Raw genomic sequence first — 72,089 nt, forward strand, 5'->3', positions numbered from 1 at the left:
AGATGCTCCAGTGGAAGAGGGAATGAAAAATTAATTGTGCTTGGTGCTTAATGTGTTTTTTCTTTTTACTCTCAAAAACTAATTAATTTACTTGTCAACGTCGGATCCTTGGAGTGCTGGACCCCTGGAGGACCACAGGATCGGAGAGCACGGGAAAGCCCCTGGACCGAAAAAGGAGGTGAAGGTAAAGTCACCGAAGACCGTGAAGATGATGACCAGAGATGAGGATTGGCTGTTTTCCAGCATTGCAGAATTAAAGGAGAAAATGTTCTGCTAATAGTCATAATGTTAATTGTGAGCGTCTCAGGTTCAATGGTTGCAAAGGCACACGTTTTGATAGAGCCAGGACTGGCATCTGGAATTACAGTAGAAGAAACACCAGGTTTTTATCTTAGGGAACAGAAGGTTGCTATATCAGAACATGTTCATTAGCCTAAATCCTGATTTCATCATTGAAACATTCTTTAATGAGACAGAAATCAAGTCAGAAGAGGTGATGTAATGGGTGCAATTCTGTAAAGAAGAAGCTCAGAGAACAACCAGAGAAATTAAGCTGCAGTTAGAAAAAATATTTGTGAGTTCATCCAGTATAAAGAAAAGGAGAGGGAAGAAAATGGTTGGGTTACTAGTGGCATCTATTGTAATAACTATAATTGGTCCTGTGCTGGGTACGACAATATCCACAGCCAATGCCATGTCTGTGGGTGCTTTAAGTGCTAAGGCACAACAGTTAACATATGATTTGAAAGAACTGCATCAAACCTTAGGTGGAATCAGAGGTGGACAAAATGAAACAATTTGCTATGTGAATGAAACCATTTGGGTGTTCAATGAACAAGCCAAAATTGTGGAGCAGAGCACCAATGTCAGTGTTAAACATGATAAACTGCTACATGACATTTGAAATGTAGTAACCACAATTGAGAGGATGATGGAGAAATATTTTCGGGTAATTCAAAGTGATGTCTCTCAATTAATTCAAGGCCATATACCTCTGTATTTTGTGTCATCTGATATCATCCGTCAAATGATGGCACAGATCACACAACTGGAGGTGGACATGATACAAGAGAAAATTGCATTTGAAATGGGGGGTGCAATGCCATTATATATAAATATGGAGAGGATGGAAATAGGTTTCCTGTTATGCATCCCATTCATTGCTCCAGCGTTGATTAATCAAACCAAGTTAGTAAATAATGTAGGTTTTTGGCAAGTATGTAAAGATTAGGACTCTGGTAATGATAGCATTGCAATCCTGGGAACCTGATGTCTATCTAATTCCAAAATGGGTACTTGTGTGAAATTCAAAGAATAAAATTATATATGTCCGGGCAAGCCATTTATTCCTGATGCAGCAGATGCTATTTGCAGGCTGAAGTCAGATCCTGAAGTGTCTGGGGGATGTGAGGTGGTCATTAGTAATACTTAGTTTGAGGAACCAGCCCACGATATGATATGATATATGACATTTATAACATGCCTATACACAAGTGTTGCAAGGCGCGACGAGGCAAGGGAGGGGGAACGGAGGGAAGACAGACAACTATCTTACAAGGCCAGCTGTCATTCAGATCGTGCAAGTGCAAGGGATGGGGGAGAAAAAAAGTGCAGGGGGACATGGGATAATAATAATTACATAAAATAAATAAAGAACAGCCATCTGGTGGCAAGTGCAGGGTGAGTGCAGACATAAGTGCTGGTTGCTAAGTTAATTAAGGATAGGTGGTTAGTAAGTACCTCAATGAAAAATTATACAATTACTCACCTTATCCATGGAGCTTTTATTGTGAAACAGGTTCTGCACAATGTATTTTACATGTCTGGCCCAAAAGACACAGTGGTATCAGTGGGTGGACTGACCCTCTTCCATTCTGATGGCAATTTGCGGGAAGGGAAAAAATAAGTTTCCCAATGATACAGATGTGGAGTTCTTGTTGAAGGATAACAATGTACATACAATTAGAATGAATCTGAATAAGGATAATATTACTGTGAGCAGTCTATGCTTGATAGAGGCAGAGAGGTTCAATTGGGGGACATGGGTTGAAAGAGGTTTAGTGATGTTGGCAGTTACAATTATATTTATTTTGATATGGTTAATTGTGCTCACCATTAAGATGAAAATGTCAACCCTGGTTTTGATGGCAATGGGTAGAGGGAAAATTGAATTGGGAGCTAAACATACATTTTAAAGCAATTGATGTTTTTTCCTGCAGTGATGTCCAGTGGATCCAAGCAGTAAAATAAAGGAGGGAATATGTAGGAGTTAGGGGCTGTGTTACAGGGGTCTATTAGCTTAGCATGCATATGTAGTGTTAGTGGGCTAATGTAGAGACAGGGCAACAGAAACGCAGCAAGCAATGGCATTTGTAGCCTCACGCGCACCACATGGAACTGCACACATTCTTACAGGGAGGACATCTTAAAAATGTTTTATTTCAGGATAATATTTCATTTGACTGGCTTGTACTGATCTAAATACTAATATAAACTAACAGGCTAACCCCTTCCCAGTAGCCTGCAACATGTTCTTAACAAATTAGTACAAATTGAACCATAGGAAATAACTTAAAAACTATTTTGGAAAGTGCTCCCATGTAAGAGGGTTAAGTGTACAGTTTTGTGGTTTCATTCAATGAGAGTTTTAAACATGCTGCGTAGCTGACACTGTGAATATGAAATATGTGCAGCTAAAAAGGCTAATTGTGTTTGCACAGGAAGAAGATGTTACATTTGTATTGTAGTAGGACAGTTACTTGCAATGGGAAAAATACTGAGCAGGATGGATGAAGTGACACAATCTGGTCAAGGGGAAGGATTTCTGTTGACTGACAGGGGTAGATCATAAAAGAGACTGTTAGTGGCTGTGCTGGGCAGACATCCACTGGCATCCAAAAAGTGACAGTCTGGAGGGATCCTCGAGTGCTGGGCTGAGACTGGCAGTCTGAGACACTTTGCTGAGGCAGTGCTGGCTGGTTTCCTGGGGTCCTGATAATCCTCATCAGTAGGCGAACCAAGGGAGAGGGATTCCCACATTAAGAGGTGCAAGGAATTTCACCAATTTCTTGGTAAATATCAGTCGAAGTGAGGGTGTGTTGGATTTGCCTGTCCGATAATCAGTCAGGAATATGGCATTTCATGTGTAATGGTTTAAAGATATAAGTGCATGCTGTTCCGAATTTACAAGATTGCTTTACAGTTTGATTTTCATAAAGCTCAATTCTTGCCAAGTTCTGCGCTTCCAAGGTTGGTTTGCTAGGGCTGGATACAGCTCATTCTATTTTTTTTTAAATGTGCCTTTTGCATTTTTTTAAACATTCGCCACAGCAAATCTGTTCTATTTATAGCTGTTGTCACGTGTAATTGCTAGGTTTATCTGTCACAAAAAAAGACACATCATGAAAATTACTTTGTGTTCTGATGCATTTTGTGGAAGTTGGTCATTCTATTTGATCTGCACACACAGACAAGTGCGCGATAATAAATGTTTTCATGTGAGTAAGCTGATGTGAACACTATAGTTAGAAAGTGAACAAGTGTGCAGTATTTAATTTTGCCTGTTAACAGCTGTGCAGATCAGCCACCAGGGAATATACCAGCATTGTAAATAAGGTGCTGAAGTGTAGAGGTACCACCCCAAGTTAAGTGTAATAAGTCCTGTATCTGGTATTGTGAATAACCTGGGATAAAGGACAGGTGTTAGACTATATTCTGAGGAGTTTTACCACTATAAAGGGAATCCACAAATACATCACTACGATAATAATATACCACAATAAGATACCGCTATTTACCATAATAATAGAATACCACACAACTAGGTGTCCAGAAAATATATCTAACACACACCTATAAAATGTTAATTACACGACCCACGGTAGTGGCCATGTAGTTATGGTTAAGTTGCTAATCCGATAGGAAGAGCACTTTTTGGGCGGCTTATAACTTCGCTCCCCTTTGACAAATTCTCACCAAACTTTGCAAAAAAGGTATATGGCCCACTCCGAATTTGTTTGCAAAGTTTAGTGAGGTTTGGTGCAGGGGGGGCAAAGTTATAAGGGGGTCCCAAAATGTATGTTTTTCCCATAGAGTGAATGTGGAAAAAACTTTGCTCATGCCTACAGCTCAAACCGCTGGACGGATTTGCTCCAAATCTGCGGCAGGAGCAGCGGCTTGGTCCCAAAAGCATGCTTTTGTAAATTTGGTGGAAATCCGTCCAGTAGTTTTTTTTAAAACGACCAAAAAGTAGGTGTAAAATAATTAGTGATATCTATGTCCGCTCCGCGGACACATTTCACTGTTCGCTCCGCGGACAGGACACTGATTGGCTAATTGGCTTGCATCATGCCCGGGGACATATGACAAGTACACTGATTTGCTGGGATGAAGTGTGAGGTGCGTTGTATTGTTTTGATGCGCCCGCCATCTTGGATCCACGGACAGCGCGGCGACGAAAAGGGGAAAAATACAACTTAGGGGAGTGTGTTGGTGTGAAAGAGTTCTTGGGGAGGATGGGGGAGTAAGTGATGTATCAAATGCTGTATTTGTTTAGGTGGCAGGCGCCCCTGATGTGCTTGTCATGTCCGCGGTCACCACGGCTGAACGTGGACATAAAAAATGCAGTAGCCCATATAGCACATTTAAAATGTTTGATTCTATGGGTGTGTTATGCTGTGGTGGTTGTGGCCAGGGCCTACAGTCTTGGGTGTATGTCCGAAGGCCATAGGCCGTAGGCCATGCACCCAAGACCGCACTCTAGTCCCTGGCCACAACCACCGCAGCATAACACACCCATAGAATCAAACATCTTTCACATATCCACAAATCTACAGTTTGTGTACTGTTTGATTTGTATAGTTTGCATGTGAAGTTTTGAATACGTCGTGTAATTAAGATTGTAGAGTTTGGTAACAAGCACTGCAGTATAACATATCCATGGAAGTAAACATGTTCGATTGTGGTGTATAGTTATATGTTTGCTTCAATTGTTGTGTCATGGAGCAGTATTTGCGAGTTGAATTATAATATACTTACTGTTTGATTTTTTGTGATTGGATATATATTTTTTCATGACTTGGGTAACTGGAGCAAATATTCTTTTTCAATTTCTGTGATAAAAGAAAAGATCATGTTCGTGTAGGTAGTATATAAAGAGGTACTGCATTGCATGATAGACATTTCTGCATTATTTCGACCATCATATTTAGTAGTTTACAAATAAGTGTACTGTGCAATTTGCTCAGTTTCCGTGTTTGATTCTTCAATCATTGGGTCTGTGGGAAAAAATCCATGTTGGATTAAAAAAAAACTTTTTTTGTTATGGTACAGTACATTTCTTTCTTTGTTTTCAGTGTTTATTTGTTGTTTCTGGCTAAAAATCTGTTGGCTTGTTGCAGATTGTTAGATACCTGTTGGCGAATTCTAACTGGTTATAGTTTTTTATTTATATTTTCAAGTTGCTCATCTATTTGTTGGGTTGTTGCAGATTTTTGGGGTAGTTAGATACCTGTTGGTGTATTCTAACTGTTTATTTCTTCCGATATTTTAGTGGTATTGAATTATCTGTTTGGTTGTTGCAAAATCTTGGGGCAGTTAGATACCTGTTGGCGTATTCTAACTGTTTATTTCTTATAATTTAGTGCAATTGATTTATCTGTTTGGTTGTTGCAGAATCTTGGGGCAGTTAGATACCTGTTGGCATATTCTAACTATTTATAGTTTTCTAATTGAAGTTTTATTAATGTTTATGCACAGATTAGTTATTAAATTTTGGTTTTAAGAATATTAAATAAGCTTTTATAAGATTTGCTAGTAATCTCTTCTTTAGAGTAATTGTACTATAATTACATTCTACCATCCACAATTCTTTTTTATATATGCAGTGTAGTGACCTGCATTGGTTGTGGCTCCTGTGTGGTAGATTATACCTATTGTTGTAAAGGTTTTCTTACCAAGTGAGCCATGACCATGTGTGAATCCAGTCAGCTTGCAGTTGTTTTTGGTACCATCTGCATTGTAACGTAGAAGCATTAATATTACATATTTACTATGTGTTTGTATTTGTAAGGTGGAGTGATTATCTGAATTGCAGGTAGTACATAATCTGCCATGGTTTGCATTTTGTACAAGTTGCTGAAATGGAATGGATTCATCGTTAGGTATGGATACATACACGAAGCGCTCATTAGGGATTTGTTCCTGTACCACATTGTTGCAGAGAGTGCATGTATGTTTCCACATGTATGAAATCTGGAGATTTCATTTATAGGTATGTTTTTGTTTTCCAGTACTTGTAGTAAGTACATTAGACATTCTAGTGGATTTTCTTGTGAGTTTATAGTGAATTTCACCATCCCAGCACAGAAGTCCAATTCTTGTTTTATTCCATGATCACTGTATGTGTTGTCAGGATTGTTGCTTGCATTTCTATGAAGGACTAAAAATAGCAAACACTATTGGTCTGTATTGTGTAGGTAAATGTCAACAATTGGTGGCAATTGGAATAGAATATGTATTGCTACATTTGCGTAGCAATTTGCACCAGTTATATTTGAAAATTTGAATGGACCAGATAGTTCTGTGTCCAAGTCATTTCTTCGGAGTGTGTGTTGCTTATTTGAAGAAGTACCTGAGTTACTTTGAGTAGTAGATTCTTCTTTGGTTGTAGTAATTGATGAAGTATTAGCTTCTTTTACTCTCTTTGGAGGATTTTCAGTGAGATCCTGTTGCATTTCTGTTTGAAGTGATTTTCTTTTACAACGTTTTGCTTTTTGTGGAACAGGATAGGTTTTTAGATGGGGGTGTACAGTGAACGTAGTCTATTGTATTCTAAAATGCAAGGAATATCAGCGTTTACTTTACTTGCATCAAAGTTGATTAGAAATAGACTGTCAAGTGTACGTAAGCGTGATAGTGCTACGTAGCTCTTGCCTTCTTTAAAGACTGTGTTCCCAATATCTATCAATGCTTTATCTACGGTAAGACCTTGTGATTTGTGAATGGTGACTGCGTATGCTGGAGTTAGAGAAAATTGCTCTTTGCGTACATACATTTCTTTGAAAAGAAGGAATCAAGCTGTTGAGCGTCCTATCCTTTTTACTTCTGATAGTTTGTCAAAGAGAATATTGACAAACTGAATTTTGTTGTCACGTGGGTATGTTTGAAAGCCAACAACTGTACCAAGTGCTCCATTAACTAGTCCTTGCTCCACGTCAAGGTTACGTTTAAGCATTACTCTACAGTTTAAAGATAATTTTAATATTTTCTCCAAACCAGCTGTGTTGGAGATAGAGTTTTCTAAGGTATTTAGTCTTGTGGCTTGTTGATACATGGGTAGTGTCATACCATGTACGTCCAGTTTGTCTGTGGAGCAAATTTCAATTATTGGTTGCATTTCTTTTTTCAACATTGTTTCATTGAATTTTGAACAACTTGCAAGAGTTGGCATCAAGGATGTACAATTGCCATTTTTGTTTGCTAATTTTTCTATGACATAAGTAGCACATGAGTTATAGCCATACAGTGCATGGATGTGCCAGGATTTTAATATTGATTGTGCTTCTTGAGGTACTACACCAACTCTAATACTTTTTAACATTTTGGCGTATGTGAAGTCTGCAGACTGGCACATGTTTTCTGTTAATTCTCTGTATTGGAAATGTTGCCAAAGGTTGACATTTCCTATGCTGCCAACAGTTTTATGGCAGAGTTTGTGTAAGGTTTTAAAAATAGGTTCACCTTTCACTGGTGTCAATTGAAGAAAATCTCCGAAAACAGTAATGTGTTTTCCTCCAAAGAGCTCTTCGTAGTTTGCTTTGAGTACTTCTTGTAATCTGAGGTGAATCAAAGCCAACATTAGGTTGGAGACCATGCTCACTTAATCTATTAGTTGCATTTTCATTTGTTTTAACACTCTGTGTAGTTCCATTGCAGCAGCTGTAGAAAGTTTGTAATATTCTAATTTGTTTTGGTGCTCTACTGGAAGGAGTAGCAATCGGTGTAAAGTCTCACCGCCTACGTTGTTAGCAGCTAAACCTGTGGGGGAAAGTTACAAAAGCTGACAGTTTGTTGTTTGTCAATTGTTGAAGGAACTTGCTTATGATTTTGATTAAGAATGTTTTGCCTGAACCAGCTTGACAACTGACATATAGTAGTATAGGTTTGTAATTTTGGCAGGTACATACTTTATTTTCATGTTGTACACCATGTGCAATTTCTTTTGTTACTTCTTGAAAAGCGCTACACTGCTCATTGTTCAGTTTTGATTGCAGTACAGTTAAGTCTTCTGTATCTTCTTCATAGTGACACATGGGGCTTCATTACGTCCCAGGTGGTAATGGGTTAACGGTGCCGTAAAATGTGTTGGCGCCATTAAACCCTTGCCGCCTAATTATGAGGTCCCTTTGCGGGTCCCGACCTTAACGGCTGGTTTTACCAGCCGTTAAGGAAGGAACCCGCAACGGGACTTTCGAGGTAATTACGGTACCGCAATTTGAGGTACCGTAATTACTGCCTTCCCCATTCCCATTGAGCCGCATGGGGCAAAAATGGGAATGGGAAAGGGCCAATGGTGAATGGGGAATTACCACCCCACCAACCTTGGAATGGGGCGGTTATTCCGCCATTCACCATGGCGGAGTTGGTAAAATACTGGCGGCAACCATGGCGCTAGTAGCGCCATGGTTACCGCCTGGGTCGTAATGAGGCCCATGGTGTTTTCGACTTTTGTCATAGCTAATTCTTCCTCGTTTGCTATTAGTGGCTGTCCCAGTTGTTCTTGGCTTCCTGTTACAGAAGGTTGACTACTGTCGGGTGTATCCTAATCTAGTTGGGCCTGGAGTTCTTCTTCGTGTTGCTCTTCTTTGTGCTACATTGTTTTGTACTGTGTAAAGTTTACATTGGTTATAGTGCTTTCATTTGATTTGAAAGCGTTTTCATAGGAGTCATAGATATCTAGTAACTCTTGTTTTCTCCATGGTTTAAAAAGTTGCAGCAGGGACATGTAATATAGTTCTTTATGTTGAGGAGTTTTAATGACAATTTCATATGATTAATTAAGCTTTGTTTGGTAAGTTTCACTAAGCTGCCTTCACAATTTGTCACTCTGTATCTACCTTTATTTTCATCTGGTTTTATATTATTTTTGTATGTGAAGTTTTGGGCTATGTGGTATAGACACATGTTTTCCAAAGTGGTACTCCTGTTTGGGTAGTATGTGTCCAGTAAATTGATTTTCAAAATGTCTTGGCTGCTGGGATCTTTTTTGGCTATTGTTTCTATGTCGTCGTATGATTTGAGACATCTTTTTCTAGATTTAGCAGAACCAAGACTTGGCCATACTATATTTTCAGATGTTCCATACATTGCAGTACTGGTTAAATGATCTGCAGCTTCATAGCAGCCACATTCTCTATGAGAGAGCATTTTTATGCCTAAAATGTACAATTTCTGAAACAGTGTTTTGTCCGATGATAGGTCATCCCAAAGTTCTCGAAGCTCTGTTTTTTCTGCTTTGGTTAAGTAGGCTGTAACATATCGTGCAACTGCAGTGGAATTGTCGGCAATGTACTACACATCTATGTTTGTATTCCATAAGAGGGCAATGATTGCATTGTAATCATTGATATATTTTGCTTCTTCTGTTCTTTTTATGTAACATGTGTTCTTAGGTGAATTACCTTTAACACTATGTCTAACTGAAGACATGAAGTTGTTTACTTGACCTGTTGTTGTAACTGGTCTATTGAAACCAAAGCGGCATTTGGTGTAGTATTTCCCTTTGTTTTTGTATTTGCAACAACAATATTTCCCAGATTTGTGTCTTTGAAATTGTACAATTTGTGCATGAAGATCACTATTTGTTGATTCTGAAGGAATTTCACATGTGCCATATTTTTCGATAAACTGTACAACTGTGGCATCACTGTCTTCACCAAATTTAGGAGCATCTTTAATCCATAAAAGCATGTGGATATGTGGTGCTCCTCTGGCTTGGTATTCTATTCTCCAAAAGAAGTGTTACACTTCTCCGAGGGGAGGAAAAGTTTTATTACAAATAAAGTGTAGCATAGTAATGAAGTGATGCTGTAAATATCTTGAAACATTAACAGGATCTAGAGAGCAAAGTTCTCCAGGTGTTACTATATCTACGTTTGTTTTGTTTTTGTTTGATATGCATAGGAAATTATGTAAATCTTCCCATGCATATTCTGCACAACTTAATGTAACAAACCAAGTGGGTGGGCCAAGGTTTCTTATCATAAAACGTAGATCTCTGTGACGTCGGAACCAGTACTCTTTAATACCCACTATGTTTGCTAACAGATTTGTAATGCTTGATTGCAAAACCTCATCTTTTTCTTGAACTTTTTGTATTAATTGCACAGCTGACATATTTTGAAAGTGGGTACCTGATTTCAATGTGTGAGCAACTCCGTAGCATAGAGTTGTTAGTTCACTTTCTAAGAGTAGGTGGAATATGTATTCCACATTTTGTCCAAATTTGGGATCTTCAGAATACATTCGTAACGAGCGGTATTCTGATGCTGTTATCTGAGTGGGTCTATCATCGTACATTCTTCTTTTCCCAATAGGAAAGAGTAGAGGAAAAGCATGTGCTTCTATACTTTTTTCCCATATGCTGATTGGTGATCCTTTGGTTTGTCACATTTGGTACATTTCTAGTGCATCATCTATGGCATCTTTAGAGAGTAATGGATGAATTGTATAATGGTCTAAAATATTGGATACTGTAGCAGGATCTAGAAGTTCAAATTGACCAGTTTCTGGTGACTCTTGAATTATTTTAGTCTTTTCCCTAAGGTTTTCTTCAATATTCATTTCTTTATAGTATTCATGATTGTCTTTTAGATATTGCAAGATTGGTCTAACTTTATGTAAATCTACGAGGTGTTGCCAATTTGTTTTGTCTTTTGTAGGTACACCATTTACTAAGACAATTAAAGATTGCTCTATTGGACGTTCACTCCTAGAGTGTGTACATTTTCTTTCAAATCTAATGGTAAATAAACTACTTTGCCACAAATGCCTTTCACAAATTCTGAGGGAGGTAATGTTGCTGTTTTTGGTTGAAGGCGTATTATTGCTTGAAATGGATGCACTGTTTGAATTATGATGATCTCATATAAATTGAGTTGTTGCAAGGGTTTTGGTAGTCGGAATAATTCCAAGTTATTTGTGATAGCACCTGAAGGAGTTTGGTTGTTGTCAAGTTTTGCAGTGCATTAACTGCAAAGTATTAAGGGGTAATTTATTTCGTATTTGTTTTCTGTTATAAGGTAGAGAGCTTATTCAAACCATTTGGAATGTTCATTGTCTTCTATTTGGTTATTTTGTTATTTATGCCTACAGTCTTTGTGCTACTTTTATAAAAAGTTCAGCAGCAACACACACACACACGGTTTGGTAGTTTTAAATTTTAGTATTTTTCTTTTTGTATGTGTGTATTAGAAGGTTGCCATTTGTAGAATTGTTCCTAGTCTGTTGTAAAGCTATTGCATTTTGTAAGAGGCTTTCACTTCCAAAATATTTTCTCTGGATATGCCCTATTTCTTTGAGTAGATCTTTGGCTGTACCATATAGGAGATTGCTATTTAAATTGTTGAATGCTAACGCTGGACTTTTAGCATAGTACAGTTTATGGACTAGATCTCTTATAGTTTAATGATGTGTTGAAATCATGGAAGGTGCTTTTGAAATTAGGTCCTGAAATGCAAGCTAATGAATGTCCTTGTAGTCCTATGTGTTTGCGCACTGGACCGGTATCCATATTTTGTAGAAGTTTCATTTTGAATTTGTCTTTGCCTTGTACATATTGATTGAGGAACTGGCGTAAAGATTTGAAAGATTTTTTGTCAATGTTACACATTGACGTGCACGGCCATTTGTTCACTGTACGTTTTGGTTCATTCTGATGGAGAGATTATACTGAGATTTCTGGGGATATTTTTGTAAGCAGCGTTTCTTGTTTCATTATGGTATTATTACGTTTTTCATACCCTCACCCACTGCTATGTATGGATATGCTATGTATGCTATGTATGGATGTGTTTGTTTGATTTTCTTTGTATGCTTCTTCATTAAAATATGGTTCTGTGCTCGTGGTGTGACTCTATTCACCTCCAATGATATTTAAGAAGTTATTTTTGTTGACATTCCGTTTATTGAGAAGTCTTTGTAATTTAGTAGTTAGTTTTGTTAGTGGGTTCATTCTGTTTAACAGTAAAATAAATAACTTCCTTTTGAGAATGATTGTACTGTCTATAAGATTAATTTTCTACGGTAGGTTTCAGGGGTTGTGCATGATTTCTCTCCTGTTTTTATAAGATTCTGAAGGACTCTGTGGCGGAACATTTTTTGTAAAATACTTTTTTTGGTATGGTTACTTGCCACTACATCTAGATTTATGGGAGAAGTGTTAGCAGTAGTGGCAGCTGAATTCTTGTTCATCACTTTCGTTTCATTTTACATTTTGAAAGAGGAGACAACGTTTTTGTACTGGAAGCTTGTTTTGGTTTTGCTTAATGACTCTATTAGATCTTATGTTTGAACTTTTTTTTTTATAAATTCTATTAGAGATGGATGCTTATTTTGGACACTTTTATTTTCATTTGCTCTACTTCTGCGTTGCTTTTTTACGGACTTGCTTTTTGCTAGGCATTCTTTGTGGTCTGTTAAAAAAAGAAGGTATGGGTTGGGCTGTTCTACAATGTATGTGTGCTGTGTGCATGAGTGACTGAGTATGATGGTAAGGATGTATGTGGTGGTGTGTGATTGTGCATTAGGCAGCTACAACTACTTGGGAAGGCTATTCTCGTATTTGTGTGTTACTATTCTGGGGTTCAGATGACAGTAGAAAGTAAGCTAGTGGTGAGGAGAAGCACTAATACTATATCTAATGGTATATAATTAAAACAGTTCTTTGTTCTGCAATACTAACATTCTAGGGGCTGATTTATGGAATTTGTGCACCAAAAAACAGGGATTTGTGGGCACAATGGTACACAAATCCCTGTTTTACGGTGCACAAATTCCATGAATCAACCCCACAGTGTGTTTGAGTAACAGGAATAATATTATGGTAGTATTGTACTTACATTTTTGTTTGAAATGAGCAGGTTTCTTCTGAGTTATTGTTTGTACTTCAGGTGCTGCTGCTTTTCAGGAGAGTGGTATTCACTGCAATTGTAAAAGAAAGAAGTTAGTAAGTTTGTGTGTTTATAGCACCGATCTTAATTTAGATGTTGATTTTTTTGTTTTTGTAGTTGTATTGTTGTTTGATAACTGAACATAGTGTGTGCATGCAGTTTCCTTTGACTATGTGCATCCTTTATATTTTACTTACCACATGTTAGTTCAACATGCTTTGCAAATTAGTAGAATACTAAGTGTATGAAACTCATTTTGTATCTTAAGGCTGTGTTATTGCATGTTAGGAGATAGAAGAAATAATGATATACTTATTTTGCAATTTTTATAAGGTAAATGGCAGAAACTGTATAGAAAAGCATAGAATGTATGCATTTGTGAAGGTGTGGGTAATAAAGCAGAAGGATGTGATGTACAGGCAGTGTTGTTATTTCAGCTCGGAGCTTTTCAATGATAGTGTCTATCCGTGTGAGTGTATAAAGATGCATGAACTTATCCTGGCTGTATGTAATTTTATAATACACTACTGACAGGGTAATTCAAAGAATTTTGCACAAAAGTGGCGCACGCGGCTGGCGCACAGTGTGCATGTGCAAATGTCTGCGCCAGCCGTGTGCGCTAAAATCGATTTCCGTGCACAGCGTATTCATAGATTTTAGCCTCCAAAACCAGTCGTGGCGCAGAGTGGCGCAGCGACCCTGCAGCAGCGCCAGTTATGCTCCCAAGAACGCCCTCGCACAAGGAAAAGCCATCAAAATTCCCAATTCAGTGCAAAGGGATGCGCTAACCCTGGACCAGTTTACAGGGCTGCCAAACAGCAAACGCCAAGCGGGGAACGTGTATTACTGGGGTGCGTGTGAAGTTTCACATGTGAAAGGGCCTGTGCGAGTGGAGTTTGTGTATTATTGGGGTTTGCAGGAAGTTTCACACGCAATTTCAGCAGGGTATGTGTATTTCAGGGGTGAGCGGGAAGTTTCACATGCGATTGGCCTGGGTATGTGTATTTCAGGGGTGCGCGGGAAGTTTCACACGCGATTGGCCTGGGCACGTGTATTTCAGGGGTGCGCGGGAAATTTCACACGTGATTGGCCTGGGTACGTGTATATTAGGGGTGCGTGGGAAGTTTCACACGCAATTGGGCTGGGTACGTGTATTTCAGGGGTGCGCGGGAAGTTTCACATGCGATTGGGCTGGCTACGTGTATTTCAGGGGTGCGCGGGAAGTTTCACATGCGATTGGGCTGAGTACGTGTATTTCAGGGGTGCACAGGGAGTTTCACACGTGATTGGCCTGGGTACGTGTATTTCAGGGATGCGTGGGAAGTTTCACACGCGATTGGCCTGGGTACGTGTATTTCGGGGGTGTGCGGGAAGTTTCACATGCGATTGGCCTGGGTACGTGTATTTCAGGGGTGCGCGGGAAAGTTCACACGCGATTTTGCTGTCAGAGCGGGGAACGTGTATTTCGGGGGTGCACGGGGAGTCCTACACGTGAATTGGCAGTGTGGGTCCTCCCAGGTGTCCCCTCTACCCCCTCCACGGCCCCTGCAAGCAGCCCACACCACAGGGGACTACCCTGCACCCCTGGTCATGTCCCGCAGGCAGCCCATCCACCATGGGCATGTCCCCCAGCCAAGCCACATGTCACGTTGCAATATGATCACCAACTAATGTCTCCCAGCACCCCCAGCAGTGCAGGGCACCTGCCAGCAGGCCCCCACACATGTCGCCCTGCACCCCCACCCCCCAGCAGTCAGGGGCACCTGCCAGCAGGCCCCCACACATGTCCCACACATGTCCCCTTGAACCCCCACTCCCCATCAGTCAGGAGCACCTGCCAGCTGGCCCCCACACATGTCCCCCTGCACCCCCAACCCCCAGCAGTCAGGGGCACCTGCCACCAGACCCCACACATGTCCCCCTGCACCTCTACCCCCCAGCAGTCAGGGGCACCTGCCAGCAGGCCCCCACACATGTCCCACACATGTCCCCCTGCACCCCACCCCCCAGCAGTGCAGGGCACCTGCCAGCAGGCCCCCACACATGTCCCCCAGCACCCCCACCCCCCAGCAGTCAGGGGTACCTGCCAGCAGGCCCCCACACATGTCCCACACATGTCCCCCTGCACCCCAACCCCCCCAGCAGTCAGGGGCACCTGCCAGCAAGCCTTGACACATGTCCCCCAGCCAACACGTCATCACAATACAGATCCCTGGCTCTTATGGCCACACAAATCCCACCCCACAGCACCCCAGTCCAAACACCCAACCAAGCTTTATATCCACTCCAAATTGAAATCCCCATTACATGATAGATCACAAATAAGCAGTATGCGCATGAATACAAGTCTGTCCGACCCACACAATGGCAACACATGACTGAGAAAACCCACATTGTGACATGCATGAAACCAATGAGGGAAGACCACACATTGAAGTAAGAAACAAAAATGGAATCAAGTCAAAATGAAGGGAATGAAATAAAAACACACATTAATGCCAATAATAATGAAAATGCAGCATGTCCCAAAAAATGATAAATAAAAAAAATAAGAATCCAAATTAATCAAAATGAAAATGTGTCCAAAGTCAGCGTCCAACAAAGCAAATCCAAAGGGAAATAAAAGCGTAATATTCAATGCTCCATGGTGAAGAAAAATAAAGATGAAGGAGAAAAATCCACTGTAAAACTATGTTCAAATAGCAAATCCAGGGTCCGTGAGCCCAACGACATAAATGAAACCTACAATGAAACCTACCTAATAACTAACTATATACAAAAATGTGGGGCATAGTCCATGCGCCCCAAATGAAAGAAAAAAGAAATTAAACTTAGCACTAATGAACTATATTCAATGGCAGCGGGCAAGTCCAACAGCTCACTTGTTGATGTCATGGGCCAGGGTATCATCAAACTCCTGTTCAATGTCTTGGAGGCGGACCTGTTCTTTGGCCCCGAGGTCTCGCAGGGATAATGCCATGTCCACCTCCAACTCCCTGCGAATTCCCTCGAGGCACTCAGCCCTCCTCAGCGCCCTGCGCATGGAGTTCTCCGCCCTGACCATCGTGAGCCGTGCCTCCTCTGCCCGCCGCTGCTCCGCACCCATCTGCTGGCCCAACCGCTGCCATACAGAAGACACTCCCATTGCAGGGTCCTCCTGCCCTCTGGACGATGCCTGCACCTCTTATGTAGATTGCCCCGAGCCATGATGCCTCTCACGTTGAGCCTGCCGCTGACTCCGATTCAACTGCCTCTGCCAGCACGACGGCATCCAGGCTGATGGAATCCACCGACGCCGTCGTGCACGTGCCCTGCTCGATGATGCCGGCACATCCTCCATCTGCTGGGGTCCAGTTGCTGTGGTGTCCACCCCTGCTGGACCTCCGACTCCCGACTGTGGCAGGGATGGGATCCCCACCGAGCTGGCTGTGTTGGTCAGGGCAGGTCCACAGGGGGCCCTGGTGGCATCTGGGGCAGAAGACGGCATGGAGAATGACTGACTCAGAGTCTCCACAGAGGAGGATAGGGCCGCCAGAATGGCCGACACATGTACAAAAACCCCGACCATGGACACTCCCAACTGGGCCATGTTGGCACGCTGCTCTTCATGATGACGTGCATGATCCCCCCGGGAAGCATGCACATCATCATGAATGTCACGTGTGTGCAACGCAACCCCAATCAGGACCTTCTCCATATGGCCAGGGGTCCCCTCGTCCGCAGGTAGAGGAGTGTCAGATGACATGGACATTGTTAGGCGGATACCTGTGCAGTTCCCTCTGGGACCACTGCAAAAGATTTAGGACTACATGTGTTTGGCAGTAAACCCACTTGGTAGCAGTCTGTACCACACAGATTCACTTGGTAGCTGTGGCTGAGCAGTCAGACTTCCCTCAAGAAGAGTTAGGCAGTATGTGGAGTATACAAAATAGGGCAATTTACACAGTAGAACAAGCAAACACGGAACAGGGCTTGGGTGTAAAGATATATAGGTATTTATTTATGACAACACATCTATGAAAAACACTCTGGCACTAATACGGCAAACAATTTCAATCACAATTACTATAAGTAAATCAATCCCCCTAACAATAGTTCGACAAGTCAAGGTTCAACGGCACCACTTATTTGCAGACAGAGGTGAATGCTTTAACCTAGATGGCTTTCTAGTATTCGTTAGGACGGGAGAGAAAAGGCAGGGTATGAAATCAACTCGGTACCAACATTTTTACGAACAAATGCAAGGCAATTAAGGCAGGTTCTACTGTAGATCGCAAAGTTCAGAGGCCAGGCCCACTCGGAGAAAGGCAAGGCGATATGTCCCAAAAAGTATCACAGTGGAAATGCACTTTGAGTCTTTGTCGCAAATTGTTATCGAAAGATTGGACCAGTCCAGAACAGAAAGTGTAGAAAGCTTGGAGGCAACCCAATGGAGAGGCGAGGATTAAGACACCTCACGCTAACTGTCACGAGGGAAGCCAGGCGGACACGATACCTTGTATGTGGAGCGACAGCTCCGGCGGGGGCAGTTGTTCCTGGTGGTGGATGCAAGTCGGGGCTTTGCCAAGAGAAGAGATGATCTCGTCGTCGAAGGAAAGTTGAAGATCGTTGCACCACCAGGGAAGAGATCAGCCATGGAGTGCTCCGTCACAAGGCACCACCTTTTGGTCGCAGTACGGGTTAGTGGCTATCCGGTTGCCGCGGTGCTCAGCACAGGCAATTCGACCACTACGCCCTGGAAGCGGAGAAAAAGCAAAGGGGACTGGTTGTTCCCACCAGTCAGGGGAAGAAGACTCTCCAGCCGGGAGAACGGTGAGTCCGTTCAGCAGGGCTCCACCGGAGGTGTCATCGTTGCAGGTCGGCTCAGCTTTACCCTCGTCGGATTCTTAGGTCCTGTGGCGACTTCTGAAGATCCAGTCCCCAAAGCCCTGCTTTTATGCAGAAAACCCCCATTCATTCAGCCTAGCTGTCAATCAAAACACGCTAAGTGGTGAGCGGGGTGGCTCACTACTTGGGCCAATCACACCAGAGTGCGACTTGAGTTTGCAAGGCAACTCAGTCCAGAGTGCCTAAACACCCTCCTACACCCCCTGTGGTACCCAGACAGAATGGCACCACTTTGGAGGGCCTCTGTGCAGAAGCCCGCCAAAAGTGGAACAAAGGGCTCAAACTTTGGTTTAGGAGTCACAGAGACGAACACAGACGCCATTTTAAAAACCGAGTTCTGGCAGAAAATACCAACCGATAGATTTATTTAAGATAAATAAACCGGTGGTATGTTAGAGATTAACGAGAAAAAGTATTAACCTCCAACAATGGGAAGAATCCCATAGAGTTATAATCGGGGTCGAATATAACAAGTAGTTTCCACTGCCACCAGCCAAGACTCGACGAAGGGGGACGGGACAGTGCCCCCTCGAATAACAGACCCAGGGGTAATCAAATTACCCCTACTAGTACGTCCACAAGAGGATGGTTTGTACTAGTTCTGTTAGTAAATTTAGGTCTAATAAAGCCAATGGTGACTTTACATGCCCTGGGAGACAGTAGTCAGTCCCAGGGTATAGAGTCTATGGTGGGGATCCTCTAGGACACCCCAGTGTTACGGCACGGAGGGTGCGGTGTAACACACATAGAAAAACATATGAGACCCTGTGGAGTTAAAGACCCCATTGCCCATAGAACACATTGACATTCAAAGGAATTAACCACATTTATGTCCAAGAGTGGGAGAAAAGAGTCTCACTCTTGGCAGGATGGAAAAAAACAAACTACAGGAATCCAGCAAAGCTGCTGGGGGACTCACTAGGTTAGGAAATTCAGCCTAAACAGAGAATTCTCCCTAACAGACATCCCCCCTACCTGCGGACGGGCCTGGGATGGGGCATCCCTGCTGGTGCATGGTGGTGCAGTCACAGGGTCAGGGACAGCGACATGCACAGGCCCCTGCGCGGTGACCTGTGCTGCCTCCTGCCCCTGGCCCTGAACTGTACCACTTGCACCAGTGGTACCACCCCCACCAGGCCCCATGTGTGGCTCAGTAGCGGCCTCCTCCTCCTCTGTGGAAACCACCAACCTGGATGGCTCCACACCGTCTTCCGCCGTTGCAAGCCCCTGTGGGGGCTCACCGACCCCTTCCGCTGCAACCAGACGCAGCACCAGTCCCCTCACTCCCGGACAATGGTAAATTCTGGGAGGGTGACTGGGCCTTGCGTCGCCGGCCGGTGGGGGCATCCCCGCCGCTTTGCTCCACAGTGCCATCTCTGCCCTCTTCATCACTTGCCGCTGTGTAGAGGGAACATAGAACACACGCATCAGGGTACTGTACAATGGTCCCCTAGACAGGAAGCAATAGCAGATCAGTGGCACTGTCAAACATCACTTCCATCATGTCCCTCCACAACACATGGGTCAGTGCATGCAAAACACATGCAGTAACAGGCATGGCGCATGCTATGAACATTAGCATACATGTCCAAGGGACTCTTGAAACATACAATGCTGGTTTGAAACTCACATGCATCATGGGTCATGCCTATCACATGCACACACTTCACCCTAGTTTCATCCATCTGGCCTCGTAAACCCCAGACACAGTGGATACAAGGATGAGTAGGCTGCATCAGTGAATCTGAACATTGTCACAGACATGTGTCATGCATCCATGGCATTTCCAAGTCACAGACACGCAAGTCAGACACACAGACATGGACACCATACATGTCCATGACAGCAGCACCCATCTCTCACACCCCATCCATATCCAATAACAGAGGCAGGCATGCATTAATGTGTGCATTCCCCATGCTGCTCCGCATGTTGCATTGTAACACATGCACCAACCACGTGGTTCACACATTACTGGTCTCACATGCATGACCATGATGTCCCTGCACACACACATACATACATGGCCTATGTCACACATACAGGCAAGTATCAAACAACCAGCACCCTGGAACATGCCCTGTCTCACACAGCAATGCTTGGCCACTTACTGCTCAACTCCGGACGGCGATTCCATTGGACCAAAGGCCCTTAGCGCGTAAACGCGTCTGTGACGTATCGCGCACGGGCGTTGCCCTGGCAGGGCTTGAAGATCCCATGTGGATTTCTATTGCTCTGTACGTGCTTTTCGTGGGGTGTGGTGCGTGTGTTTTCCAGGGGTTAGGGTTCACACGCTATTACTTCACAGCGGGTGGGTGTTGGCTACGCGTTCTTCTACACGCAAGCCAGACGGTGAGGGGTAGCCCGCTCGCCCAGGCCCAATCGCGTGTAAAACTTCCTGCACACCCCAGAAATACACATACCCCGCTTGCCCAAGGCCTATTGCGTGTGAACCGACAAGAAGTACAGATTTCACCCACTCGCTCTCCACGAAAAGCACGTACAAGAAAATGGCGTCCCACACATACCTTTTAAACCAGCCCACACGTACACTTCACTTACGCATGTACGCGCCCTTTCATCCAATTACACGCGATGCCACTCGGACGTACAGCTTTTCCACGTGTGCTCTGTCGTCACGTGCTATGAGGGAAACACCTGCGCGCGTAAGGTAACTTACGCGCTTACGCGCTAAGGGCCTTTGGTCCAATGGAACCGCGTGCGTGTGCTGACGCACTTACGCGCTAAGGCCCTTTCCTCAAATTACATGCTGACGTGGCCACGCGAAAACACACGGAAGACCACACTCCTGCCCTGAAGGCCATTTTCCTGCCCCCAAGAGCCCAGAGCACGCTCCCACCTGCCATCTTCTGCTGCCTGCCTGCCTGCTGCCCACGTGCCCTGCTATTTGCTGCCTGCACATCAGCCATCTGCAGGGGTGCAGTTGCTGTGACCACCTCTGCTGGAACTGAAGACTCCCGACTGGGATACCATCACTCCACAGCCCAGCCCCAGGACCCAGTTGCCCACCCACGCCTGCCTCTGGGGTTGCCATGTCAGGCACACCACCATCTGATACCACTGGCAACTCCCAGCCAGAGAGGCAGAGGGCCACCAGCTTCACTGCCACCGAAGTTGGTGTCCTGGTGGAGCAAGTCCTGGGGCAGTATGATGCCCTCTTCGGAAGTTTGCGCGCCGACAAGGAAGGACAGACCAGGATCTGGACAGCCATCATGACTGCCATCAACGCGGAGGGGGTGGCAGTCCAAAGATTCCAACATGTCAAGAAGCGCTGGGAGGACTTCAGGTCCAGGACCCTCAACAAGGCCCGGCACCTCGTGGAGGGGGGCCAGGGCAGCATGAGTACCATCCAGATGAGGGTCCTGGAACGCATATCCCCAGCGCTCCACGTCCAGGTCCTTGAGAGGTAGACCCGTCTGGAGTCGAGCGGTAAGTGTACATGCATACTGATTGTATGTTGTGCGTGTGGTGGAGTGCCAGTAGTGTGCAGGTTGCACATGTGGTTTTGTAGTGCCATGTATGGATGTGTATGTACAGGGCCGTGAGGCTAACACATACAAGTCCTCTCATGCGTGAGACACATGGATGGTGCATGTGTGTGTAAGCTTGCATGCCAAATGCAGATGTGTGAGCACACATGCTTGAATGACTGTGTATGTAAGTTGGCATGGTTGTAGTGTCACACATGGATGTCGGTTCCACCTGCATGTATCTGCACCGTGTACATGTGCATGTGTGTGGATTTCACAAGGGTGCAACAGTGATGCAACATGGATGCTTGGGACACTGATATGTAGAAGACTGATTGCCAGATGTGACATGGATGCCGATTTCATCACTGCGACAGTTGGTGGAGGTGTACACATGCATGTAAGTGTGCTGTTGTGTGTGCATGTCTAGTGCACTCCCTGTGTTTCATGTGATGTCTGGCTCACCTTTGGCTGCTCATGCTGTTGTATGTGTATGGATGGTGCTGGCTGTTGCCATATGGCTGTGGAATTGCTCAGGTGTGTGAGTTGACATGCCATGTGTGTTGGGGTTGTGATGCCATGTCTGAAGTTTGACACTGCCACTCATGTGCAACTGGCATGTGTGTATCAGTCCATTGTACAGTGTCCTGATGCCTGTCTCCTATCTCTCCCTGTCTGCAGCGTCAACTGATGAAGAGGGCGGAGAGGGTGCTGTGGAGCACAGCGGCGGGGGTCACACCAACAGCCAGAGACGCAAGGCCACAGCTGCCGAGGGTAGGTCCAAGAGGCGGAGGTCAGAGTTGGACTCCTCAGCAGCAGAAGGGACAGCTGAGACCCTACAGGGTCTGACGAAGGAAGATGGAACGGAGTCATCCAGGTTGGTGGGGGGTTTGGTGGAGGAGGAGGCCGCGCAAGGGACAGAGACAGGGTCTGGATGTGGGGATTCCACTGGTGCCAGTGGTGCAGTGCAGGGGCAGGGACAGGAGGCAGCACAGGCCGCCGCGGAGGTTTTTGTGTGTAATCCTGTCCCCGATCCTGTGACTGCATCATCCCGCACCAGCAGGGATGCCTACGTCCAGACCCGTTTTCAGGGAGGGGATCCGCTTACAACAACTGGCCTTCCTCTCCCTGCGGACGTGGCTATCCGGGACCGGGTTGAGCCTGTCCTGGGTGGGGTGGCGTTGTGACAACGGGACATGCGAGGTGACCTGCAGTCTTTTCATGGGGAGACTGCACATCATCTCGAATGGCTCGTTGACCACGTCAGCCTACTGGGACAGGTCACCCAAGCCGGATTCCTCTGTTTGCTGAACCTTGCTTCGACCTCCTCTTCACCTGAACCCCCTATGCGCAAGTCGTCCTCCATACCATCTTCCCACCCATGTATCACCTGGGTACCCTGTGGAGCTGACTCTGACCATGCGGCCAGGCTGGTGGAGGACACATCCCTGCCACAGTCGGGAGTCGGAGGTCCAGCAGGGGTGGCCGCCTCAACAACTGCACCCCAGCCGGAGGAGGATGTGCAGGCAGCAGGAGCCAGGGCACGGGCACAGGCACAGCAGCAGCAGCAACTAGGTGGGAGCCATGATGGCTCGGGGCCTTCGACATCGGAGGGGCAGGCATCGGCCGGAGGGCAGGAGGACCCAGGACAGGAAGTGTCTTCCGTGTGGCAGCGGTTAGGCCATGCTGTAGATGCAGAGCGGCAGCGGGCAGAAGAGGCACGGCTCACGATTTTCAGGGCGGAGAACTCCATGCAAAGGGCTCTGAGGCGGGCCGAGTGCCTCGAGGCAATTCACAGGGACCTGGAGGTCCGGATGTCATCGTCCCTGCGAACCCTTGGGGCCTTAGAAGAGGACCGCCTCCGGGACATCGAGCAGGAGTTTGATGATGCCCTGGTCCGGGAAATCAGGAAGTGAGCTTGGACAATGCCCCACCTTTTTGTATACAGTTGTTGCAATGCTGGGGGTTGGGGGCGCAGGGGGACATTTGTGGTGGCCTGCTGTCAGGTGCCCCTGACTGCTGGGGGGTGGGGGTGCAGGGGGACATGTGTGGGGGCCTGCTGGCAGGTGGCCTGCACTGTTGGGGGTGGCGGTGCAGGGGGACATGTGTGGGGGCTGCTGGCAGGTGGCCTGCACTGTTGGGGGGTGGGGGTGCAGCAGGACATGTGTGGGACATGTGTGTGGGCCTGCTGGCAGGTGCCCTGCACTGCTGGGGGTTGGGGGTGCAGGGGGACATGTGTGGAACATGAGTGGGGGCCTGCTGGCAGGTGCCCCTGACTGATGGGGGGTGGGGGTGCTGGGGGACATGAGTGGGACATGTATGGGGGCCTGCTGGCTGGTGACCCTGACTGCTGGGGGGTGAGGGTGCAGGGGGACATGCGTAGGACATGTGTGGGGGCCTGCTGGCAGGTGCCCCTGACTGCTGGGGGGTGGGGGTGCAAGGGGACATGTGTGGGGGCCTGCTGGCAGGTGCCCCTGATTGCTGGGGGGTGGGGGTGCTGGGGGACATGAGTGGGACATGTGTGGGGGCCTGCTGGCAGGTGCCCCTGACTGCTGGGGGGTGGGGGTGCTGGGGGACATGAGTGTGGGCCGGCTGGCAGGTGCCCCTGACTGCTGGGGGTGGGGGTGCAGGGGGACATGAGTGGGGGCCTGCTGGCAGGTGCCGCTGACTGCTGGGGGATGGGGGTGCAGGGGGACATGAGTGGGACATGAGTGGGGGCCTGCTGGCGGGTGCCCCTGACTGCTGGGGGGTGGGGGTTCTGGGGGACATGTGTGGGGGCCTGCTGGCAGGTGCCCTGCACTGCTGGGTGGTGGGTGTGCAGGGGGTCATGCTTGGTGATCAGTAGTGCAAGGTGACATGTGGCTTGGCTGGGGGGCATGCCCATGGTGGATGGGCTGCCTGCGGGACATGACCAGGGGTCAGGGTAGTCCCCTGTGGTGTGGGCTGCCTGCAGGGGCCGTGGAGGGTGTCGAGTGAACACCTGGGAGGACCCACACTGCCAATTCACGTGTAGGCCTCCCGGCACCCCCGAAATACACGTACCCTGCTGAAATCGCATGTGAGACTTCCCCGAACCCCAGGAATACACGTACCCCACTCTCACAGGGCCTATCGCTTGTGTAATTCCACGCGTACCCCAGAAATACACGTACCCCACTCACACAGGCCCTTTCGCGTGTGAAACTTCCCGCGCACCCCAGAAATACACGTACCCCACTCGCACAGGCACTTTCGCGTGTGAAACTTCCCGCGCACCCCAGACATACACGTACCGGGATCCAATCGAATATGAAACTCCACGCGAACCCCAGTTATACACGTACCTCACTCGCCGAAGGCCTATCGCGTGTGAAACTTCCCGCGCACCCCTGAAATACACGCACATGCTATTTTTCACACAGCGGGTGTCCGTGTTTGTCACGTACCACTTTGCATGTCATTTGTCCTAGAGGGACACAGTATGGGACATTCATCATAGCTTTATGTACGTGATTTTTGTTAGCGCACATTTTTTTCATGCGTAGGGACGCTACCACCTGCATTCGTGTGGCAGACATGTTTAGGCCTGTGCGTGTCTTTGCCCGTGCACTGGTTTGCCCTATTCGATTCCATGAATATGTGTTGTAGGTGAGCGTGTGGGCGTTCCGCGCACTTGGCTCCTGTACTTCCCCCGTGACGCCCACATTTTCACGAGTTGTTCCCCATTCCGCGTGTCACGCCCCCTGTTCCTCCTACTTTTGTTGTGTGTGCCGCGCTATGTGCGATTTCGCTGTGTGCTTAGCGCACGCTGTTTGGAGACGTGTGCGCCAGCATGCGCCACGCAGAATTTTGGCGCACATCCTGGAATTTCCCCGTGCACAGACTTCCATGAATCGCTGTGCGTGGATTTCGCTGCGATTTTCGCACTGGCACTGCGATTCGCATGCTTTTGCACGATTGCGCTGAAAATTTCAGTGCACATTAATTCCATGAATTGGCTCCTAAGTGTTTTTCTACAATTATACTGTTATTTCTCCCATCTTTTAATATTATCATTTTTTTGATAGTTGTGTGTGTGAAAAAAAGAATTTAGATAGACAGGTTTGGAAGTGACAGTTGATTATAGCAGATGGGAAAAATAATAGTAAGTTCATTGTATAGGTTATACAGGTTAAGTGGCAGTTACTCTGTTTATATGCATTTATAAGAGTTGTACATGTAGTCTGCATAAAATATGAATACCTGTAGTTTGTATTCTTGCATGTGGATATGCATGCAGCTGCAAGTAGAAATCTTGGAGACTTGTACAATAGTTTTTGTAGTAGGTGCTTTCCAATGATAGGAGACTTGTACTCAGAATGATCAACAGTACATTTGAAGTGCTGATCTCTGATGATGGAGTTAGATGTAGAGGTATTGGTTGTGATTGGTGGATGGTTGTGTGACTACTTAGCTGTATCCATTGAGGGAATGGCACAGAACGTGAAGTGGAAAGGGTAGAAGGGCTGTCCAAGAATTACGCACTCCGCGGACATCGCAGCTATTTGCAGACAGCGTGTGCCACATCCGGGGTTTTCCAAAAAATCCAGCATGGAAAGGGGACTGTAGGGATTAGCCAATCAGGTGTTGAGTTTGTGGATTTGTGTTGAAAGAGGCTGTGTGTAGTGAAGATGGCAGAGGTGGAGAAAGTCAGGGTGTTGGTGGTTGGATATATTTTTGTGCATGGTTTATAGCAGTATGCTCAATGCAGGCATGTGGCAAACAATTTTGATGTTAAAGGAGTGGAGGTGGTGTGGAGCACTGTGCCTGATTGCAATGTACAGGATAATTGTACACATCTGTGAAGATATGGGCAGGATGAACAGTTCCCATGTGGTAATTTTGCACTGTGGTGCTTTGCCTTTGGGCTATGTCAGTGCCCCTACTGTGTTGGCAGATTTGGACACTTGGTTAAAGCAACAATGAACATCCTTCCAAATGCCAAAATTATTTTTTCTGGATTAGTACCTAGGGCAATATGGGACAATAGTTCTGTTTTTTGTCCTCAGCAAAACATTGCTAGGAGTGCAATCAACTGAGGCATATCTGCTTTCATGCTTAGAGCTTGTATGTTCTTCTGTAATAATGAGAATACTGATTCTAGTAATGCTGTTAATTTTAATGAAGATGGCATTTTTTTATTTTTTATGGGTAATGCCATGCTGTTTTGGAATGTAAGGGTCACTTTGGAGAAGGTTATGTGAAGATTTTAGGAGTAAAGTAAGAGAAACAATGAAAACAAATTCAGAATAACAGGTGTCTGTCAACCACCAGCAAAGAAAACAAAAAAACGGCTCTTTTCAGAGCCAACCTCAAAGAGGAAATGGGGCACACTATTTAAATTTTAATTCACCACGCTCAGATTTTTGATATGTCCGCGGACATGGCGTTAGTCCGCGGACATCTGCATATTACATAGAGGGATTTTGATGTAGAGAGGCATGCACATGAGAAAGAGTAGAGCAAGGGATTGGTCAATAAAGTTTACTTGGTGTGTTGTGTAAGGAGAGAGTTTGTTAGAAAGACTTTTTCCTGAGAGAAGAACAGATAGCTATGGCTGTGTGTTTTAGAAAACAGATTATCTGGATTTTGGGAGACTCATGGATACATTGGTTGGAGGTGCATGCAGAATGCTGTGGAGTAGCTGCAGATCTTGGATTCCCTCATGTGGAAGTGCACTGGCATGGAGTGCGTGGAATGAAGTGGCTGGACTTGGTACCTCTCTGTGCTACTTTGCAGACAAAGGATCATCCAGGCATAATTATAATTCATTGTGGAGGGAACAGTTTAGGACACGTGTCTGGAATGTCCTTCCAATTTGCAATGAAAGAAAGACTTGGGAAGGTCATGGACATGTTTCCAAATTCCCAAGTAATTTTTCTCGTATTGCGCAGAGACAAATGTGGCTGCTTTCTTCTTCATTTGGTCCACAAATGGAGAAAGCGAGGCGCAATGTCAATAAGGCTGTTTGTGCCTTATTAAGAGATATTGGCATGTCCTCTTTTCATAATGAAAATGTTATGTTTCGTAGCACATACATTTTTCGCAGACATGGAGTCCATCCTACTTATGCTGGCAATCAGATGTTCCTGAGAAATGTACAAAATGCATTGCAACCTATTTTGGAATTACAGCCATCCATTTTGCAGTAGGTGTTGACCATTTGAAGTTTTTGAAACAAAAAAAAAACACCACCAAAAGGCTCTTTTCAGAGGCACCCCTTCCTCCCCTATAAAAGTGCAATGGTTATGATAGGACAGCACCCCAAAATTGTATTTGTCAGCGAACTGTCCACGAACTTCTAAAAAATGCACAGGGTCCTGCACTATTTATTTGTCACTTGTATTTTTAAACTGTGAAAGGTGGCTCTGAAAAGAGCCTTTTTGGGGGGGGGGTTGTTTTATATTTCTTTGTTTTTTTTTTAAACGCAACACACAAGGAAAGGAGGGAAAAGGAGGGTAAGGAAGGGACACCAACCACGGGGATAAGAAAGGGCAGGTGGAGAGAGGAAGATGTAGGGTGGGCCTTATTTAGGTAGGTAGCAGACCTTCTCATGCTCCGTGAGTGCAGTCTGGAAAGCACACTGAAGATTTCCCCACCTGCAGAGTACTGCGTCGCAGTACATACACAATATTGTGACCCTCGAAAGGTAAGGGTCAACAGCATTATGAATGGCCTGTGAGGCAGCTGGAGGGATGCGCTGTTCCACAGGAGTGCCACTTGTGGTGACAGGAGCGGAAACAGAGGATGTTGTAGAGTAACTGAACCTTGTGAATGGCCCCACCGTGGAATGACCTTAGGTGTTGCTTTATTGATGTCGTACCAAATCTGTACGAATTAGGCTTCCCACAACTCAGCACCATTTTGCATTGGTTGCAGGTGACCTTATTTGCATTGTGAAAGCAAAAAGACAATATCAAGGCTGAGTACCCCAAAAGGAAATACACCAAATGCGGGTTCAAAATATACACAGATCTTTATTCTACAACTGAACAGTTTCCAAGCACAAAGCAACAGATAGCTATCAGGCCCTCAGTACAACACAGCGAAAACCAGCCCTGTTCGGTGTGCTCAGTGAGTGGGACTGTACATCAGAATAGCCGCACCTTTTACAACACTCCAAAACATGATGTCCAACCCACTTGCAGGTTAATGAATCTTGGGTCTAGGGTTTGTGCTGAGTTCATTCCTAATTTATGCATCCATACATTTAGGAGTTATCCTTAATCCATTCACCAACAAATTACAATAGCAACAGTGTGTCTTCGGATTTCCCATTGAGCCTTTGCACATATCTTTATACAATATAGTTAAACATGTGTTCACATAAGATGCTCAAACAGTATTGTACACAATATATGTTCATGGATTAGTATCAATGTCGCAGGTGATCCTCTATACACAGGTCAACGAAGGACAAGGTCTCAGTACATGACCCTAACATTTGGCCTGCGGGCAGTTTAGACATTAACTTGTACACAGAGGTCAAGACGGCCATGTTACATTCAAAAACAACATTGTCCACCATCTTAGAACACAGGGTGACTTTAGAATAAGAATCCAAAATGGTGGATGCACCTAAAATGGCAGCTTACACAGATCTAAGTTCAGGACCTTGTAACGCGGATTTCCTCGCAGAGCGACTTGGCCTAGGCCAATTTATATATATATACACATACGATCAAGAGGGTATAATATGGTTTCTCGTATGACAAACCCTCCTTTTGGCCTATGCCAAGCGCTAAACTACTTCTAATCACTTTACAAATGACTCCACATCTCAACGTCCATATACCCTGAATCACCATCAGAGATGTCTATTGCCATTAGATCAGTTACTTAAATTTCTTTCAACATATATTCATTAGAGTTCTTGTCTGGGGCGTATACCTTGCGTCCTAATGTACCCATCGCCTGTGCGCAACATCCCCTTAGCATCAAACATATACCAGGGAGACATTGTATACAACAACAAAGAAACAACAGAATTCTCAAAATGATCAGCAAGACAGAAAGTACCTTCCAACCCCAAGATCACAAGAAGTCCCAGAACCAAGCGCTAACATCCCAGTTTCCCTCAGGAACATCCACTTCTGAACTTAGGACATTCAGATTCTGTATTGCCTTGAAGATAGTTGGAGAGGAATCTGGCACGCAAACACAGCAAGCGGACTCCCCAAATTTACATACCCCTCCACGTTCAGCCAGGATGACATTGAATTCCATCCGGTTCTGAAGTGCTAATAACTTTATTGCTTTCTGTTCTAAAGTCATATTATAGAGTATGTCAGTGGTCCAGTTGATGGTTCTCTCCAGTACTCTCGCTAGTCTCCTGATATCCTGAGAGTTCAGTATTTGTCCCCAAAATGGCGCAAAGGATTTCGCTACTTCTCCCAGAACTTGTGCTGGAGTGTCACCATTCTTGTCTCGCCATGGACGAGACTTTGAAACCTCTACAGTACTTGGTATGAATACCATGGGTAACAGGATCCCTAAATAACAAGTTTCCTGCCAATTCCTGGGTAACCATGGAAATGCTACATTACCGCAAACAAAGTAGACAGGCTCGCCTACATACAAAGGTCTGTCTTCCCCAGTCAAATTCGCAACGTTGGCGCAACCTTTAAATCACCCATTGACTGAGTACCATTCCTCTGTATGCAAAAGAAACTGACTCAGGGCTATGGTTAACAGTGTAGGAAGGAAGCATGGCATCCTTATTGACTATAGGAGCAATTTTAAAAGAAATCAAAGATTGAAAAGAACGAGACAGTCCATCAGAAGGCCTAATAGAAGCAACATTAAGCTTACTCCTATTTGCAAAGAGTGAACATCCCAGGGGAGTCAGAACACGTTTCTCAAACTGATTCAAATTAGTTCCATCAAAGTTTCCTGAGATGCTATCATTCCAGCGACCAAAGAATAGTGCTAAAAGAGAAGCATAGCATGCAGTTGTCAAAGGTAAAGGATGAATTTACCAACCTAGCCTCTTATCCCTGTGTTGCGGTAAATGTGAACAGACCCAACAGATGGACTTATTATTATGATAATTAATAATGTCTTGTTGTGATATCTCTGTCTGGGCTGAGAGTTCCTAGGAGATAGAGTGTGCAGATGCACAAAAGGAGTAGAAACAGTAGGTACATTTTCAATCAGCAACAAATTCTCAAGTGGCTGTACTTCTACTAGATACCAGAAGCCTAAAACAAGGACTATTATAAAACTAATTAACATTGTCACAAAACAGCAGTATGTTTTCGGGGCTCACATAACTAAATGTTCATTTCCGTAACTGGTCACACAGTCTTTTCTCTTTTCCATATGAGCAGAAGTGGTTGCAGGCATTGCAGTCTTCAAACGAAAAACACCAATCTTTTTAGCTGGCGACCTCCAGGCCGAATGTCTGCTTAGTCCTTCCACAAACCCTAGCCAACAGAATCCCCTTTTTCAAACAATTGATCGGGGCAAAAGCGAGCCCTTAATGATTTTCTTCTTCTCCGAGCGCACAGCCGAACCATGCTGTAAGTCTATTTACTTGAACGCAGATTGCACCTTTTGATCCCTGGTACTGATTGATCCGTGAACAAAGTGTTGTCACTTCCCACTGGAAGCTGCGAGTGAACGGAAGTAAGGTTAGAGGCACAATTGGGGATCGCCGCTGGAAACAAAATGGTTGGAGAGTGTGGGGGTGGAATGGCTGTTTTCCCAGACCTCACAGGATCAGCGAGAATCCCCAGCACACTTTCAATGCTAGTTACTGCTTCGGGATCGTTGGTTGCACTACTGGTTGGGGGTTCTGCTTCTTCTGTATCGTATGGCACTGGGTGTGGAATCTTCTTGGTGTGTGTCGCGTGGATCCAATTTTTCCTGCCTGCTACTCGCACTGCCGTCTGTGTGACCAGTAGGACCTGGAAGGGGCCCCGCCAACTAGGTGCAAGGCAAGACGATCGCTTGAAGGATTTTGTGAGGACCCACTCCCCAGGTTGTATGCTGTGACCGGGCCCTCGTATCGTACAGGTAAAGCCTCTCGCACCTGGTGATAAATCAAATATAGGTTTTTAGTCAACTGGCTACAGTAATCTGAAAGAAGTACATTTTCAACATTTCTCAAGGAATGACATTTTGGAAGGTTCCAGATATTAGCAGGCCTCCCCGTTACCACCTCAAAGGGAGAGAGCCCAGTCTTAGATGGAGGGGTTGTACGCATTTATAACAACACGATCGGTAAGGCATCCGGCCATTTTAGTTTGGTGCCGGCACATGTCTTTGCAAGCTTGTTTTTGATGATGCCGTTGTGTCTTTCCACTAGTCCGGCGCTCTGAGAGTGTCTGGCCGAATGGAACCGTTTATCGATCTGTAATCCCGTGCATATCTGCTGAATTACAGCAGTGATAAAATGTGGACCATTGTCCGACCAGATGACTCTTGGTAGCCCGAACCTTGGGAAGTAGTCTTTTAACATAGTCTTTGCAGTAGTCATGGCTGTAGCATCTTTAACAGGGAAAGCCCCTACCCATTTGCTGAAAGCACAGATGACAACTAGCACATACTTCAGGTTGTTACATCGTTCCATTTCAATAAAATCAAAGTGTATAACCAGAAGGTGGACCAAAACTTCCCCTCGGAGTTGATGTTCCTTTTCCCACATTATGTTGTAAACAGATCATACAGCCTTGAAAACAAGTGTTCAGCTACCTTAGAGATTTTGGGGCCAATTCATGGAACAAATGTGCGCCAAAAAAAGTGTCGCAAGCTGGTGCAAGCAGGCGCAAGCATGAAAAAGGAAGCGCACATGCACGCGTGCAATTCATGGAAGTCCCTGCGCGTGTTTTTCTCGGGATGTGTGCCAAACCAGTGCGTGGTGCACACGGTCGCACACGTCATTGCAACATCCCGAACGCAGTGCGCGACGCGCACAGGGAAAGCGCACAACGTCCGCGCACACACCAAAAAGGGGGTGGGACACGGGGCTAACACGCGGAATGGGGAACAACGCATGAAAAAGAAGGTGTAACTGGGGAAGTACTGCAGGGAAATACACGGAACGCCCACACACACGCGAACAAACCATATTCATAGATTCGAATACGGGAAACCTGCGCATGGCAAAAGACGCGCATAGGCGCCAACGCGTCCGCCACACGAAGGCAGGCAGAAGTATCCCCGCGCACAGTATAAAAGTGCGCGCAAACAAACACGTATATGCAGCTATGATGACTGCCCCATTTGTCACAGCACTGATCGTGGGACACCGTAGAATAGCCAGGGCCCACATTTCTTTCCCCGGACCAGCCTTTTTGGGATGCCTGACAACCATGTCTATGGGAGGTATAGGTCTCCACCTCGTATCATCCTAGACCTTGTCAGGGAGTGGGAAGATGACCTTACATCCCCCACCCTGTGCTCCCAAGCATTGAGCCCCTTGGCCACTGGGTCATTTCAGCAGACTACTGCCATAGTGGGTGGGGTCTCACAGGCCACGCAGTCACGCTGCCTACACCAGGTGTTGGCAATCATCACTGCATGCCCCTCAATCCGCAGGCACATATACATGCCCAGAACACCCACAGAAAGGCAGGCCGTGATCCAGGACTTTTACAGGGTGGCACACTTCCACAAAGTGCTTGGTGCCATAGATTGCACTCATGTGGCCCTACGGCCCCTAGGGCCACTGAGCACATCTATCAAAACCGCAAGCACTGGCATTCCATCAATGTGCAGGTTGTATGTGATGCTAAATGAATCATCATCTCTGTCTATGCAAACTACCCTGGCTCCACCCATGACAGTTTCATATACAGAATGTCCGCCCTGAGCCGGGCCCTGGAAGCTGGGCAGCATGGCAACACATGGCTCCTAGGTGAGTACAAATGCCTGTGCACATGCATGCAAGTCACACACAGACAAATACCCAAACCCTAATAATCTCAACAATTATCACCTCCCGAGGGGACAGTGCCTACCCTCTGAGAAACCACATGATGACGACAATCCGGAACCCCAGAACACCACCCCAGGTAACATACAACAATGCCCATATTGCAACTAGGGGCATAGTGGAGCGCACATTCGGAGTGCTCAAGTCACGCTTCCGCTCCCTTGACCGCTCTAGTGGGCAGCTACTATATGCACCCCCAGTAGTGTGCAGGATCATTGTGGCAGCATGTGTTTTGCACAATGTTGCAACACGTCGGGAAGTACTGGTGGTCATGGTGGTGCCCCCACATCCACAACCACAGGCGCAGGCGGTCCCCATGGGAGGGTACAGGGCACGTGGCGAGGCAGCCCGGACCCAGCTTGTGGCCACATTCTTCACCTAAACTCTCACCCCTGCGGAGTGCACACAGGTGACAATCGATGATGACAAAGAGACAGTCAACTGTCACAACCTTACCACCCTGAGAATGTTGCCACGGAAGTGCTACATTGTGTGCATCCCTAGCTACTTAAACATAACCAATCCTGTGTGACCAAAAGGAACACATGGAAGGTGTGTATCACACACCCCTGCAAAACAGTCCATCACAATCCCTGGTATGTCACCCAAGCCCTCCCAAACCACATCACCCTTGTCTGCTACACCATGACAGTACATGCAATAGCAAAAGGCCAAACCATGACCAATAATATGCAAAGTGACATGTCATACATGAAAAATGGCATTAGACAATGATGTCGGACATGGAATCAGATGAAATGACTGACCAACAACCTCCCTCACATACAAAGTCAGGCACAAATGCTTTCCAACAGTCGTAGCATGAACACAACACTGAATGCCCATTCACATGCACATTGGGCATGGCAAAATCCAGTTCCCGAACTTGTGTGCTGTGTGTGTCTCCTGCAACACACTGCTCAGCACACAGCACTTTGATCAGCCATAGTGTTGCAGATACACCTTGAGCATCACATGAAAAAGACTAATGAAATCTAGCACCAAATGACGCATGTACAGGGTACCCTAGTGGTAATAGATCATGTGCTGCATGGACACCGCAGGCCTGAGAATGCAATCTGTGTGCACCTGTGGCCATGGAAGGGTGGATGTAAGTGTGGTGGATCATTGTGCAACTGTGTGTGTCATTAGGGACATGCACTCAATATATGCATGTGAAATCAAGTGACTCTCAGTGCCCTGTACACATGTGAACATTGCCCATGTGAACACCCCAGCATTTCAAACCACACCAATCTCCTGACAGCTGAAAAGTAAAGACAACACAGGAACAGGCATTGAGCAGCACAACACATCATGTACATAGTACCCCACAATTACAATGTCATTACAGTGCCCAAAACACTCTAGCCCAAGCCAACTGTCCAACAACAAAAGGCCCTCCCTTAAACATCACTGTGACCTTCTGAACAACTGTCTCTGGTGTATGTAGCCTTCTTCCTTCAAGTGTACCTGGCTACACGATCACCCTACCCCTTGGTCTCCATGTTCCAGCATGTAAATAGGGTCCAACCCCTCAGAGCCCACCTTGACTGGTAAAAATACCAAATCGCAGAGAACCCCAAGTAGGCAAACCCACAAATCAGGGAAAAAGGCTGTAAGCACCAAAAAACCCTGTAAGAGTCTCCAGTAGATGACTTGAAGTAGCAGGAAATGTCAAAGCACATGTACATGCACAATGATAGAACAACCAAGGTAGCACAGTTGAACAATGGTTCAACAGGATGGGTACCATTTACGGTACATTACATACAATGATGACGAACAACTGATGGGTAGTGTCACAGCTCTGGTGTCCAGGCACAGGAGTAGCACGAGCCAACAACCCTCTCCGTGGTCTGGGCGCCTGCAAGGTCAAACTAATACAGGCATCTGAGACCCCGGCGGGGAAGGAGGGTCAGGGATATGTTGCATGGACAGGCATTGGTATTCAGGATAACCGGAAAGAGGGGCAGGAGAGTGGATGTGGATTTGCAAGGGAAAGTAGGCAAACTACAACTATTCACTAAAACACATACTCAATTACAGAAATCATGTTCATCATGCACATTGTACCAAATCAGCCAAATGCAAGCCAAAGAGACACTTATCTCTGGGGTGAGTGCTGGCCTCCTGCCTGCGCAATCTCAGGTCGGGTAACAGGAGCACTTCAATGCTGCAAAGAGAGCGTGAGTTACTAATCTAAATGTGTGCTTACAACACTCACAACCCCATCCATGCCCCAAAGTAAGTGACTTCTCCACAAACAAACACCCCTGTCTGCTGCCATGTACCCATACGTTAGCTTGGCCCACCGATGGCACAGACACTGTCAATGCAGTAAGGCCGGCGCATGTGGCTGCGCGGGAAATGGAAGACCAATGTGTCAATAATCAGACATGATACAATGGTCCCCGGGTGAGCTGCTAGATGCGTATAGCAAGGTGAACTTCAGTACAAGTTGTGTTCTGGCCGCCGCTGATTCAAATAGGTAGTGCACGTGGCAATGTGCACATGCAAATGACCTGCACTCACCATGTGTCTGAGCCTCGCTGGTCGTCCCAGTGAACTGTATCAGTTCCTGGCTAGGAACGCTACTACCCTAATTACTGTGCTTCAATGGAGCAGGGGGCACTTGAGGATATGTTTTATGGCCCCAGCGTGTGCCCCTGACAACTTGCAAAGGCACTTGCCATGTGGCCCTCAACGCATGTCAGCTGAACTGTGTGCTTCTCCAAAAATGCCTGGCAAAGCTCCCCAGCACTGGTGCTACTTACCATCAATTTTTATTTATTTAATATTTTATTTTATTTAATATTTATATTGCGCCGGTAGCTCGCGAGCCTCGGGCGCAGAAACAAGGACACGAGAACGGACGGAACAGATAGTGATTAGACAGAGCAGACGGGACAGTCACATAGAATTAAGCTAACTGAGGTATATGCCGTGATGGCCGTTTATTTGAAGATATGGGTTTTTACCTGTTTGCGAAAACGCGTGTAGTTGGTTTCCAGTCTAAGGTGGTCTGGTAGGTTGTTCCAAAGGTTGGCTGCAAGGGTTGGAACGGCTCTACCTAAGCCACTTTTGAGTTTGTGAGGTGACGTAGCAATTTTAACAAGTTGGGATGATCTCAGTGTTCTATTAGGAATGTATAGTTTGATCCTAGTTTTTAAGTAGGTTGGTGCCTTTCCGTAGATGTATCTGTGAACGATGGTTAAGGTTTTGAAATGCACCCTATCTTCGATTTTCAGCCAATGAAGCTCCCTTCTGGAGTTGCTGATATGTTCTGATTTAGTTTTGAGCTTGACAATTCTTACCGCGTTGTTCTGTACAATTTGGTAGCTTTGTAGGCATTGCTTGGAGGCACCCAGGACTAGAGCTTTGACATAGTCAAGGCGCGATAAGATGGTGGCTCTTGCTATGGTCGCACAATTTTCCTCGGATATGAAAGGTCTGATGGCTTTTATTAGATGGAGGTGGTAGGCACAGTTTTTTTTGATGAACTGTACTTGGGCGTCCGCACCCAACGATGCTTCTAGCAGCATACCTAGGGTTTTAACCTTGCTTAGGACCGGAATGGGGGTATCTTGTGTGTATCCATGTGCAAGTTGCCTGGTGGAAGGTAGTCTGAGGCATGGGCCCTTGTGTTACTCACCTTTCCAGGAGCTCCTGGAAACACGTCTGCTTGTGTGGGACGTCTGAGCACAAGCCCTGTGCATCTGCTTGCGCACACATCCACACGTCTGCACCAACGAACGTGGCCAGTTTCCTGGATTACTGGTCCCTGTGTCTGCTGCCAAAGGTAGTCTGCAGGCTCATCTTCCTGCAGAAAGGGCATTAAACAAAGCAATAAGGCCGGAAAGTTCCCTGTGTGCATGTCTACATGCTGGTTGTCACAGGGCCAGGTTACAGAGCTACATCCAAACTCCCCCCACCATCAGTGTCACTTTGACAGGCCAAGGGTGCAGGCTACTGTCTACAGCATGATGTGCGTCTCGCACATATACAGGCAAGAAAATGACATACATCACAATCCACATCAATTAATGGATAAGGAAATCACATACTCACCCAAATTCATTACAGAAATTGGGTGGATGAAATGCAACCAATCCCCACTAGGGGTGTTAACACAAATAGTACAGCAGCAGACAGGCCACAGTTATGATCAAGTCCAAAGCCCTTGTGTAATATTTTGTTACACTGAACCATCCTAGCGAGCCCATGGATAAGGGAAGCAGGTGTGGCCTATGTGAGTCAGGACCCCAAGCTGCAAACACATACACACGACAAGCTTGAAGGGCCCAGATGGAACAGACAGTGGATGCTTTTAAAAGCCACAAAGCACCACACCGTAACATAAAAGCACAATAGACAAACAATATTAAACTATATTAACTAATTAAACTAACAATGAACAACCTCCATAACCTAATTAGAATTACTATCAAATAGTTGATACTAACTAACTAAACTAAAATCAAAAATCAAAAATGGCCACATACGACCCGGGGGGGAAGGCACCCAGGAGAGGGGAGGTACAGGGTGCACCTCAACACCCACATGCGATGATGTTGAGGCAAAAAAAAAAAACCTCCATGGGCTCAACGCCTGCACAGCGTGACCTGTGTGGGAGATATTTCGTAGCCCGAGTCTGCCTCATCCAGAATAGGTGGACCTGGGCCAGGAGCCTGACCATGCCTAGGCACAGCTTGGCCCTCGTCGGCAGTAAGTCTGCTGGACGGGTTAGCCTGGTTCTGTGCGGCAATGACATGCAGGTCTGCATGCAGAACCTCCCGTGATACACGTGCTTCCTCTTGCAAGGTAACACGTGTAACACAGAGTTCTTCCTGTGTGGTCTGGCTGGACAACTGATGCACCTCCCGGTAAGTATGTAGCTCAGCCGAGATGGTATGCTCAAGCTGCTAAAACCTCTCCTCCTACCGCACCCTTTGGGACGTCAAGAGGGAACACAGAGTTGATCTGAGGGACTGATACTCAGCCCTCAGGGCCTCCATGTGTGCCTCTGTGTGAGCAGTAATTGCTTGACGCAGAGACAACATTTCAGCCCGGTGTGCCCTGTCAGAGGCTGCCATGCCCAGCCTGAGCGACCGGGCCATGGACTGCGCCGCCTGCTGCTGGAGAAGCACCTGCCTAGCAGGGGGGAGCACGGATTGGGCCACACGTTCCATGCTCACAGCGATGTTATCTAGTGCTGCCCCCTGACGTTCTGAATTGGCAGTCATGTATTGCTCCACTCAGTATACCTTGGTGACGCGCGGCCACCGCGTTGCTGGGCTTGACACCTGCGGGACCCAAGGACCGGGCGTCCTTGCTGGGTTGGCACCGCCCGCGGCTGCACGACTACATGCCCCCGTCTACGTGATGCCCCAGGCATATCAGCGACTGGTGTGGAGGGTGACCCTACGTCCACGATCCACCACAGGTGGAGGTCCCACCACTGTCTGGCTCCTCAGTGCAGGTGTCTCGGTAAGAGGAGTGTCCACATCAGAATCACTCACCCCTGACGTATGAACCTGATGCACATCCAACTCGACATGGTCGTCAGAGTGGCCATCTGGGCTGGACTCATTGCCAGCCAAAGACAAGATGGACTGTAGCACACGTGTGTGCCCGTGGTCTACCACCCCACAACCCCCTCTTGTGCCGGGTTGCGGTTGTGATAATGACCCTGTGCCTGGCATGACAACACCATCCTTTGCCTCCATTGCGTCGTCATCTGAAAAGTGGAGAGAAAAAAATGAATACACATTTTAGAAGCACATAACACAGTTACAAATGGACATCACACAGACAGCCAACACATGAAGCAGACATGTCACACACAAAAGAGAACCTGCCATGCATGCCTGGTCAATTTGACATTGCATCAGTGAGTACGCATGTAGAACGGTGTTACATGGCTCAGAAGTGGGTTGATGCAGTGCAGAAAATGTGTACGTTACTCACTATCTACATGAACAAGTACTTCATGATGTGTATCAAAACACGTGAAGGCAGTGCATGGGCAAGTTCAGGCATCACGTGCAATGTGCATGCATTGGGTTGCCTGGCTACAAGCAGACCCACCTCATGAGTGAAATTACAGAGATGCCTTGCATGGTAGCAAAAGGGTGACCAGAGACCTGTGTATTGGCCGCCAGTGTTGACTAGCATCAATGGCATCATCTGAGTCAACTGACAACACAGCAGATGATGATGGGACAGTAGGCAGGACAGATGACAAACCCTCAATTGTACACCCATGTGTGCCAAACCCACTACACCAGTTGGACAGAGTCAGTGGGCCTCAAACTGGGGGAGGACTGTGCCCCACACAGACTGTGACACCCTAAACATGTGTGTGATGCAGGACTGGGCCAAAGTGGCCATGGGATGGATGGTGGAAGTTAGCATGTACACAGGAGGCTTGAACAGGCCATTGCAGTACCGCAAAATGATGCACAACAGTGCAATGGTGAAATTGGGGCACAGGGGGGGTGGAGGGGCAAGGGAGCATGCCTACCTGGAGTACCCGTATGTAGGCAGGGGACACATGCACGTCACTCATGCAATAACATAGTCCCAGTGCTGAGAGGAAGGACAACACAGGCAACATGCAGAAGGATGGACCGGGTGACTTGCATGTGAGTATGGTGCAAGTGTGGTGATGAAGACAGTCCCTGTCTGCTCAACATGTCAATCATCCTGGACAGCAGGCACACATCAGTGAAGCATTGCATGACTTGCACATGAAAATGGTTCTAGGGCAAATGTTTGAATGCAACGGATCGAATGACCAAAGGGTTGATTTTTTGGGCCCAATAGTTTGTGGTTTCCCTCCACAACCCCAGTTACCGTAGCAAAAACCACTTTTATTTTTAACTATACAAAAAGCATTAACCATATATATATGATGTATGAGAAATGTAACCCTTTTGTCTTAGGTCCAATTACCCCGACCCTTTCATCATTCAATCCTTTTGGTGTTGAATCTTCCACAGGACACACATGAGAACTATGTACACATGACATGTAGTGGCAGTCTTGCCCAACACAAGACACAAGTTAAATAACCCTGGCCTCGACAAACACGCAGCAGCACTCACTGGGCTGGGCATAAAATTCCTGCATCTCTCCCACTCCTTCGACCAATTGTGGTGGTATGAACTCTGCTACGAGTGACTTGTGCGGAGTGAGCTCTACCTCCTCAGGTGCCGGCCCACTGCCAGTCACCAGAGTCATGTTGTAATTTTAGGCACACTTCGCCTTAGCGCTGCGTTTGAGGTCATTCCAGCACTTTTTGCACTCTTGGGGTGGGCACACCTCATGGCCGAATGCACTCACATCTTCCGCAACTTGCTTACAGTGCGTATCACGATGGGTAGCCGTAATCTGACTATTTGGCCCCACTAGTATGTCACGGTTGTGGTCCCACACGTAGTCCACGAGGCAGTCCAGTTCCTGCTTGCAGAAAGGCTTCTTCCTCGACGTGTAGAAGGCCGTAGCTGTGTCTTGGGTCCCAGCCTGTATTGCAGGTGCAACCTTCCTCCTCTTGGATGCTGATCTGAACCCTGGCTGGCAAATGCTGCCCTGATCAGTATGGGCAGTGGCACTGGCGGAATGAGCCGAGGGAGTGGCAGGTGGAACATGGAGTGAGGCCCTGACTTGCATCAGTGGCTGCTGGGTGCCCTGGATTCTACCCTGCACAGCAACATTCACTGGGCCAGGGTCATTGACCGGGACTGTCCTGGTTGGTAGAATCTTAACAAGGGTCGTGACGGCTGCATCTGCCCCTGCAGTTGCCAACACCTGGCTGGTCGGGCCAGCAGATGGAATTACTGCCCCAGGGACATGTGCCTTGGTCTGGGAAGCCCTGCATGCTCTTACAGTGTGCCTCCTGACCACCTGGAAATCTTCCATGGACTCCTCAAGTGCCAACGCAACCTGCGCTGGCAGACCCTGAGCCTGGGTGGTGGTATCCACAGCTGCACCTGCAGCTACTACTACCCTTGGGCCTGTGGCAGTCGATGAAATGGACTGCCGGGTCACACGGGAGTCAGTGCCAAATGCGAGAACTGCATCTTGTGGAGCCGCAGGGGGTGGTGGCATGACTGCACCAACATGTGTCACAACATCGTCCCGAGCTGGCGCACCCCTGCCTCTTCCCCGTCTGCATCCACCCTGGACACCCTGGAGTCCCCCTACTCCCTGGTCACCCTGGCCACGTCCCTGACCATACCTGCCACGAGGAGTATGCCCAGCTGAGGCGCCCCTCACCTTTGTTGGCCTGCCAACCATGGCACAGATGGAGTAGTGCCGGCCCACAGATGGAGAAGTGCCAATGGGAGGTGTACACGACAATTGTCCTGGGCAATTGGGATGAAGGGGTGGGACACAAGATGTTATAAGCACCCCAGCACCTGCAAGGCTGTATGTGACCGCGGTGATGAAGTGACGGGTCACACAATGCTCAGGCACCCCGAAACTGCAGCAAAACCCTGCACACACCCCAGTAGCCCACATGTGTGGAATTAACCTCCCGCAGTACGCAGTGGCACCCAGGGACATGAAAAACACATACGCGTAGGACACGCAGGCTACTATGACCTCGAAAACAGGTACGTGATACACAGGGGCACCCGCTGTAGGGAAAATAGTGTGCGCGACTCACCGTCAGACTAGCGTGATAATGGAAAACACGCGTAGCCAATACCCCCACCAAAAGAAGAGATACATACTCGATCGCTGTGAAGTTGTGATGGTGCGCGAAAACAACACAAAGAAGCAACACACACGTCGGTCTCCTCGAAAAGGCATGTACAGCGAACTGCCGGGAGCCGCTCACTTTTAACCCGTGCTGAGGGAAACATCCAGGCACATCACGCCACTTACACGCTTAGGCCCTTTCCTCGATTTACACGCATTCCCACACGGACGTGTGGTTTTTTTCACATGCTGATCCGCTATGCACCCGTGTTGAGGGAAACACCTGTGTGCGCTACGTCACAGACACACTTACGCGCTAAGGGCCTTTCCTCGAATTACACCCTGATGTGCACTTTTTTCAAGTGCCAAATCACTCTGTATCAATCTGGCCACGCAAAAACACACAGAAGACCACGCTCCTGCCCAAAAGGCCATTTTCCTGCCCCCAAGCGCTCTGAGCACGCTCCCACCTGCCATCTGCTGCTGCCTGCCTGCTGCCCACGTGCCCTGCTATTTGGTGCCTGCACGTCAGCCATCTGCAGGGTTCCAGTTGCTATGTCCACCCTTGCTGGAACAGAAGACTCCCGACTGGGATACCATCGCTCCACAGCCCAACCCCAGGACCCAGTTGCCCACCCACACCTGCCTCGGGGGTCGCCATGTCAGGGCAAACACCATCTGAGACCATTGGCGACCCCCAGCCAGAGAGGCAGAGGGCCACCAGCTTCAGTGAGAAGGAAGTTGGTGTCATGGTGGAGCATGTCCTGAGGCATTATGATGCCCTCTTCACACCATTTCGCGCCGACAAGGAAGGACGGGAGAGGATCTGGAAGGACGTTGTGGTTGCCATCAATGCGTAGGGGGTGGCAACCCGCGACATCAAGCACGTCCGGAAGCGCTGGGAGGACTTCAGGTCCAGGACCCTCAACAAGGCCCGGCGCCTGTGAAGGCAGAGGATGCAGAGGGGTGCCAGGTCCACATGAGCAACATCCATATGAGGGTCCTGGAACGCATAAGCCCAGCGCTCCATGCCCAGATCTTTCGGAGGAAGACTCATCTGGAGTCGAGCGGTAAGTGGCCATGCATTGCTGTGTGAAACAGGGCATGTTGCAGTGTGCTGGTAGTCAGCTACATGCCTGTATGTGTAACATAGGCCATGTATGGATGTGTGTGTGCCAGGACATCATGGTAATGCATGTGAGACCAGTAATGCGTGATCCATATGGGTGGTGCATGTGTTCCAATGAGACATGGGGAGCTGCATGCGGAATGCACACATGAATGCATGCCAGTCCCTGTTCTTGGACATGGATGGGGGTGAGAGATGGGTGCTGCTCTCATGTACATGCATGGTATGCATGTCTGTGTGTCTGAGAAGCGTGTGTGTGACTTTGAAACACCATGTATGCATGACAAATGTCCGTGACGATGTGTAGATTCACTCATGCAGTCTGGTCACCGTTGTATCCACTGTGTCTGTGGTGTACGAGCCATGATGCATGACCCTCCGGTGAGGTGTGTGCATGGGGTCAGTATGAGCCATGATGCATGTGAGTTTTAAGGCAAAATTTATGTTAATAGAGGCCCTTGTGCATGGATGCTGATGTTGATTGCATGCGTTGTGCCTGTTTCTGCATGTGTTTTGTCTGCATTGATCCATGTGTTGTGGAGGGACAGGATGGAAGTGACGTTTGACAGTGTCACTCATGTGTTATTGCTTCCTGTCTAAGGGACTATTGTACAGTACCCTGATGCTTGTGTTCTATGTCTCTCTCTACGCAGCGTCGAGTGAAGAAGAGGGCGTAGACGGTGCTGTGGAGCTAAGCAGCGGGGATGCCTCCACCGGGCGGCGACGCAAGGCCCAGCCACCCTCCCAGGAATTGCCATCCTCCGGGAGGGAGGGGACTGGTGCTGAGTCTGCCACTACGGCTGTAGCGGAAAGGCCGGGTGAGCCCCCACAGGGGCTTGCAATGGTAGAAGACAGTTCAGAGATATCCAGGTAGGTGGTCTCCACAGAGGAGGAGGAGCCCGCTACTGAGCCGCACATGGGGCCTGGTGGGGGTAGTACCACTGGTGCAAGTGGTGCAGTCCAGGGCCAGGGTCAGGAGGCAGCACAGGTCGCCACCGAGGGGCCTGTGCATGTCGCTGGCACTGACCCTGTGACTGCACCACCATGCACCAGCAGGGATGCCCCGTCCCAGGCCCGTCCGCAGGAAGGGGGGAGGCCCATGTCATCTGGCTCTCCACTACCTGCGGACGAGGAGTCCCATGACCGTATGGGCTCCGTCCTGATTGGTGTTGCGTTGCCCGCGCGAATCATTCGTGATGACGTGCGTGCTTCCTGGGGGGACCACGCACGCCATCACGAAGAGCTGTGTGGCAACATGACACAGTTGAGAGGGGCCATGGTCGGTGGGCTCCTACATGTGTCGTGCACTCTGGCGAACCTCTCTGTGGAGACTATGTGCCAGTCGTTCTCCCTGTCGTCTTCTGGGCCAGATTCCACCAGGGCGCCCTGTGGACCTGTCCTGACCAACACAGCCAGCTTAGTGGAGATCCCATCCCTGCCACAGTCAGGAGTCGGCGGTCCAGCAGGGGTGGACACCCCAACAACTGGAGACCAGCAGATGGAAGCTGTGCAGGCATCATCGGACAGGGCACATGGACAGCAGCAGAAGCAGGCTCTAGGTGGGAGCAATGATGGCTCGGGGCCATCAACATCAGAGGGGCAGGCATCGGCCAGAGGGCAGGAGGACCCTGGAATGGGAGTGTCTTCCTTGTGGCTGCAGTTGAGCCAGCGTTTAGATGCGGAGCGGCGGCGGGCAGAAGAGGCGCGGCTCACCATGGTCAGGGTGGAGTTCTCCATGCGTCGGGCGTTGAGGTGGGCTGAGTGCCTCGAGGCAACTCGCAGGGAGTTGGAACAGGCCATGAGTGCATCCCTGCGAGATTTCGGTGCCAGGACAGAGTCCCGCCTCCAGGAGATAGACATGGAGTTCGATGATGCCCTGGCCCACAACATTACAGAGTGAGCCGCAGGACTTGCCCGCCGCCATTGTATATAGTTAGTTAGTGATAGGTCTCCTTTCTTTTTTTTTTCTTTTAGGACGCTTGGACAATGCCCCATGTTTTTGTATATAGTTGTACATTAGGTAGGGTTTTATATATAGGTTTCATTTAATTTGTTGGGCTCATGGACCCTTGTTGCAATATTTGTACATAGTTGGACAGTGAATTTTTTTATTACATCATTTACCCTCACCATGGATCAATGGATTTTTGGATTTTGGTTTCCTTTGGATTTACTTTGGTGGAGAAGGATTTTTGACAAACTTTATTTTGGATTCATTCGGATTGTGTCATAATTATTATTACTTTTTTTCTGGACATGCCTTTTTTTCTTGTGTATGATTATTTACATGCTTTGAATCAATTTTATTATTTTTTTGCACAATACATTTTGATTTCTTACTTCCATGTGAGGTATTTGCTCTTTGGTTTGCTGCATGTCACAATGTGGGTTTACACAATCACTCGCACCCAGAGTGTGTGTGTGTGACGGACATGTGTTGATGTGCATATTTGACTTTTGGTTAGTGACAAGTAATCGGCCTTTCAGTGTGGGGTGGATGGGAAACTTGATTGTGTCTAAAGACTGGAGTGGCGTACAGTTGGATTTTGGTGGACATGAGGACCATGAATGTGCATCTTTATGACATGTTGGGTGGGGACCTGGGTCGGGCCTTCTGGCAGGTGCCCATCAATGCTGGGGGTGGGGGTGCTGGAGGACATGAGTCGGGGCCTGACCCTCAATGCTGGGTGGGTGGGGGTTCTGGGGGACATGAGTCGGGGCCTGCTGGCAGGTGCCCATCAATGCTGGGGGGGTGGAGGTGCTGGGGGACATGAGTCGGCCTGACCCTCAATGCTGGGTGGGTGGGGGAGCTGGGGGACATGAGTCGGGGCCTGCTGGCAGGTGCCCATCAATGCTGGGGGGGTGGGGGTGCTGGGGGACATGAGTCGGGGCCTGCTGGCAGGTGCTTGTCAATGCTGGGTGGATGGGGGTGCTGGGGGACATGAGTCGGGGCCTGCTGGCAGGTGCCCATCAATGCTGGGGGGGTGGGGGTCCTGGGGGACATGAGTCAAAGCCTGCTTGCAGATGCCCGTCAATGCTGGGTGGATGGGGGTGCTGGGGGACATGAGCCGGGACTTCTGGCAAGTGCCTGTCAATGCTGGGTGGATGGGGGTGCTGGGGACATGAGTTTGGGGCCTGCTGGCAGGTAACTGTCAATGCTGGGTGGGTGGGGGTGCTGGGGGACATGAGTTGGGGCCTGCTGGCAGGTGCCCATCAATGCTGGGTGTATGGGGATGCAGGGGGACATGAGTCGGGGCCTGCTGGCAGGTGCCCGTCAAGGGTGGGTGGGGGTGCTGGGGGACATGAGTTGGGGCCTGCTGGCAGGTGCCCGTCAATGCTGGGTGTATGGAGATGCAGGGGGACATGAGACGGGGCCTGCTGCACAGGGCCAATCGCGTGTGAAACTTCCTGCGCACCCCCGAAATACATGTACCCCGCTCGCCCAAGGCCAATCACGTGTATAACTTCCCGCGCACCCCCGAAATGCACGTACCCCGCTCGCACAAGGCCAATCGCATGTAAAACTTCCTGCGCACCGCTGAAATACACGTACCCCACTCGCACAAGGCAATCGCGTGTAACTTCCCACGCACCCCCGAAATACACGTACCCCACTCGCACAAGGCCAATCGCGTGTAAAACTTCCCATGCAACCCCGAAATACACGTACCCCGCTCACACAAGGCCAATCGCGTGTGAAACTTCCCGCGCACACCCGAAATACACGTACCCCGCTCGCAAAAGGTCAATCGCGTGTAAAACTTCCTGCGCACCCCGGCGCGAGCGGGGTACGTGTATTCAGAGGGGTGCGCAGGGAGTTTTACAGACGTTTTCGTGGTTGGGGGAGCTGTATGTTGGTCCACTGGCCTCTGCGCCATGTACGAGATTTGTGCACTGTTCATGGTGCACGGGGCGTGGTTGGGAGCGTAACTGGCACTGCTGCAGGGTCGCTGCACCACTCGGCACCATGGCTGGTTGTGGATGTTGAAATCTATGAATACGCGGAAATGGATTTTGGCGCACGCAGCTGGTGCAGACTGCCGCATGTGCACACTGTGCGCCAGCCGCGTGTGCCACTTGTGCACCGGATTCTATGAATTACCCCATTTCTCGTTTACCCATACTTTTTCCACCATTTTTGTAATTTTGCGTACACATATATGTGTGGGACCATGAGCCAGAACAACCATCATCATAATGTACGCGTCGGGAAGTAGCCATTTCCCTTCAGCTCTGTCCCCCCAACACCGATCATCATCAAGTTTCCCCAAGCCCTCAGCCCACTTCTTAGACTCTTCTAATGTGGCATCGGCTTGGATATCCCTTACAGAATCAATACCCTCATCCATAGTACAGGCATTTGTGGCTTCCCTCGAAGTATACATGTCTGAAGAGAGATCAGTGGCAGACTGTTTAGCTATCTGATCAGCAAAAGCATTCCGTTTTCCTACATCATCTACAATCTTTTGATGTGCTGCGCATTTTACAATAGCCAACTAAGTAGGGAGTGCAAGCGCTGAGGGTAGCCGTACTATCAGGGAGCCATGCTGGATCTTTGTACCATGTGAAGCTAAGAACCATCTTTCTGACTAAAGTATCCCAATGTTGTGAACCACTCCAAAGGCATACAGACTATCAGTGTAAGCCCTTGGGAAAGTTTGCAAGCTTGGGTCAAAACTCTAATCTCTGCGGCTGCGCAGAATTATGTGTGATTCTCTTGGTCTCCACGACCGTGCTCAATGTAGTGATTGCATAAGCAGCTGTGGATGTACCATCCAGAAGTTTGAAGCAGGAGCCATCATAAAACTGCTCCCCTTGTGGACTGTTCAAAGGAGTATCTTTTAGCTCAATTCTCCCCTTTGTCTCTTGTTCGGTAGTGTAAAGACAGTCATGTGACTCTTCGTCACTGCAAGCAGTACCTTGCGGGAAAGGTAAAAGTTCAGCCGGATTAAGAACACAACACCTCTTAATTTGAATGTGTGTTGCAAACAAGATCAATTCATATCTCGTCAACCTTGCGGAAGTGAGGTGTTGCGTTTGAGTTCTGTTTAGTAGAACATCTACAGAGTGACGTACCATCAGGGTTAAAGCATGGCTTAGGACCATTCCCTCACTCTGTTTTACAGACGCAGCAGCAGCAGCGACAGCTCGCAAACATCTTGGCAAAGCGCATGCTACAGGATCGAGGGAGGAGGAAAAGTAACCACACGGCCAATTCCTCCATCCACGTTCTTGTGTTAATACAGCCAAAGCACATCCATCACATTCATGCACAAACAACACAAGGCCTTTTCATAATTTGGTGTGCCCAAAACCGGTGCCGAACACAATGCTGTCTTGAGCAAATCAAATGCACGCTGGTGTTCCATGTTCCATGGCAATGGTGAAGAAAGGCCCTTCTTCGTCAGAGCCAACAACGGCTGAATCGTTAACGAAAAGTTGGGGATCCACTGCCTACAGTAAGTAGCCATTCCTGTCAAGGCTCTAACTTATTTCTGTGTATTTGGAACAGACATGCAAGAAATGAGTTTTATCCGTTCAAGCGTCAATCTTCTTCCCTCCTGGCAACAATATTGAATTTTTTTTTGCAAAGCTTTATGTCTGTGTTTAGCCAGGTGAATAAGTAACAACACAGTGCCCTCCTTACAAGCGATTTCTGAGTCGGCAGCTAAAAGCAAGCTATCAACATATTGAAGCAGTGTGCAGGTCGAGGGAAACTCAGGGGTATCGAGCTGCTCTTTCAAAGCCCTACTGTAGATGATAGGACTTTCCGTGTAAACTTGTGGTGCACGGGTAAATGTGAAGGAGTGTCCCCCCAAGGTGAACATGAACAAATATCTACTGTCCTTGTGTATAGGAATACTAAAGAAAGCATTCTTTAGATCCACAACACTAAAGTAAGTAGCTGAAGCCGGAATCATAGTCAATATCATCGTTACTTCAGGCACAATTGGAAATTGTGGAGCGACGATCTTATTGATGGCACGCAAATCAATTATGAAACGAAGAGGAATGGCATTATCACCTTTTTTGTACACGGGCAAAATCGGACTATTGCACAAACTATCTGCAATTTCCTCAATCACTCCTCGATGCACAAAATTGGAGACGATGCATTTCAAGGCTTGATCACCATCAACCGAAATCTTATACTGTGGAATACGTGGCAGCTTCACTCCATGTTTCAAGACAATTTTAACAGACTCAATTTACAAAACACCAACATCATTGTTGTCAATAGACCACAGACACTCTGAATATCACTAAATTCTGGCAGCAAAGGTCTGGTCAAGAATTGAGAGAGAGAAAGTTGCTGTGGTGAAATCGTCAAATGCACTCCATCAGAGGAACAATGAATTACTGCATTTAATTCCTTCAACAGATTCAACCCCAGCAAATTTTCTCCACAATTCGAAGTCAAAAGGAATGGACAGTGGTCGGTAAAGGGACCCAAAGAAATAGGTGCCGGCGAAGAAACTGGACAGACAACTGGTGTGCCAGAAAACCCTACAGAAACATTGGTATGCCCTGACAGTGGAATGTTTGGAACCCGAGAATGATCGATGGAACACTTCTGTGCCCCTGTATCTATGAAAAATAGATGTTTCCTATTTCCCACTAACATTTCAACGTAGGGACCTTTCTGATTAATGGGAATAGGCATTGGTTTCAAACCCTGCTTCGGGCAATCCTAGCGAAACAAAATGTCGTCAAAAGGAAGTTCTTCAGAGAGGTAAGCGGCAGAAGGATGGTCAAAAATGTTTCTAGTATCCACATTTGGTGCCTGAATATCCTGTGAAAAAGGTTGCTGTGAATCTTGTGCAAACTTACCTCTACCAGGGCCCCCTACACCCAGGCGACCTCTGGATTGTCTACCCATATTCCCAAATGCGTTGTTTGACCTCTGTCGGAGGATCGGGCATTGTGCACTCCAATGACCCTCTTGCCTTCAATAGATACACTGGTTAATGTTTACAGGACCCAAGGGCACATTTCCTTGTGGAACATACTGACCTCTAATTTGTCAATTACCCCCTCTAGGGCCTCTAACAATTTGCTGTAACAATACTTTTGTCTTCAAATCACCTTTCCTCTTTTCGACTCTTTCCTTTTCGTTATTGACATGATTCTCATAGTACTGAGCCATGTGCAGTACTCCTGAAGACATGATTTGCAACTGGATGTCAGGCAACAATCCACGCACAATTTGTCTACAAATAATCTTTTCCCAGACTCTTGTCCACTGAAATCCGAGAATACTTGTTCGAATCGATTAAAGAACTCGGCAACACCCTTAGACTTCCCTTGGACACAGGTAGTAAGCTTGTCCCAGATAATTCTCTTTTGGGGAATTATAGTTTTCAATTTCGCAACGATTCTGTCAGGCAAAGTTAGTATCACCTGAGGTGGTCTTTTGCCAGCTGGCCTTTCTCCATAGAGTCTGATTATGTTAGCCCATGTATCTCCTAACCCTGCTACATCATCTATAGTTCTAACCTGTTTCCATAAATCTACGGGCAGGAATACGGGAAATAACAGGTCACTATCACTTAAAGTGAATACCGAGGATTGCAAAACAGACTCTATTTCTTTATAGAACCCTGTCGGATTTTTCCTAATGTTGGGAATAGATTGCCTAATGGTGTTCACTTCCTGTCTTGAGAACGGGACGTGAACGAACTGTGACACATAGTGTGCAGAGATATCCTTAGCTGGCGTACCTGCTGCAATGTTAGCAGGGATCTCGACTTTTGGGAAGACTGTCAGAGGAACCTCTCTCATAGGCAACTGAGAAGTAGGCAACTCCAAACGCTTACTAAGCAACAAGGCTAAATCTAGTGCTAAAGTAGCCCAAGAAGTGTCAAATGAAAAAGCTCTCTTATAAATACTCAATAACTCTGCGGGACAACAAATCTTTCTTTTTACACACTCATCCTGTAGGTATTCTATCATGACCTGTATCGCTCTCCTCTGCTTTTCTGGCGTATACTGACTATATGTGTCATATACTTCAATAGGAGTTATCGATGTGTCTGAGATCCATCTAATCGCATCTTTCCTGCCGATTCGTATTTTCTCAGATATCGATTTACGACAAGGAAGGTGCCTTTTCTGCACATACATAATGTCCAAACTATCTCCATCTTCATCCTCATTCTGTAACCTTTCCAACTCCTTTCTATACTCAAATACCCTCTCAACATGCTCCGCAGTATCTCTAGAGAACGCTAAGGTGTTCAGATCCCTCAACCCTTGCGAGAGATCTGTATAGTTTAATCTGTCCCACATTACACACAAATAAATCCCTAATCCCTCAATAAAAACATTTTTCTCAGGAAAATTGTCCATATTAGAAAGTGTGGCAAAAACACCAGCTTGATCATTCCTCTACATACAATGCTTAGCCCATACAATCAACTCACGTTTCTTCTCTGGAGGTACAGTATTGTGAGTGACAACCCTTGATCCCACTCCCTGATCTACTACAAGCAGCATAGACCCACTTGGAAGAGGGAGAATAGGCAAATTTAACAGAGGTGTTATTACTGGTGCAACAGGTATAGGTGGAAGAGCAGTTGGAGGAGCAGCGACATATTCCAAGCTGACTCAGAATGTTTATCTTGGTCATATAACAACGCTTTTTCGGCGTTCGTCTTATGACTGCGCGCATGTTTTTCTCTACTTTTAAGCTGCTGTAAAGCTTCTGTCTTCCAATTCTGTAAGACATCAAAGGGTCCAGCCTTTTTCTTTAATAATATAGATTCTAAATACTCACTACGAGGGATTTCAAAACTACCATTGATTGGCCACTGAAGTTTGGAAGCATGTCTAGTTTGTCTGTGCCAAATATCATTAAACACTATACTACCAATGCCATGCTTACAGTACATAGTACAAGCCGGACGGCTAAATTCAAAAGATTGTCTGTCCTTGCGGAATAATGTCCTGAAGCAGACAGACAATTTCCCAGGCATATCAGAATACTGGTGTTACCTGGTCAGTAATTGCACTTGCAAGTGCAATGCACCAAAACAAATCATCAGGATACTTAAGAATCGGGTCACAACACACCTGATCAAGCCTAAGGAGGTCCGATTGGATTTCAAAGTTTTTCTAACAGATTTTACCTCGTGTTTGGTGATTTCGGCAAGTCCGCCCACCTCGATAAGTGGACCCTCGCCAAGATGCCGACTCGGACTGCGTGCTCACCGTCCAGGGATTGGGCCGTGCCGCGCTGCTGAGGTTTCGCTTCTCATTCAGGGAAGGGGCCCCTTTTACACCGTCTGAGCCGGTCCGATAGCCGCGTGAACCTTAAACGAACTGGCATCAATCTTGAGGGTCCCTATTTGGGCGCCATCTGTGAAAGCAAAGAGACGATATCGAGGCTGAATATCCCAAAAGGAAATACACTAAACCCGGGTTCAAAAGATACACAGAACATTATTCTACAACTGAACAGTTTCAAAGGACAAAGCAACAGATAGCTATCAGGCCATCAGTACAACACAGCAAAAACCAGCCCTGTTCGGTGTGCTCAGTGAGTGGGACTGTACATCAGAATATTTGCACCTTTTATATACTCCAAAACATGATCTCCAACCCACTTGCAGGTTAATGAATCTTGGATCTAGGGTTCGTGACAAGTTCATTCCTAATTTATGCATGCATACATTTAGGAGTTATCCTTAATCCATTCGCCAACAAATTATAATAGCAACAGTGTGTCTTCGGATTTCCCGTTGAGCCTTTGCACATATCTTTATACAATATAGTTAAACATGTGTTCACATAAGATGCTCAAACAGTATTGTACACGATATATGTTCATGGATTAGTATCAATTTCGCAGGTGATCCTCCATACACAGGTCAACGAAAGACAAGGTCTAAGTACATGACCCTAACATTTGGCCTGCGGGCAGTTTAGACATTAACTTGTACACAGAGGTCAAGACGGCCATGTTACATTCAAAAACAACATTGTCCACCATCTTAGAACACAGGGTGACTTTAGAATAAGAATCTAAAATGGCGGATGAACGTAAAATGGCGGCTTACACAGATCTAAGGTCAGGACCTTGCAACGTGGATTTCCTCGCAGAGCGACTTGGCTTAAACCAATTTATATATATACACATACAATGAAGAGGGTATAATATGGTTTCCCGTTCCACAGCATGTGCTTTTGGCACTCCACCGTGAATGGTAAACAACCGCCACACCCAAGACTCACGGCGAGTGCTGGTAGTAGGAACTTCCACTACATCGTCCTCTTCATCCTCTTCATCCTCCTCCTCTACATCCTCAGGCCTGTTCTCCTCTGCAGGCCCTTGGGGAGGTGGTGGTGGTGGAGGGGGTGGGGTTGGCGCTGAGGCATAAGTAGCACCAGCTGGAGCAGCAGCATCCATGGATGCCATCAGGTTAGATGATGGGAAAGCAGCAAGAACAGCAAAAGCCGAAAAACCAAGTCAATCTGCAGTAGTAGAAAGACAGAATGAGGGTGAGCTCTGGGGTGTGGCCTTTTATAGGTGTGCTGGGGTGTGCTCCGCCAAAAGCGGCGCTCTCCGCGGACAGATCGAACACCCGAAAAAGGCTCAAAAAGTATGTAGAACACCAGGGATATTGTCTGGGACATGTGCAATGGTGAATTTTTACTGAAAAACTGTAAAATACTTAAGATTGTCCAAAAAGGTACTTTTAAAATGGTCAGGGACCTGGACAGTGTTTGCAAATCAGGACACTCGCGCAGCGTGGGTGCGGTCACATGATGACGTTGTGAACATGTCCGCGAATGGGACAGGTGTCCGCAGGACACCAAATGCGTAGGAATGGTTGTGTGCAAGCGTGTGGGTGTTCTACGGACAGTGTTCTTGTCCTCAAACTAATTGAAAGTGCGACACACGTGAGACGGACAGTTACGGACAGGTGCGATGTTCGTAGAACCTATGGGTATAGTGCACATGTGCCTAGATGTTCGACAGACAGTACGGACAGGTATATTGTCGTTAGGACACCTCCATATTGGTTAACGGCGGACATTCCGGACACCAAGTGTGTTCTAAGAATAGTTCTATGTTGCTTGCGGACAGTACGGACAGGTATAGTGTCCTTAGGACACCTCCATTTTAGTTAATTGCGGACATTCCGGACACCGAGTGTATTCTAAGAACAGTTCCATCTTGCTTGCAGACAGTACAGACAAGTATAATGTCATTAGGACACCTCCATTTTGGTTAATTGCAGACATTCCGGACACCGAGTATGTTCTAAGAACAGTTCCATCTTGCTTGCGGACGGTATGGACAGGTATAATGTAATCAGGACACCCCCATTTTGGTTAATTTTGGTTAATTTTGGTTAATTGAGGACATCCCGGACACCAACGCTGTCCGTGGACACACTAACTGCCTTTTTAAAAACATAAGATACAAAGGACTGAAATAAAACACATATAATATATATTATTATTATATACAGATATAAAATTTAGGAAAGAGTGGGGGGAGCAGAAACTGACACAAATACAGGGGAATTAGGGGTTTGGAGAGGATGGATGGGATGGGATGAAAGGATGGAAGTCTCATCCTAACATTTTTCTTGGTGGTGAGGGTTTGGAGATAGTTAACTGGGACATGGAGAGGGGGAACAGGTGCATGTGGGACAATGATATTTAATTTTTTCTTTTATGTGGTCTTCCACAAAATGTTTTAAAAGATTGAAATTTTCCATAAGCATATCAATTTTTTGTTCCATGCACTGCAGAGTATTTTCTAATGTCTCTTTTGCCATATTATTTTCAATGTTTGTATGGTCTGTTAATAATATATATATATATATGATAAGTACACATAAAGTAATGATTATTAATTTGCTTATATAGAGAAGTGTCTACCATTAGTATCACTGTCTTCAGTCATTTCCTCACCTGGGAAATTTTCTTCAAGCCATTCCAAAGTACTGGACATTTCTGTGTACCTAATACAGAAAGTTTCGAAATATATAAATAAAATGAAGTTTACTTACTAGTTTCTGGTAAGTTTTGTTGTTACTGTTGTGTAGGTCTGCTGTTGCTTCTTGCTGTGTAGTTTCAGTGAGGTAATTATGTTGGAGGCATACCTTTTTTGTTTTGGTATATTCCATTTTAGTACATATGTCATTTAAATGGACCGTTGATGTGTTACATATATAGGTTCCATTTCTTATTTATTATTACATATGGTGTGTTTATGTGCTGCTTTTTGAACTTGTTCAGTGTTTTTATGGCATGATAGAACAATTTAAGATACCCCCTGAGTTTTTGGGTAGTGTTGATGTTGTCCGCGTCCATCCGCAGACATCAAATCACTAGGAGGGGGTTCAGTATATACTATGTTACATGTATGTAAACTAAGGGAATACTAGTAAACATCTATGAAATTCACACTATGAATATGTATATTCAGTAAAAAAAAAACTTTGATAAAGGGAGAATATGGTTAAGTTGCTCTTTTAAAAACCTATGAAATTCAGTAAAAAAACTTTGTTAAAGGGACGTTATGGTGAAGTTGCTCTACTAAAAACCTATAAAATTCAGTAAAAACCTTTGTTAAAGGGACGTTATGGCTCCAAGTAAAACCGAAAAACCCCTGAAATTCGCTAGTTATGGTAAGCAACCATAACTCGCGCTACCACCGTGCATTGCTAAGACTAACACCCAGGACATCAAAGATGACATCACAAATGTCATTGATGACATCGCTGATAATATCACATGCCTCTTTTTTCCTTTAGTGATATATCTTAGCCAGTAATACTTATGAACAAAGAAATCAAAAAGTACTATATTTGTAGACTTATACTTCAAATATGTACATGCCTTTGAAAAGAAGGAAACATGCTATTGTGCAGCCTATTCTTTTAACTTATGGAAGTTTGTCAAAGTGGATGTTGCCAAACTGAATGTTATTGGCATGTGGATATGTTTGGAAGCCAACAACTCAACCAATTGCTCCATTCACTAAACCTTTTTTCTACATCAAGGTTATGTTTTAGGATTACTCTGCAGTTTAGACACAGAGTTAATACCTGTTATAATCCAGCTGTTGGAGATACATTTTTCTAAGCTATTTAGTCATGCTTTTGCTTGTTGACACATAGCAAGTGTCATGCCATGCACTTCTAGCTTGTATGTGGTGCACTATGGATTGCATTTACTTTTTCAACATTGTTTCATTGAATTGACTACAGCTTGTAAGGTTTGGAATTAAGTACTTGCATTTTAAATTTTGCTGAGTTAATTGTTTCATGACACCAGGTGCAGATATGTTTTGCCCATATAGCTCATTGATTAGTCTAGTTTTTAAGATATTTTGCATCTTTAGTAAGCAGACCAGTTCTATTGATTTTTAAAATAGGTGAGATCTGAAGACTGTCACATGTTTTGAGTTAGTTCTCTGTAGTGAAAATATTGGCGGAGATTTACATTTCAATGCTCCTGAGTGTGTTACAGCATTGTTTGTGTCCTAATGTTTTGAAAATAGGTTGACCTTTTATTGGTGTTAACTGTATGAGGTCTCCCAAACATGACAAAATGTTTTCCTCTAAACAGTTCTTCGTAGTTTGTTTTTAGGACTTCTTGCATTCTCAGATGAACTAAAGCCAACATGTGGTTGGTAACCATGCTTACTTTGGTAAGTTGGTAAGGCCCCGACCCTGCAAACTTCCATCAGTGAGCACCAAGGGCTCATAATGGCACCAATAGCACACCAAAGCCAAGTAGGTGTGTTGTTATCCAGGGGCTAACGACCCATAACCGTTTTGACCCCCTCCTGTCTATAGACGTGCTGGATTGACAATCGGCCACTATGCTGCAGGCAGAAGAGGGCGAGGCAGGAGGATGTGTTCAACATAGGCTGGAGTTCAGGGAAGGTGGGGTAGGAAAGAGGAGGGTACGAGAGTGGTGGGGATACTATCCTGGAATATATCTGGAGCTACGGGGAAGCTGGAAAGGGTGGATATTATTGAGTTCTTGAAGACCCATGAAATAATAATTTTTCTGGAAACCTGGGCCCTTGACTTTCCTCTATTGGATGGTTATACTTCCTATGGTATGCCCGCTAAAAAGAATTGTATGAGTAAGTGCTATGGGGGAAAGGCCACCCTGATTAGGGCATCACTGAACTACAGGATTAAAGTGTTGGAGACAGGGTTGGACTTCCTTCATTTGTTGCTGATAACCTCCCTGAAGGCGGCAAGATCGCCATCTTGAAGTTTTACAACAGTCTCCACAAGGCGGAGGAAAACCGTGTGGGGAAATTTAAGGGTTTTGTGGATGAGTATCCAGGAAGAAGATAAAGCAACCGTAACAGGTTTGTCACCACGTTTGTCTGGGGGGTGACTTTAACCTCAGAATTGGGTGTGGATTACCCAAGCATCTATATGACCCTTTGGAGGATAGACTCTTGAATGTTCAGGGCCCACAAATGGAGGATAGTAGGACATGTGTAAAGGTGTTACAGCTAAGTGCGTGGCTGATAGAAAGAGGAATGAGATTGGTTAGCGGCCGGTTTGCACTCGACATTCGGGGGAAACTAAACTTCCATAATCATCTGGGCTCTTCCACAATTGATTATTTTGCTTATCCTTAGATTTGTCGAGTAATATAGTACGTTTTGAAGATGCAGATACAAACAGTGACCAGAACCCCATAATATTGAAATTAAGGGGGATTGTCAGTGGGATAGAAGTTTCCAACAGAGCCCTCTGCAGGGTGGAAATAGAAGCTACATCCAATAAAAGAATCACCTCAGGATTATACGGGATTCGGGCCTGCATATGAGCATCATGGCAAGGATGATTCTGGAACTAAATGGCATCCTAGGGGTTGAGTCCATCCAGTCCAGTTGGTAGAGCATTTTAAGGATATACTGACAGCCTTTAATGAGAGCTTTGTGTTAGAGTGCAACCAAAAGGGGAAGTCCAAAAGGAGGGGTTGGTTTGACCTAGCCTGCATGAATACAACCAGGCCCTCTTGAATGCTCTAAAATCACAGGTTATTTCTAGAGAGGAGATTATTCAGGCAAGAGCCCACTATCGCTTAGTGGTAGAAAAAAGAAAAATGGAGTTAGAGAACGATGCATGAAAAGGTTTTTTAGAGGCCTCCAGGACTAACGACTCCAAAAGATTCAGTGAATTTGTAAAGGGGGGCCGGTCTAGAAACCATCAAAAGGCCAGAGTGGCACCCACATGGCAATGGAAGCCTCAGTGTCGCATTTTGCCTCCCTGCTTGGAGCTAGAGGAGCAGTTGAGGAGAGGAGCGACAGAAGCTCTACCCTATGTTTCAAACTCGAAGCGGTCTCAATGGCAATCAGGGCACAAGTCCACAATCGGGGCCCTGGAACAGATGCAATATCCGCTGATCTATTTCAGGTTCAAATTGATTTATGGGCACTGGTGATGATCATTGCTTATAATACCTGCCTTATGACTTTCCAGCTCCCACCTACATGGAAAACAGCAACTATTTTCCCAATTTTAAAAAAGGAGACCCCACTAGCCCGATGTCATGTAGACTGATATCCCTTTTAGATACCTTGTTTAAAATCTTTCGGAAGTGTCCTACTTGGGCATATAGAGTCCTAGCTCTCGGAAGGGTCAGTCCTTTCTGGTATTCAGTTTGGAATCCACCCAGGGCTAGGAACCATAGAACAGGGTCTCTATCTGTACCTCCTAATCAACAATTTTGTGGACTGTAAGGGAGAGGCAGTACATCTTGCATTTATGGACCTAAGCACAGCCTTTGACAAAGTAGATAGATCAAAGTAGTGGGCCGTGCTGGGGTCGTTGGGCTGCCTTGTAGAAATGTGGGTTGTAGTGCAGGAAATCTACATGGATAACAAGGCCTGTGTTTGCATTGGTCCATGGGGGCAACGCACAGAGTGTTTTGATGTTGGACTGGGTGTCTGAAGGGCTTTGGGTTGGCACCAATTCTGTTCACGCTATACATTAATGGGTTGTAGAAGGCCCTAGTGGACACTGGCATGGACTGTTTGAGTCTGGATGGGAGGCCCTTTCTGGTTCTGGCATATGCTGTTGATATGGTCCTTATGGCTAGAACCCCAAGGGTCATACAAACTGTGATTGATGCCTGGGGTTAAAATTAAATTCCAACAAGTGAGCAGTGATGGGGTGCGTAGGCAGGAAGAGGCCCGCTAAGATGCGCCCTATGGTCTGTATTGGGGAAATCATCCAAAGGGTCAAAGAATTTGACTACTTTGGGGTTAGATTTTCAGAGATGGTCACGGGATTTCCCACATTAAAAAACAGTCTCTAAAAATGAGCCAGTACACAGCAGGATTTGTTCTGAGTAGATGCCAGGGACAGCCCTTGAAACCAGTTTTGAAGGTGTATGCCACCCAGGCAAAGGCCGCCACTTTATACAGAGCCCCATTGTGGGACCACACAGAGGTGGCAAACTACAGTTGAAAGAAAATAAGTTCTTTAGACAGCTGCTGGGCCTCCTGGTCTCAACCCCCAGTGCTTCAGTTCAAAGCAAATTGGGTGTGGAGTTTTGGGTGGATTAATAGGCTGCCGTCCCTGGTCTTTTTTGGCTATGCTTATGGCAAATGAGCATGCAACTGTATGCCCCTTTATCATTAGGAGCATCAATAGTTCGGTTTCCCCAAGATGCACTGTTGACACCCATGCAACAGGCACTATACCAAGGGGCAAAAGAAAAGATGGTAAACATGGAATGTGCAACCTACTTTGAGAGTCAACATGTGGTGATAAGTAGGGCATCTGAGATTCAGCCCTACCTTTTGTGGAGCCTGAAAAAGAAGGACAGATGGCTCTTAACACATGCAAAGCTTGACTGCCTACAGCTAAGGTGAAATATGGAAAAGTGGCCCCACTAACCAAATGACCCCACCTGCTCAGTGTGTGGGGCTGTGAGGGAAGATATGAAGCACTTTGTTTTGTTCTGTCTAACGTACAAGGATGTTAGACGGTCCACCATCCTGCGGGTGGTCAAGTTCACTAACATCTGCCTATATAGGCCGTCATTACTCTTTCTATTGATGGCCGAATCAGTGCTGACTGCATGGGCTCTTTTATCCTATTTGAAAAGAGCTATGCACCTGAGAAAGGGATTATTAAGTGAATAGAAAATGTTTTAATGGTTACAAGAATATTGGTCTTAATTGTTGCATTTTTACCTGTGATTTTTTCTGACAATGCTGTGTTGTAAAGTGTGATGTAATGGCTTTTGTCAATCATTTTTATCTGTATGAGACATTTCTTTTGTTTAATGGATGTTTTTAATCCGAGTAAACTTTGATTGATTGATTGATTGATCGATTGATTGAAGTTGACACTGAATATTTGCCAGTTGTCTCATCTTTCCAATTTCTCCCCTCTTTTCCAGTGTTATGCAGACAACACACAGCTCTCTTCGAAGCTGCCAACGTCTACTTCCTCCTCCTTCTCCCTCTTACCTGACTGCCTAAAAGCTATTCAGCCAGGGTGCTCTGCCAATGCACTCTGCCTTAAAGCCAGTCAGATAGAAATCCTTCTCATTGGGATGCCTGCTCCTAGTTTCCCCCTCACTCTCTGCCCAGACTCCTTGGGTCCCCTGCCCCCACCTGTGAGGCAAAACACCTTGGGATCTTCTTTGACTCCTCTCTTCCTTTCTCTCCACACATCACAGACCTTGCAAAGAAGTCCAACCATCAGCTGCACCTTCTTTGGGGCATTCTACCTTTCCCAACCTTCCACCAGAATCTCACCATCTCCAGATTCTGGTTCTCTCTAGGTTTAACTACTGCAACACCCTATTCCTCAATCTGGATCTTTCCTCCCTTCGCCCCCTTCGACTAATCCAGAATAGGAATGCAAGACTTATCCTTTGCATCAAGCCCAGGGACTGCATCTCTCCAGCCCTAAAATCTCTCCACTGGCTTCCAGTGACCGCAAAAATCAAATTCAAGACCCTTTGCATCATCCATAAGGCAGTCTCCGGCCTGAGACCTCTTAATATCCAGCTTTCCCTCCCTAAATACCTCTGTCTCCAACTCTTTGTAGGTCATATGTTTCTCCAAGCAGAGAGTGGGAGTTAGTTCCATTTCATTGGCTAGCTCCTCCCTCTGGAACGCCTCCCTCTCCCCCTCAGACTTGATCCTCTAAAGTTCCTTAAAATTCTGAAGATGTTCCTTTTCTCCTATTGCTTCCCTCTCCCCCTCCATTGCTATCTCTCCCTCTGCCACTGCAACTGGGGCTTGGTCCCCTCAAAGCCCTACAGGGGCTAGCCCAACCCTTACCAGTCTCCCCAGCATCCTTGGCCAGCACTTCATCTCAGGCTTCCTTTCCCTTATTAACCCAACTTGGTCCTCCCTGTCCATCACACTCATCCTCCCTTTCCCCCTTTTCCCCTGGCAACAGCCACCTTGGCCCACCCAGAACTTCCCCAGAGGCACCCCAATCCTGCACTTCTCCCTCTACCCCCTTCCCATTTACACTTACCACATTTTCAAGAACTTGCACGGTAGGATTGTCACAAGGCCAATATAACAATTTTTTGTTGGTCTACTTTTGTGATTTCCATGTCCCCCATCTTTTCTTGTAGCACCTGGAAACACTTTGTTTAAACTCCATACAAATGTCCAATAAATAAATAAACAAAAAGTCTGCTGTGACATTGTTTTTGTAGGATTCGTTTTGGGCTATGTCGTACAGGTACATGTTTTTTTTTAAAGCAGGACTTCGGTTTGGGTAGTATGCATCAATTAAATTGCTTTTTAAATGTCCTGGCTGTTGGGATAATGTATGGTTCTTTTTATCTCTTGGTAGATGAAGCTGGAACAGGTTTAGCCAGACAATGTTTTTTCAGATTTCCCAAATAAGGGTTTACCTGTTAAACGGTCTGCAAATGTGTAACATTGCATTCTAAAGGGGAGAGGATTTTTTTACCAAAGCTGTAATTTTTTTGTGACAGTGATATGTCATCCCAGAGGTCTTTTAGCTCTGGTTTCTCAGCTTTGGTGAGATAGTATGTGACATATCTTGCAACACTACTTGAATGGGGTGAAGCTAACAAATCAGTATATGTCCCTGCAAAGACTCTAACTTTCCTTACATGTGTGGTTGTGCTGTCCATAGTTGGCGCTGATGAGCCGCTTATCTAGGTGAAGGACAAGAAGACGTTTTCCCTTTCCAGTTACTTCTAAAAACACTATTGGTTCACAACTGGTCCCTTACAATGTTTTATTCTGCACTGTTGCGTCAATATTTTATAAAATCTTTCAGCACAAACATTGCTTCTTGTATTCATGAAAGAAGGAAAGAAAAAAAGAAAATAAATGCTTAAAGGAAAACTAAATGAATCGCTTGCAATAGAAAAGGGATGTAGGTGGGGGAAGAAAAACTCCACCTATAGGTCTATTTCCCAATCATTTTATCTGGTGTGCTTTGTTAGTTCACACATATCCTTAAAGTCTACCAGTTTCAGTGGGTTTATATTAGTTATGCCACCTTCATCAAGATGCTAGGTTCAGAAATTAACTCTTGGAACCTTCATGATTTAGGTACTCTATCTGCCATGCTGTAACCCGATTGATGTGGTTGCTCATTGGTCTGGGTTTTATCATCATCAACACGACTTAGGGGGTATGGTTTTGTCTGGTATCCTTCCCGAGTGTTTGGGCAGTTAATGGAAGCGTGCAGAGTTGTTAACGGCTCTCACTTCCTGGACTATTGAACTGCCAGTTTTCCTAAGCAAGTCCAGAAAGTGCGAGCCATTAAAAGCTCTGCAGGCTTCTTTCATGTAATGCATATTCTGCACAACTTAAAGGAGCAACCATATGGGTGGGCCTAGGTTCCTTAGCATACAACATATATCAGCGTGACGTCAGAACCAGCATTCTTCTGTATCACGCATGTTTGCCAAGAGATTTGTGATACTTGACTGCAAACCTTAATCTTTGTCTATTATATTTTGAAGCAGTTGGGTAGCGGATATGTTAGGAAAATTAGAGCCTGTTTTTAATGTGCTTGCAACTCCATAACATAAAGTTGCAAACTCACTTTCAAACAGGAGGTGAAAAATGTATTCTACATTTTGTCTGAATCTGGGGTCTTCAGAATACATTTGTAAAGAGCGATATGCTGTTGCACTAATTTGTGTGGATCTTTCATCATGGCTTCCTCCTTTTTCCTGTAGGAAAGGGTAGAGGAAAAGAATGTGCTTCTACACTTTTTGGTATGCAGTGATAAAATTGTGTCAATAATGTCGCCTTTACAAAAAATAGCAGCAAAAATGCTGTGGTTTGACCTGTTAAAGGTGTACCCCATTACACCATTAAGGGGAGCAGGGGTTGCGGGGGTGTCCTCGCTCCCATTAAATGATATAATGGGTCCGGGTGGAGGGGGTGTCCTCCATATCCTTTACATTTTTTGTGTCCACAGCCATTTTTGCCGCAATTTTAACACATGCAATCCACTTTTCTCCCATATGCTCATTAGTAAGCCTTCGGCTTGACGCATTTGATGTTTCAAATTCATATTATGTTTTGTCTTTGGAGTGTAGTGTGTGGAGTGTATACTGGTCTAAAATGTTGGCTCAGGTAACAGGAACTAGACATTCAAATCGGCCAGTTTCTGGTGAATCTTGAATTATTTGGGTGGTTTCTTTTAAGTTATAGATAGATGAATACTTATTTCAGTTCTCACCATTTACAAACAGAATGAAATACAATACAAAATACATGATTAAAATAATCATGTTAAAATATACAGTACAAGGCCAGACTTGATAAAATGAAGAACAAAATACACTTAACATTTTCTTGCCATGAACGTAAAAGAGGAAATTGCATACTTGCATAAATCGTTAACAAAGCGAGCATAAACACAACACAGGACACAATTCCAAGCGTAAGAGACTAGCCTAATATTGTTGACAATTAAATGTTGTCTCAGCCACTGGCATCACAGATCTAAAACACGTTCACAGATAAATAAAAATGTAATTAAATCCTCTACAGCCTCACTACCACAAGTACAGAGCTTTGTTTTGAACTGCCACAGCATTCGGGCCCTTAATGGTAAAACATTCAGTCACACCATAGCTATGAAGCATCTCTTTAGCGGGGAACAAATATAAATCACTGAGAAATTCTTGTGGTAGGTGCAACGTGCCACCATTAGGTGTTCCATTGAGCGTATGTTTTTCATGCTTTTTATGGCAAGATCAAAATCTCTTCTTCTTGCTGTTATGTCCAGCTGTTTTTTAGTCATTAAGCCCACCATCATTTTGTCAAAATCAATCAACCACTTTCTGCAAATTATGGAGCTTTTCTTATAACAACGGAATATGGAAAAGGGCTTGGCTTTTCCTAACTCTTCCATCACATTCGTGATCTTAGGGTTCACCAAAGAACACAAGTGTGATTTATCAAAATACTCGAGGAACCTCAGTTCTGCCCGAACACCAATATTAAGAACCCTGGCTTCCAAGGCAAGAGGAGAAGTCAGGCCCAGCAACTTTCTCAGATAAATATGCAAAATGCAATCCAAGGCACTGCCCCAGATTTCACTGCAATGCTATATGGAAGAATAGACTTTTGCTTCCAGCACCTGGATGCATTTATCAAAATGGAATCTGTCATATTTTTGATAAAATCTTTTTAAACCACCCAGGCTCGTCCATAAGCGATTTTCTATTAATTCTAATTGAGCAGGCCACAGGCATTTTCTCAAAAAAGTAATACCCAGATAGCAATATGATTTGACCACGTTAAGATTCACTTTATCTATAAACCATGGATGCTTACTTTTATTAGATACCCAAACAACACTATCTTGGTTTTCTTCAAATTCAATTTTAAACCATTAGCTTTGAAATAACCAGATGCATAGTTCAAGCTTTTGGCAAGTCCTTTTTGTCTTTTGTTGGTACACCATTAACTAGTACAATCAATGACTTATTTATTGGCCGTTGTACTCCTAGAGTTTCTAAATTTTCTATAAGATGTAATGGTAAATATACTACTTTGCCACAAATGCCTTTTAGTAACTCAGATAGAGGCAATTTGGCAATGTATCGATTGAAGTCGTACTATATCTTGAAATGGGTGTACTGTTTGGATTATAATGCTCTCATATAAGTTAAGTTGTTGGAGAGCTTTTGGATGTAGGAAGATTTCTAAGTTATTAGTGATATCACGTGATGGCATTTGGTTATTGTCAAGCTTTGTATTGCAGTATGTGCAAACTATTGAGGGGTCAGTTATTTTGTATTCATGTTCTGCTGTGTGACATAAAGCTAATTGGAACCACTGGGATTCCTCATTGTCTTCTATTTTTTAAGCCATATCTACTATTTTTGTGCTCTCTTTATAAACCGTTCTGTGACAACAGACACATACATGGTCTGCTATTTCAGCAGATGTGTTTTGGCTATTTCTTTTTTGTATGTTTTTGTAAGGTAGGTGATGTTTTTGAGGTTTTCGCTAAACTTACTGAATTTTATAATTCAACTTCAGTTCCAAAATATTTAGTTTGGATGTGCTCTATTTCTCAAAGGAGTTCTTTGGTAGTTCCATGTCGGAGAATGTTATTTACATTTTGCAATTATAGTGCAGGACATTCTGCATAGTAATCTATGGACAAGATTTCGTATAGCGGAATGGTATGTGGCTAACATTTGGTGGAAGGTGATTTTGCAAACAGTTCCTGAAATTCAGGCTAATGAATATCCTTGCAGTCCAGTGTGGAGTCCATGGTTTGTAAAGTTTTTATTTTACTTTTGTCTTTTAGTTTCACATAGTGATTGAGAAATTGTCATAATGATTTGAAGGATTGTTGGCATACGTTACATATTGAGCTGCACGTCCAGTCGTACACTGGATGGTTTGTTTGGGCAAAAGTGACTTTTGGTTTAAAGTTAGTTCAGCATGTTTTTTCTACAAGGTTTTCTTTTACCATAATGGTATCTCCTACCATTTCATAGCCCCAGCCATTATTGTCTATGGCATTTGTTTTTTTTGTTCGTGTTCATAAGCGTCTTCATTGAAATATGGTTCTGTGCTGTTTGTGTGAATCCATTCACCTTCAGAGGAGTGTCAAAAGGTATCTATATTGACATTGCTCATGTTTAGAAGTACTTTCTGTAATTTATTGATTAATTGAGTTACTGGTTTCATTCTGTTTAATATCAATACAAATAACGTTCTCTTTAGTAGAAATGCGCTGTCAATTAGGGCTTCAATGATTCATATTTTGCAGACATTGTAAGGGTAGATTGTGACTTTTTAGCTGTCTTTATAAGATTGTTATGAACTCTACGGTGGACATTTTTTAGTAAAATCAATTTTTTGGATTGCTTTACTGTGGTTAACATTGGTAGATATAGTGTTCGGTTCATTCACATGACTGCTTTTGTTTGTACATCTTTTTTATATTTAGATTTTGCAAGAGGGGCCTTACTTTTTTTTTAGTGGTGGCTGGTTTCGTTTTTTTTAATGAGGTTACTAGCTATTTTGTTTTAATGTTTTCTATACATTGTTTTAGAGGAGGATGATTATATGGTTTGTTTTTATTCTTATATGCTGTATGTTTTCTTTGTTTTCTATGGAGTTGTTATTTAGGAGGCATTCTGTTCTGTATGTTGGGAAAAAAGAAAGTTTGTGTTTGAAAGTTGTGGAATGTTATGCATGCATGATGCATGTGTGAGTGAGTGTGTGTGTGATTGTAATGTTGAATAGAGTGTTGTGTGATTGTGCAGTGGAATGATATGTGTGGTTGGGAAAGTTGAAAGAGTATGAGGCTGAACAGGTGAGATAAGTTTGGGTTAGTGCATTAGGAAGTGGTGGTGTGATTGAATAAGTAGGGACATTGGGCCTCATTACAAGTTAGGCGGAAAATTGGTGGTAAATCCGCCGTTGCAAATTTAATGTCACCGCCATGCATCAGCGCAGATTTTCCACCGAATTACAACTTGGCTGGTGTGCGCACACACCAATGGTAATAACAGTAAATCTGCCTTGCGGAGTTACCCTCAAGAAAATGCAGAATTACCATTACCGCCATGGCTGTCTGTGTAAAATCCACCTGCGGTAATTCCACGTGTGGAAATTCGTAATCGCTATAAAAGGAAGTTCCGCGGCAGCCATTTTTCAAAAATGCAATCCATCCAATATCTCGAGATCGGAGTGCCAAACAGACACCCATCTAAGACCAAACATATCCAAAGGAAAGGACAAAGGCAGGGTATCGAATATGAGGTAAGGGAAGCCAAAATCCAGCAACCAGGAGCACAACTGTATTTGAGTTACTGCCCAACCCTCTGGCGGTATTACAGCCAGATCACAGGTTGGAGGGTATTGTAATTCCCCATTCCCCATTGGGTACTTTGGACCCAATGGGGAATTTTCAGCACAATTACCGCTGGTGCTATTACTGCACAGTAATTGCGCTGATAAGCTGCATTTTTGCGGCACATTTACCCCCAGCTTATAGCTGGGGGTAAATTCTGCCAGCCCAAGAATGGGTGGACCCTTAAATGCAGTGGTAATAGCATCATAGCTGTATTTAAGGGCTACTGCCCAACTCATGATGAGCCCCATTGTGTTTTTATATGAAAGATATATTGCTTACCATTAGAGATGTCATCATCACTCATTTCCTCTTTGGGAAATTTTTCTTCTAGCCAAGCAAGTGTTTTTGCCATTTAAAAAAAAAGTGATATTTGATTATGAGAAATGTTTTTATATAATGAATGTTAATAATAGAGGAATAAATACACTTACTTACTATTTGGCGAGAGATTGTTTTGCAATGAGCTGCTTGTTTATATCACTCTTTAGGAAGAGTTGTGCTGAGCTGATAATTTGAAGTGTACAGTTTTTGTTTGTGTTTGGTGCAATCCATAATATTGTGAGCTAAATGAAAAAAATATTTTTACATTCTGAAATGTTGAATTGTACTAAAAGGTATATTTGGGTGTAGTAAATATAAGTACTGTTGTTTTATGTATACATTTATGTTGGTATAAAATATTCTGTTGTCCCCTGTGCTTCTGGGCTCAGTGCTGTCCGCAGACTTTCGTTCTGGCCGGGGACGCTAGAGCTGCTGCATTTGGGGTGAGTATGATGTAAGAAACTTGTGGCAAATTAAGGGTGCACTGGTAAAAACCTATGAAATTCAATGAAGTAATGTTGTTAAAGGGATGTTATGGTTAGTTTGCATTAATAAAAACCTATGAAATTTGTTAAAAAAATGTGTTAAACGGATGTTATGGTTACAAGTAAAACTGAAAACCCACTGAAATTCGCCAGTTATGGTAAGCTAGGCCACAATAACTCATGCCACCACTGTGCACTGCTAAGACTAACAAACAGGACTTTAAAGATGACATCACAAATGTCATTGATAACATCACTGATGACATCACATATCAAATGTATTCTGATGTAAGGTTTGTACAAGGGCTTGTGTTTAGCAATATATCAGGGAAGACCGGGTATGATCGGTAGTGGTCTCATGAACTACATAATTGAAAACTTACTAGATACTTGTACTACTACAAACAATACATATAAAGATCCACAATTCATGCAAATCTGAGGCACATTTCTTGGGCTGCTAAAAATTATTCTACCTGTCCTCTACCGCATGGTGTCTAAGAGAGCTCGGACCTCAATCCCCTTCTCTATTCTCTTTGTACTTCACCGCGCTCAACTTTTTTCTCTTCATGTGGGTGATACTTTCATTTCTACCCAAAAGATTCACAATCTTATACTTCATTTACCTTCTTTTATATTTACCTTCACGCTAACATCTCTGCCTGTCTTCTAACAATCCCATCTTGGATGCATGATCATTGCCCAGCTTTCTAATATTGACTGATCTTGCCATTACCAAATGTACATATTAAAGAACTTAGTGCTAACCCCACCGTGGAGTACAAAAAGATTCTGGAATGAATCGTCAAGTTCATGCCTAACAATATTGGTGAACATATTAGAAGCCTCTAACCAGACAAACCAACTCCTAGGATAGTTTAATTAATGGTAAAAAAGAATAAACCGGATTACTCAGGTGGAACAGTTGTCTATGGCAATAAAACATTGACCAACGTTATCTGTATCCATTGAGACTATCTTGAAACATTTTATAGTGGACACAAACGGTTTTGTACAGGACACAACACAATACCTTAGCAAGATTTGTGAGATAGGGTGTATACCATCTAATACAAGCATGGCAATGTTGGATATCACCTTATGCTACTGCAACATACTACATGAAGATGGAATAGCTGCCTGCTAGAGATTCCAGTAAAAATGATCAACAGAATATGCAACTTAATCAGATTTATCCCAATCCTCATGAAACTCATATCCACACAAGAATACCTGTGTTGTAATGGACAATATTTCCTACCAAACACTGGAACGCCATGGACACGAAATTGGTGCCTCAACAACAGCAATCTCAAAACCCAATACCATATGAGCAATACATCAGAAACATTTTCATGATTTTTACAGAAGGTGATGATTCAGTAAAACAACTCCATGAATTGTTCAACAGCTTACATCACAACATTAAATTCATCATGAACTAGTCCAAGCCATGTGTACATTTTCTGAATGCCACTCTCTATGCGGGATGGAATGACCAGCTGGATGCCCCTGTATACAAGAAACCCAGAGACAAGAACAAGTACCTGCACAGGACAGGCTTCCTTCCAAGCCACACCAAAATAACTGTCATTTACATGCAGGCAATCAGGTACCAATGTTTATGCTCCAACACAAGGACAACGGAAAATCAACTCCCTGCGCTCACACACCTTTTCTGCAAAAGTGGCACTCTGTCAGACAAATCTACAGGCAGTATAATCATGCATTGCAACACTTAAGGGAGAGCCTGCTGCAATACAAAGAAAGCATGACTCGAGGACGAGTGCCCATAGTTGTGAACTATCACCCAGTGTTAACACAACTGAATGGAATTGTTAAGTACCTACAACCAATATTCAGCTTGTAGGAAGAACTGAAGGACATTTTCAATGATACCGAAGAGTTGGTCCTCGCAATGGCCCTCATGTCCCATATGCGAATGGAATGTCAGCCGAAGGATAGAAACAAGAGATGCCACTCGCTGTTTGGCCAACCACTGGGTAAACAAGTGTATCCCAAGTATGGGAACAGATATTCTCTTAGACAACCATTCAAACCCTATCCAGCTGATGTCTTCACGGAGACAGGTGCTTTTCTTCACTGGATCATGTTGACTGATAATAACAACCATCAGTGCTGACGTCACTAGTGACAACAATTCATAGCAATGTTAGTCACAAAGAAAATTTGCACACTTGCAGGAAGTTAAGCAGACACACACGCACACACGAAGAACATGCTTACTCGGTTCTGTAGATAGAGGACAAACACATATGCATACTGTCAAAAGCTTTTCCTTTTCACTAGCCAAATGCAGAAACGCAAGACAGCAAAGCATACATGGAGCTAGCTTGCAATCGCATTGTTGCAACTAACAATAAGGAGCTATTGGGCATATAGGAGCAAAAGAGTGGTTACAGAAGTCAGCAAGAGATGGGGTGAGAGAGGGGATGTTGCCCTTACTGGTTCTGGAGGAGCAGGGGAGAACATGTTTGGAGGAGGCCTTCATAGAGTGGACCACTTTAGAGACCTCATTGGATGTGCTATGGGCAGGAGGGAGGAGAGTAAGGGCAGTTGGAGGAGGGGGTCGTGGAGAGTGAGGACAGGACGTCCTGAGTTTGTTATATGAAATGGGAGGCCACCGCAGTGCAGAGAGCATGGGAAGGAAGGATCGAGTGGAGACTGCAACTGGATTGGCGAGTTCCTTGTACATTTTAAAAAGTTCAACTGTGTAATTGGTGGCTTCAGAGATGCAGGTTTGGAGGTGGAGCCGATTCTTGGAGCGGATAAAGAATCGATGTTGCCTTTGTAGCAGGCAGTGGGTCAGTTTGTTAGAGGATAAACCCAAGGTCTATCACTTGCATCAGCAACTCTGCACTTGAGTTTCAGAGATACTAAATCGGACCGTACTAGCTGTTGTTCTTAGAGGAAGGTTTTAGGCAGATCCTCATGGCAGGTGCAAGAATGTCTAGAGTGTTAGAGATGGCAAGGTGCAGGTTAGCAAGGACAGAGTTGGAGGGAGATCCAGAAGTGGGGATTGGAGGGGGGATGATGGTGGAAGCAAAAGCAGTGACTCCCACTTCCGTCAAATGGTGGCGAAAGAGGCTGGCAGTGCTGTGGGGCTCGGATAGATGGCCAATGGGCCCCAGGTGGGTGGAAAGGAGAGAGTGGTCAGACCAGGAGAGGTGGGTGGTGAGTAGATTAGAGATAGGGATGTCACCAGAAATGAGGGGATCAATGTGACCAGCAGAGTGAGTCGGGCCAGAAGGAAGAAAAGAGAGAGATGGTGTCAAACAGGACGCAGAACTGAGGGATGGGTGAATCAAGAGTGTCAAGGTGGATATAGAAGTCACAAAGGAGGAGAAGTTTGGAAGAGGCGGTTTAGAGGGATGAGGTGAGATCAGCCCATTCACTGAAGAAGAGTTATATAGGCCAGGGGGTCTATAAATAGTGGCAAGGGTGAGGGAGAGTGTAGGGTAAACCCAAAGCCTACAGACAAGGCATTCAAAAGAGGAGTAGGATTGAGTAGGAATGATGGAAGCAGGGACCCACTCAGAGAAGATCAGGACCAATCCACCTGCAGGACTGT

This window comes from Ambystoma mexicanum, chromosome 8 (assembly GCF_040938575.1).
Source record: "Ambystoma mexicanum isolate Mex_15411 chromosome 8, UKY_AmexF1_1, whole genome shotgun sequence".
In the NCBI taxonomy this organism is placed as follows: Eukaryota; Metazoa; Chordata; class Amphibia; order Caudata; family Ambystomatidae; genus Ambystoma; species Ambystoma mexicanum.